The 72089-nt window shown below is 39.9% G+C and overlaps 1 protein-coding gene and 4 long non-coding RNA genes across 5 annotated transcripts in view; 3 read left to right on the top strand and 2 right to left on the bottom strand.

Moving 5' to 3' along the window:
- LOC102078299 (uncharacterized) overlaps positions 1–2767 on the top strand; it is a 2833-nt gene extending 66 nt beyond the window's left edge. Inside the window, exons 1-4 of the long non-coding RNA XR_268420.4 lie at positions 1–25; positions 103–127; positions 253–359; positions 1819–2767. The exon at positions 1–25 is cut by the window's left edge and continues 66 nt beyond it. This is a non-coding gene — a long non-coding RNA (uncharacterized LOC102078299). The remainder of the gene's footprint in view (positions 26–102; positions 128–252; positions 360–1818) is intronic.
- Positions 2768–14774: 12007 nt separating this feature from the next.
- LOC109200269 (zinc finger BED domain-containing protein 1) lies at positions 14775–17264 on the top strand. Its single transcript, XM_019355781.2, has 4 exons — positions 14775–15792; positions 16203–16782; positions 16872–16879; positions 16984–17264. The coding sequence occupies exons 1-4, from the start codon at positions 14826–14828 to the stop codon at positions 17262–17264; spliced, it is 1836 nt and encodes a 611-aa protein (XP_019211326.2). The 5' UTR covers positions 14775–14825.
- A 3414-nt stretch (positions 17265–20678) lies between these two features.
- On the bottom strand, positions 20679–25713 carry LOC109200273 (uncharacterized). Its single transcript, XR_002060459.1, has 3 exons — positions 25635–25713; positions 24119–24223; positions 20679–20719 (listed from the first exon to the last, which is right to left on the bottom strand). It is a non-coding gene; the product is annotated as an uncharacterized LOC109200273 (long non-coding RNA).
- Positions 25714–41900: 16187 nt separating this feature from the next.
- Positions 41901–43264, top strand: LOC112845605 (uncharacterized). Its single transcript, XR_003218468.1, has 2 exons — positions 41901–42359; positions 43183–43264. It is a non-coding gene; the product is annotated as an uncharacterized LOC112845605 (long non-coding RNA).
- Positions 43265–60056: 16792 nt separating this feature from the next.
- On the bottom strand, positions 60057–71524 carry LOC109200268 (uncharacterized). The gene is made up of 3 exons (XR_002060455.2): positions 71435–71524; positions 66226–66330; positions 60057–60136 (listed from the first exon to the last, which is right to left on the bottom strand). It is a non-coding gene; the product is annotated as an uncharacterized LOC109200268 (long non-coding RNA).
- Between the last annotated feature and the right edge of the window lie 565 nt (positions 71525–72089).

Here is a 72089-nt window from a genome sequence, read left to right as displayed (position 1 = left end):
GATCACAGACCTTTCAACTGAGCAGGTATGTGAAGCACTTGGGTCACAGTTTGGTCTGAGTTCACTTTCCTACATTTCATTGGTTTCTTTCTTCTGTTGCAGTTTTAGGACAAACAAAGCAGTGAAGGTGAGAAAGTTTGAGATTTACTACTTGAATTTGGATTTAGCTGCCTTAAATTCATCTCTGGTTAGCTGTTTATTGGCGTTCACTGATTTAAAGTGGATCATAAACATGTTGTTTCAACGGTGCAGATGAAGGTGATGCCCTGCTTCATGCTGTGTGTCCTGCTGGCAGCTGGAACCAGTCTGGCTGTGGATGTGAACTGGCTGACTGAAGTTGTCAAAGCCATCAGGGACAAGTGAGTGAAATTTATTATGTCATTAACCATGGCAGGAAAACCACTGTCTCCTTATCATCCATGTTTTGGTTTAATGTGCTGGTTAGTGCATTCGTTCAGCCCAGTCTCACAGAAAAATGTAAAATGTTCCAGGTCTGCACCATGATTGTTTTGAAAGATTTATATGGAGACACACAAACCTGGAAACTGATGGATTTCCACCCAGAGCAGTTTGGTCTTTGTCAGTGAGTCTGCATAAAAGTACGGCTCCCACAAGAGAAAAGAGACAGCTTAATTCACCAGCAGGTTTACCCAGACTTTATACCGTCCGTGGCAGAAACTTGTTTTTCAAAACTCTGCTGATTCAGTCCTGGTCATTTATAATCTTAATGTGTTCTTGCTGATATATTCTGGAGCAACAGCCAACATTCTTCTGCTATTTGTTCTCTCATACATGTGCTTGAATTCTCTATTTTTTGAATGCCAAACTATTGCCATGATTCTACTTTCTGTGCTTGTGTGCTTTAGTTAGTCTTTAGCTCCTATCTGTTTAAGAAATAATCCATAAACCTGCAAGGACTACAGATGAAAATTGGTCTATATCACATCTGGCCCTTTGTAGTTTTCATGTTTGAGAACACATATGCTGTCATACATGCTGAATGCTGTGTTTGAGTCAAAACATACTTCATAAATTAAAAAACCATTAGGCCACTTTTAGAAAAAAGTAACTGGGTTAAAACACAAAGTCTCAGATGTCAGAACAAAAATAAATATGGTCTTTAAATTAAGTAAATACAACCTGAGATGGACAACAGCATAATACATGTTGGTGTGTCATGTTAGTCATTATTTATTTAACAAAATGCCAAAATGCAGAACCAGAGTGTGAAAAACCGAGTCCAGCCCTTGGTTGTTTCTGTCATTTAGTTTTTCAGACTGTCTCTGCATGTTGGCTCAGCTACTGTTCAATGACGGTGAATTTGTAAAATGTCATGTATTGATTATCTGAGGCTATATTTGAATAAGACCTGCTGAGGACCAGATGACTTCATTACAAAAATCACAATTCATGCCCATTAACGCAAACACATTGACTGTTTGTTTTGCTCTAAGACCGGGCTGTTATACATCTGTCAGTAGTTTCTGTTTTTATCAGCAGCGCTAAGTGGCAGAAGCTCAGGCTGGTACAGATGCTTTATATTGAATTTGGTTCAGTTTAAGTTTAATCAAACTTTTGGATAGCTAACCCTAACTAACCTAGACAAACACAGCTAGTATCTGCTGGCTGTCTGTTATGAGGGGACCTCGACAGCAGACCTAATCACTAAAGTTGTGGACACATATATGTGACAGACACAGATGTATCAGAGTACCTGTAACGTGTCTGAAATGATCTGAGATGTTTGTTTCTCATTTGGCAAATACAGAATTTCTGTGTCACATTAAAACTTCTGTGTTCTTCTCTCTTTGTTGTCAGGTACAAGATAGATGGACAGTTTTGTCTAGCTGCAAACATCCCACTGCAGTGCGACCCCAACACACTTAATGAAATACTCAGAGACGACAGCTATGAAGAAGTGAGGACAGTCATTGGGGAAAGAAACTCTGGAGAGCGTAACGTTTATGAAGGCAACCGAGTGGTTATAGCCAGGTTTCGAAAACCTGAACACGCAGAATATCGAGTTCTACAAAAACTAAAACAATTGAGCCAAAACAGCGATGGAAACTTCCTGCTCCTCTACTCTTATCTCTCCCCATGTAGCAGGTGTACAGAATTAAGTGATAACAATAACATCCTTAAACAGATTAACGAGTACATTCACAGATGGACAGACAGAGCCTTTGTGTTTACAAAAGTTTATGACAAATCAAATTCTGAAACTCAGTCTGCAGTCGGTGTTAGCACACACAGAACCATAGACAGAGAGGAGTTGATAAATTCACTTCACGCGCTCGCGTCTTCAATGGGCCTCAGAAACATATTTCGTTGTGATGGACCGCGTAATTCTGAGTTAGAGTGTCACAGCTGCTATCCAAATGGCATATATTTGGAGTTTTGTATTAATAACAAAGCTAGCCCTCAACAGGCAGAAAACCATAGATGGGAAAGGAGACAGAGTGAGAGCAGCAGAGTAGAAAGAAGATGGGGAAACAGGAGCAGCAGTGGGAGCAGGCCCAACAGGAAAAACATGGGTGGAGGCAGCAGCAGCAAGCGGAAGATGTACAGGAGTCAGAGTGAGAGCAGCAGCAGCAGCAGAAACAGTAAAAAGCCAGAAGACACAAAGGTGGAGGCAGGAGCAGCAGGAAGTGAAGCAACCATAGTAGCAAGAGAAGGAGCAGAGAAGGAAGTACATGGGGAAGCAGGGGGAGGAGCAGCAGTAAAAACAGGTGGAGGCTCCAGGAGGAGCAGTAGCAGTAAAGGTTAGAGGAGTTAAAAACAAACCATCATCCCTGAAGTCAAACTTCCTTCACACTTTTAAATGATTTTTTTCCCAAACATCATTTAAATTCTACTTAAAACAAAATATAAAAAATGTTCTGCCGTGTTTTTTCTGAATAAAGTCTTCAGCTTCAAACCTGCTCTGTGTCTGTCTCTGTTACACCGAACATCTGCAGATTAGACTCGATTTACTGATGTCAGTCCCACATCGAGATATTTATTGAGGTACTTACCGTCATTCTGTTTATAATCCAACAGTGCACAGTTGAATGAAAATACATTTCCAGGCAGGTGTGTTGAAGTCCATTTTTTGACATGGAAAAATAGCCATATAAATGTTATGGTCCTGGGTCGATGACCCAGTGTTTTGGGGTTTTGTACTTTTACTTTGATTTCATCATGGTTTGTGACTGTTTGTGTTTTGGGTTTCTGTCCTAGTGTTTCTAGCTCCCTAGTTTCGTGGTACTTCCTGAGTTCTGATTTTTAGGTTTTGTTATTTGACCTCCCAGTGTTAATTCGGTGCTCCCTTTGTTCTGTGTCATCCCTACCTGTGTATCCCCTCTAGTGTAGTCAGGCCTCTGTGTAAAGCCCACGTCTCTGAGTCTGTGTCTTCGCGCGTGTTTTGAGTTTCCTTTTTTATTGTGAAAGTCTGTCTTATGCCAGTGTGTTCAGGATGCGTTTCCCCTGTCTCGTCTTGTCGATCACAATCAGCTGTGCCTCCCTCCTGTGTGTAGTTTCCTCATTCCCTTCTGTGTATTTATAGTTTATAGTGTTCGTTGCTAGTCCGTCTGTGTTTCTTCCCTGCGTGTTTCTCCCGGAGTTGTCCGTTCAGGTTTGTTTTGTTAGTCACTCCCAGACTAGGTCACCTTTATCAGAATCAGAATCAGAATACTTTATTGATCCCTGGGGGAAATTATTTTTTGTTACAGTGCTCCATTATAAACCAACATTAACAAAACAGACAACACGCTAACTAAGAATAGTACAATATACATATATATATATATACATAAGTCACACATTAATAAATAGCTGGAAAGAAACATGTAGTTGAAGCAGTAACCAGTGTGTTAAGTGGATGAGTTGTACAGGGAGATGGCCACAGGCAGGAATGATTTCCTGTGTCGTTCAGTGGTGCTTTTCGGTAATCTCAGTCTCTCACTGAACGTGCTCCTGTGACTGACCAGCATGTCATGGAGTGGGTGGGAGGTGTTATCCAACATTGTCTTTATTTTGGACAACATCCGCCTCTCTGACACCACCTTGAGGGAGTCCAGCTCCATCCCCACAACGCTACTGGCCTTACGGATCAGTTTATCGAGTCTGTTGGCATCTGCGACCCTCAGCCTGCTCCCCCAGCATGCCACAGCATAGAGGATCGCACTGGCCACAACAGACTCGTAGAAAATCCTCAGCATTTTCTGGCAGATGTTGAAGGACCTCAGTCGCCTCAAAAAATAGAGACGACTCTGGCCCTTTCTGTAAAGTGCTGTGGTGTTTTTAGCCCAGTCCAGTTTATTGTCAATATGTACTCCAAGGTATTTGTAGTCATCCACAATGTCAACACTGACCCCTTGGATTGAAACAGGGGTCAAGTGTTTCCTGGTCTTCCTGAAGTCCACGATCAATTCCTTGGTCTTTGCCACGTTGAGCTGCAGATGATTCTGCTCACACCACGTGACAAAGGAGTCGACCACAGCCCGGTACTCTGTCTCATCATCCCTGCTGATGCATCCAACCACCGCTGAGTCATCAGAAAACTTCTGAAGATGGCAGGTCTCTGTGCAGTGGCTGAAGTCTGTGGTGTAGAGGGTGAAGAGGAAGGGGGAGAGGACAGTCCCCTGTGGTGCCCCTGTGTTGCTGATCACCTTGTCCGACACACACTGTGGGAGACGTACATATTGTGGTCTTCCTGTCAGGTAATCAACAATCCAGGACACCAGAGAAGCATCCACCTGCATCGCTGCTAACTTATCACCCAGGAGGGTCGGCCTGAAAGCACTGGAAAAGTCAAAGAACATGACCCTCACAGTGCTCGCTGGCTGGTCCAGATGGGTGTAGACACGATCGAGCAGGTAGATGATGGCGTCCTCAGTTCCGAGACGAGGCTGATAAGCGAATTGAAGGGGATCCAGATGTGGTCTTACTATGGGTCGCAGCTGGTCCAGGATGAGTCTTTCCAGGGTCTTCATGACGTGGGAGGTCAGTGCCACGGGCCTGTAATCCTGGGGGCCACTGGGACGTGGCGTCTTTGGAATAGGGACGAGGCATGATGTCTTCCACAGCACTGGTACCCTCTGCAGACTCAGACTCAGCATAAACAGTTTATGAAAGACTCCACACAGCTGGGGGGCACAGGTCTTGAGGACGAGGGGACTCACTCCGTCTGGTCCAGCAGACTTGCCTGAGTGAAGTCTCCTCATTTGCATCTCCACCTGGTATTGAGTGAAGGTGATGGGTTTAGGTTTTGTTTCTGTTCGCGCCCAGTGTGTTAATAAAAGCTCGCTTACTTCCAAGCCAGTGCCTGTGTCTGGATCCTGTCTCACATTCATCACACATCTGCCTCCGCAGCCGTGACAATAAATATATATAAGAGAGCATCAGAGAGACTTTATTATTCCCAGAGGAAAAATTAGTTGTCATAGCAGCAAATACACAACAAACATCAAGCACACACCAATTTGTGAAACTACAGGAATGTCTTAAAGACATAAGACCTGATGACCTCTAATTTTCTGCCTCTAAATTCAGATAAAACTGAAGTTATTGTACTCGGCCCTGAAAATCTTAGAAATATGGTATCTAACCAGATTCTTACTCTGGATGGCATTACCTTGGCCTCCAGTAACTCTGTGAGGAACCTTGGAGGGATTTTTGACTTCCATGCACATATTAAACAAATATTTTGGACTGCTCTAAAATTAGAAATTTACTGTCTCAGAGTGACGCTGAAAAACTAGTTCGTGCATTTATTACTTCCAGGCTGGACTACTGCAATTCATTATTATCAGAATGTCCTAAAAACTCCCTGAAAAGCCTTCAGTTAATCCAAAATGCTGCAGCAAGAGTACTGACAGGGACTAGAAAGAGAGAGCATATTTCTCCTGTTTTGGCTTCCCTTCATTGGCTTCCTGTTAAATCCAGAACTGAATTCAAAATCCTGCTCCTCACATACAAGGTCTTAAATAATCAGGCCCCATCTTATTATAATGACCTTATAGTACCATATCACCCTATTAGAGCACTTTGCTCTCGCACTGCAGGCTTATTTGTTGTTCCTAGGGAATGTTTCTTGCTTCATGTGTGAGCGGTCTCTGGTTTGAATCCCAGATGAGTCTGTGTGGTGCTATATAAACTCTAGGAAGACATTAATTCTCCTTTACAGATTGTACTGTAACTTTCAATTTTGTAACAAATGTTTAGAAGAAAATGATTTTTCTTTCATTTGTTTTGATACTAACTGAAACCACAAAGCTCCAGTTTCACACCCCAAACTAACCAACTGTAATGCTTCTTTTCATCAGTACGATAGTTTTCAGATTTCAATTTCACATTGATCTATATTCCCCACATTCTGTCATGTCCTTAAAGATTGTGACCCTGATACTGCAGCCGATCTCTCTGATCCATTTCCTGTTATCACTTCAAATAGAAATGAGGCTGTAGAGGTTTGGTGCGTGCAGAAAAACAGCTGCAGGGCTGCTGAAAAGACTTTTAGTTTCCACTTTTAACCCCTGTCAAAGTCAGGGGTTAAAAGTGGGACAGTGTTTTTGTTTTGCTAACTCTCCATGACACTCTAAACTTCAGGCTGCTCATCTACAGTCAGCCTCCTCCATTGTCTCTTGATGCCCACTCACACTAGTCAGCTTCTGCGACAGGTGGGTGGGGTAACTGCAGAGTTACTCTAGTTTTGCATTTTCATTTTCTTCGTTTGTTTTTAGTTTAGTTTAGTTTCACTTACGTTCTATTGTGAGTTTATGTATTTCAGTTTCGTTTAGAGAGCAAGAGAGTAATAATAACTAACTGAGGAAATAAAAGTAAAACCCTTCAAAGTGCTGCAGAAAAAGAAAATATTTCACTCTTGTCAGTCACCTTAAATGATAAAAACTGGACTTCACCACAGGCTCTAACTTGGCTTTCCAATTTAAAATCACTGTCCAACTTAAAACCAAGGTCAGTAATACCAGGTTTAACATAAACATCTAGGGGTCCTAAATCAACAGAGGAGGACTCACAAGGACCACTAGTTCCAAACGCCAACACCTCTGTTTTCTTATCATTAGAATTTAAGAAGTTTAAAGCCAACCAAGCTTTAATGTCATTTAGACATGTCAAGAGAGGTTTTATGGAGATGCCATCCTTCTGCTTTAGCGGCAAATAAATTTAGCAGTCATCAGTGGAACAATGAAAAGAGATCCCATGCCTTTTAAGGATGAAACCCTAAGGCAATATATACAGTAAAAAGAGCCCTAAACTTGACCCCTCTGGGACGCCACATGACAGAGAAGCAGACGATGATTTGGAACCGAGAAGCTGACAGAGAAAGTTCTGTTTGCCAAATAAGACTAAACCAATTAAGTGCAGTGCCACCAATACCCACAAGATCATTTAATCATTTAATCAAGATACTAGAATTTTGAATCTACTGTGTCAAAGGCAGCAGTCAGGTCAAGCAAGATCAGAACAACGTGGTTACCAGAATAAAGACCTTTAAGAATGCAGATTCTGTGCTATAAAGGGTTTTAAATCCTGATTGAAAAACCTCAAGGATGCCATTACATCTATAAAATATTTCAGTTGACACAAAACAATTTTCTCTAACACTTGGAAAGAAAATGCAGCTTGGAAATCAGTCTATAATTAGCTAAAACTGTGTGATCAAGGCCAGGTTTCTTAAGCAGTGGCTGCACTACTGCATGTTTGAAAATTGCAGGAACCACACCAGAGGACAGACTGCTGTTAATAATGTCAAGGACAGACTGACATTACTACGAAAACTTTCTTTTAAAAATTGTGGAGGGAAAGGATCCTGGGGGGAACCTGCAGGGTTAATATGGCGCCCCACATCCTCTGAAATGGAGAGAATCACAAGCTCAAACTGAGTAAAATCAGCAGTGCAAGGCACAGAGACAGAGGGCTCAGAGTCAGGAGCTGTGATAAGAGCCCTGGTGGTGCCGAACTTTTCAATAAAAGGTCGTCATCATGTCTGGCGATTATACCTCAGCAGAGACTTTGTTTGGTGAATGACGCAGGTCAGAAATAATAGAAACAGAAACAAACTTGGGAGTGACAGATGAGCAACCACACACACCGGCGCCATCTTGTTACCAGTCAGGTGTGAAGAACAGTTAGACCAAAGGTTCATTCAAGACTTTTTATGTGAAGGGAAGGATTTTAAACTGGATTCTGGATTTATCAGAAAATCAGTTCCACTCGATCTGTTTCAGGATGGCTGAGTGGTCTAAGGTGCTGTGTTCAAGTTGCAGTCTCTCCTAGAAGTGTAGGTTTAAACCCCATTTTGAGTAGTTTCTGCTTAGTTTTAAGATTTACTGTCTTTAAACAAGTTCCTTTAGCTTACTGAAATGTTGCCCTTTAGCTGATTGTGTCTCGTTTTAAGTGTAATGAGATAGTTTTGACTAGAAATAAGAGAAATATACTTGGTAAGATTTAGAGTTTTTGCAGTGTGTGCTCCCAAAGCTGCCTCTTTTGCAATCTTATCTGCAAAAGCATTCCCTAATGTGACTGGATCTTTCCGTCGGGTATGTGCTGCACATTTTAAAACGGCAATTCTACTGGGCAATTATACTACTTCCAGCAGATTTTGCAGGAGTTTGGCATGATCTACAGGTTTCCATGTAGAGGTTGTCATACCTCATCTTACCTACTGCGCTGCAAGGAAATGTAATGTAGCAAATGCATATTGGCTATCAGTGTATATTGTCACATTTTGTTTCTCTGTAGCTTTACACGCTTCTGTTAAAGCTACTTTTTCTGCTGCTTGAGCAGACATGGAACATGCTAATTGAACTGCACGGATAACTTTCTCACTATCTACCACAGCAAAACCTGTTTTAGCCTGTCCCTCTGCTGTTTTAAAACTCAAACCATCAACAAGCCAAACCTTTTCCTGACCAAGTGGCACAGTGGCTTACGCTCCTTCTCCACGTACTCTCTACACTCATGAGGATTTCCCTCTTCCTCCGTCGGCAAAAGGGTTGACGGATTTAGAGTTGTGCACCGCTTTATGGTTATGTGTGGTTGTGAGAGCAGCAGTGACATTAAAGACAAGTGTCTTGCAGGTGACAGAAGTGTCATCTTAGTCTGCAGCAGTAAAACTTTGGGAAAAGTGCTGTTAGTCCCAGTCACTTGGCATTTGGGCTGTTCACAGAACCAAAATTCCATCGCTGAACTTCCTCCTTCGCATGGCACCTCACGGCACCTGCAAGTTAGTAACTGACACTCCTCTTTTGCCACACGGCTCTCGCCATGTGTCAACTGCACACAATGAGACATGCACAAGAATGTTGCACATTCTTCGCCAGGGTTTCCCTCTTGGAGCAGCTCCACTCCAAACCTGTAACCCTGTGTATAAACATTAGTGAGCTGTTAAATGTTAAGCATGTTTAACTCCCAGCTCCACCCGGAGCCTGTATCCTAGAAGACAAAGTCTTTAAGTTAAAACAAACTTCACATTTCCAAACAACAGTAGGTCATAAGAGTAATAAAGTATTCAGCATCACAAAGACAAATATCATTGCAGGTTTATTCTCAACTCATTAAACCCCTACTTTCTTTTTTTTTTTGCCATAATTTGCTCCAAATCATTGAACATCCCAACTTCATTCCACATTGTAATCAGTGACTTTCCTCAAGTTTGTCACTCACTATGAGCCCAATAGTGGTCAGATAATGAGCCCCATATTAACTACTCTGTAACCACTGCACATCTGTTCAATTGTCACCTGTCTGTCTGTGCTGAATCCTTTACAAGCACTCTTAAAGGAAAACAAACGTTAGCAAAACACACGGATCATCCTGGTGGTCAGGCGTAGGTCAACAGGTTCCACAGGTGCTATAAAGGGTCATGAAGTTAAGACTGCTGTAACACTGTTCTCAACACAGTATGTGTCTCACACAATATTCACATTTTCCCCTGTAACATTCACAGCAATTTAAGTAACACAATGACAACATTTAACAATTTGACTCCAACAACCCCACTGGTTGTGAGTGTGTAAATACCTCCACTAGTTAGCTTTGGCTGCAGTTAACTTGGGAGGAAGGGGTGGGTCTCCCATGACAAGATGAAAACCAATTATCTGGGATACATACATTTAATGATGCATGTAAATATCTCTATCAATTAAATCTGGCTTGAGGTCTGCCATTTTATAAATTCAGTTATTTCTCTCAGAAATGTTGGATCTAAATTACAAAAGTGTTACAGTTATACTGTCACTGGTTAGTGTAAATGTCTCATTGGGACATAGAAACCTTTAAATTCAGTCCCATCACCTCATATTGAGTGTCAAAGAATATCTGTATGTAAATAGCTGTACAAGCTGTTTACAGTCAGAATTTATAAAAACTGTAATCGTAAACAAATTCAAACATGTGAGCTTTCTCTTTGTGTGGAATATCAACACTGTGACTTCTCAGAGTGTAAATTTTACTTCAGCACAACCAAAAACTGAGTTGTAGAAGCATCACTCCAAATGTTTTGTGATAACAAGAAAAAATACCTTTTCAGTACACGGCCTAAATTTCTTCCCCGACTTCTTCTTCCATCGGCTTTGTCTGCTGGTTTGAAGACAATAAAAAGACAATTTAGTGACTTTATCTGCATCATGCAGCTTGAACGTGTCGTGTAACGGTGTTATAGCCATAGTTATCCCTCTCATCTGTCAATATGACTTTACTGTACAGCATATGGCCGATATGTGAGGAATACTTATATAATATGATGACAGACATTTGGTCTTACATAAAATATGAACAGACATATACATATATATATATAAATAGACCCACAAGACAAAATACGACCTTAAATGTCCTTTAAGTGGCAGAACAAATGAACAAACACTTCCTCACTTACTTGAGATGAAATCAGCTCAGCTACTTTGAAAATAGCTTCTAACTGGTTCCTCCTTTAACAGGAAGGCTTCTCGGGGGTAAGGCCATCATGCAGTCCAGCAAACTTTATGGTTCTTCTTTGATTCAACAGGAACTGTTAGAAAAGCCTTTCAGTGCCTCCAGCTACTGTTTTTTGCATCTTGGGGGTGTTACGGCCCTGGCCGTCTAGAATTTGTTTCTGTCTGTGTCTTTAAGAATCTACAGGTCCTTCCTGATTGGACAGCTAGTGGCGGCTGATTGGTCCCCTTATCAGGTGGCTGTTTTAAAAGATCCCTCACCAGTAGTTGTCAGCGGCAGCAACTGACAGCAGCAGACCCATCCTTGGCCTCCAAACTCTGTGACGTTTGTCTGTGTGATTCTTGAGACCTACTGAGCTTTGTACATAGTGTGTAGATACATTTTCACTTGTAAATACTACATTGTAAATAGGCACTGATGCAGAAGGGTTGAGCTGCCTTATTATTTTCTTGTACTGTTTTCTCCTGTTTATTTCAGTTAGAGAGTTAGGTATAGCATTTGTCTTTTGTTTGGTTTTTGTTTCACAGAGGCTTTTGTTTGTAATTTTGGCTTTTGTTCACCCCAGAGCTCAGCTTCAGTTTAGACAATAAATCACCTTTCACTTAAGAAATTGGCTTCTGGGTGTGGTTTTGGAGACCAGGGTGGGGTCACTTCCTTTCTAACCCTTATGTTATGTTCCTGTACCCCTAGACTGGGGTGTAACAGGGGTCGTGGAATAAACTTTTTGAATTTGCGCCCATTAACGTGGGCTACACAGACAACTTCTACCCAGGCTCCAGCTCCAACAAGGATGGCTCTGATGAATGTGTGGTTTTATAGATGATTTTCTTTCTTCCAGTGGATTGGATCTCCTGTTTGTGACTGTCAAGAGATGTATTCTAATACACTTCTTCAGCTAAGAATCAGAGAGGAGAAACACACAGGTTTACTTGCATGCAAGGGCAGTACAGAGCACTCGCACTGAGAGTGAGAGCTCTGAGACACGCGCTCTGCCACTGCCCTGGTCTTTATTTATACATCAGTGGGTGCGTTTGATCATTACATTGGAATATGGATGTTTAGGTGTGTGTGTGTGAGAGAGAGAGAGGTTAAGCTGTGACCCCGTGGAGACTTCCTTAAACCTGCTGGTCTGGAAATCCAGCAGTTCATTTAAATAAAAAGGCACTTAGACTAAAACTGACATAGCTACGTTTATCCTACCGTAAAATTGGAAAAGAAGTTACGACGACCTCTCACATTTTCCCAGGATGTGGGTGTGAATGCCAGTGCACTCTTGAATGCACACAAAGTTGTTACAGACCTCCTAGGATGAGACATTCTTTCAATATGCCACCAACTATATACTTCTAAACACAAATGATTACATGCAGTATTCTACCATAAATAAACATATTATTAAAAGATTATACTGACTACTAAGTACAATTTCACATTGACAGTGACTGAGACACAGATGAGAGTTGGTGAGTCTAGCAATATTTCTGAACTGTTACCCTCCGACTGCTCATTTCTTAATGCTCCAAGGAGATCAGGTAGAGGAGGAGGAATATTGACTTTTAAGAAAAAAAAAACTTTCACTACAAACAACTCCATGTACTGGTTTCCCCTCCAGCTTTGAACTTCTCATATTTGAACTGGGACGCTCTCAACTGGTTGTGTGTGCAGTAATCTATCGGCGCCCAAGTTTAACAAAGATTTTTTAAATGACTTTTCATAGTTTTTGGCTGAAATTGTGCCGAAACAGGATCAGATTATAATAGTTGGTGATTTTAATATTCATGTCTGTTGCCCTGATGGACTGCTTGTTCAGGAGTTTTTAATCTTATTCAATGTTTTGACCTTGTACAGTCTGTAGAAGGCCCTACACACCAGCAGGAGCACACTCTTGACCTGGTGTTATCATATGGTTTATCTGTTTTTAATTTGGAAATTGGGGATTCAGTGTTCTCTCATCACAAACCTGTTTCTCTTGTGCATGAGTTTAAAGCTCGAGCTCCACCCCGCCGCTGCTCTCTTCTCCTCCACTTTTATAAAGAAAATCTTTACCGACCCTGAGATTACTTATTGGGCCCACCCCAGATGAGCTGCTTTTGCAGTTCCAGGAAACCTGTACTCAGACCCTAAACACTGTGAACACATTAAAAATCAGGCGCCCAAAACGTATTCCTCAGCCCTGGTTAAATGAATCCACCCGAGCAGTCAGGCGTCAGTGTAGGAGAGCAGAGTGAAAGTGGAAGAAAGACAATTTGCAGGTTTCTTTTGAAATGTTAAAAGAATGTTGGAAATTTGATCAGAATACAGTGAAAATGAGAGAAACAGATATTTTTCTCAGATCATTGTGTTAAATTGTCATAATCCCCGTGTTCTCTTTAAGACTATCAGCTCTACTCTAAACAACCCTGAAAGCCTCTGTTGACACATGTAATCAGTTCCTTTCTTTCTTTGTAAACAAGGTCGAGTCTATCAGGTCAGCAATAGTACTTCCTACATGTGACCCATCGGTGTTTATTCCATGACTGTAAACATGTTTCCATTTGTCACTTCAGTCTTTACTCTGAAATACAGGAAATGACATCATGGCTCAAAACCTTTGTCGTTCAAACAATTCTTTATTTAACTTTTTTTTTAAATTTATTTAAGAACTTAAACAAAAAGAACTTTAATAAAATACATTCAATAAAAACTTGAGAACAGGAAAATGATTATTCATCCAGCCACTGAAAAAAAAAAGGTAACCACTGAACACAAACACTATAGAACAACAGTTTATAAAGATTAAAATGGAACTACAGGAACATTTTGATTCATAGCCTCATTAGAACTTTAAGGAGAGCCGATCTGAACTCTGTGGAGCCTGATCTCCAGGGTTTTAAGTTGGACTCTGAAACCAGAAGAGGATGTTTCTCTCTCTTCAGATTCGCTGTCATCCTGTGATGGGAACGATTTCAGCCCTGCATGATCACGCTGATGTTTGCACAGAGCAGATAATGAAGTGAATGTTTTGGCACATTGGTAACAGTGAAACAGTTTATTAGTAACGTGGGATCGTTTGTGTGCGGAGTATGAACTGAGATTACTGAAGCTCTTGTCACACTGCTCACAGCTGTAGTTTCCTTCCATGTGTGTACGTTCATGCTTGTTACGATGACCTGAACGTGAGAAGCTTTTGCCACAGTGTCTGCACTTGTATGGTTTCTCTCCTGTGTGGACTCGTTTGTGTCTTTTAAGGTCACTTGCAGTGGTGAACGATGACCCACACTGATCACAGAGGTGCTTTTTGACCCCACTGTGAGAGAGTTCATGTCGTTTTAAGTCACCTGATGTGGGGAAGCTTCTCCCACATTCTTTGCAGTATTTCAGTTTGTCTCCAGTGTGTTTACGTTGATGTATTTTTAGGCCGGTTTGCTGACTGAAAGTTTTTCCACAGATGTCACAACGAAAGTCTTTCCCACCACCACAGCGATGACAGGGTTGAGAAGTGGATCCATCTGTGTCGCTCTGCTTCTAAACAAAGACACAAAGACAGTGTAAGTCAGTCCTTCAACACTTTTATCCTGAACATCGCCTGAAATAAAAAGCATCTCTGCAGACGTCCAATTACATTTTACTGTTTTGATTAACACACTCAGTTTACTGGGCTACAATAACTACAATACTACCACCATAATACTACAGTAATACTTATTTAATATTACAGTAACATCTGACTTACACTTAAGTACTACCACACTACTGTTTTTAGGGTACCCATGCTAAACTACTGTAACACTTAGGGCTGAACGAAATATCGCATTTGCGATAATATCGTGATATGATCAAGTGCAATTTTCTAACCGCAAAGGCTGCAATTATACTCTGTTTACGTGACATGCGCGAGTAAAACATGTGATATGATCAAACGAGATTGTCTAACCACAGAGGCTGCACTCTGGTCACGTGACACGGGGAGCAAAGTTTTGAAACAGTCTACCAAGAGTGAACTATCAAGCAAAGCTGTAGCCTACACAATGGCCTCAGGTTCAACAGAACCAGAGCCTGCGGGGATGCTAGTACCAAAGAGGAACTGCACATCAGCCGTGTGGGAATATTTTGGATTTAAAAGAGATGATGTCGCACAGAGTCAGGTACTGTGTAAAACCTGTCTTGGTAGAGTTTCTACATCTCGGGGAAACACTACGAATTTGTACCAGCACCTTAAGACTCAGCACAAAACAGAGTATGATAGATGTATGGCTAAAAAATCTAGTAGTGTGCAGAATAAACCTAGTAACGTTACTCGGCAAGGATCACTGACCGAACTGTTTGAAGGTGTTACGCCATATGAACGCACTTCAAAACGGCACGTGGAAATCACCAAAGCAGTAACCCACTGCATCGCGAAAGACATGATGCCCGTCAATATGGTGACCAAGCCTGGGTTCAATAATTTGGTAACTACACTGGATAAGAGGTACAGAATGCCCTCCCGCACGTATTTCAGTCAGACTGCAATACCCGAGCTACATATGCAATGTAGGCGGAGGGTTGCAGCGGAGTTAAAGGCTGTTGAGTTTTTTGCGGCGACAACAGACATGTGGTCAAGCCGTACAGCAGAGCCCTATCAAAGTCTGACGGTGCATTACATTACCGAAGACCTCCACCTCGAAGCTCGCAGCCTACAAACGGCCTACTTCCCCGAAGACCACACAGGGGAAAACATTGCTGCTGGCCTGAGAGAGGGGCTTGCGTGTTGGGATCTCCCTGAAGACAACCTTGTCTGCATAACGACGGACAACGCGTCAAATATGGTGAAAGCAGCACAGCTGAACGAATGGACCAGGCTCCAGTGTTTCGGACACAGATTGCATCTTGCTATTGGTAAGTTACTGCCGTGAGAGAGAGAGAGAGAGGGAGAGAGAGAGAGAGTGTGTGCGTGCGTGTGCATGCATGTATGCGCGAGCCTGTGTATCACTCTCTCACACAAACACACCACACTATTATTTATCTTGTTCTTTACTGCTGTTAATTCTAGATATGTTATGTCAACCCCACACTGATGTACCCACCTCTTCTTATGTATTTTCTTTTTTGTTTTTGTCTTATGGTCTTATGTTCTTGTATGTCATGATGTATGTAACAATAGCTTTGGCAACACTGTTCCCATAGTCATGCTAATAAAGCAACTTTGAATTTGAGAGAGAGAGAGAAATGGTGAAACCTTGCATCATAACTGCAATTCTATGTCTAACACTAATTTTACTTTTTACTTTATTTTTCTTTCCCTCCAGAAAATGCAATCAAAGATGGTAGAGTATCAAGAGCAATTGGGCTGTGCAAGAAGTTGGTGGGGCACTTCTCGCACAGTTGGAAGAAAAAGGCAGCACTCACTGAGGCACAGAAGGAGCTTAAGCTTCCTGAGCACTCTCTCATTACTGAGTGCCCTACAAGATGGGGGTCCAAAGAGAAAATGATTGCCAGAGTGCTGGAACAGATGAAAGCCATATCGCAGGTATTGACAGGTGACCGACATGCACGCTCCCTCATCCCAACCTGGCAGGATGCTGAAGTGTTGGAGTCCATTCATAAGGCACTGCATCCTCTCTCCGAATTTACTGATGCTCTTTCTGGAGAAGAGTATGTGAGCATCTCCTACCTCAAGCCAGTTCTCCATCTTCTGGCAACATCAGTCTTGGCTGAAGATGCTGAGGACACTGATCTGACTAGATCAATTAAAACCAAGGTCCTGGCATACCTCAACGACAAGTATAGTGACCTCAACACCCAGGAGCTTTTGGATGTTGCGTCGTTCATGGACCCTAGGTTCAAAACGCAATACATCAGCGCAGACAACCTTCCTGCCATTAAAAGGTAAATCCTTGAAAATTATATTTCCACAAACACATAATATTTATATATAAGCTAACTGCAAAACTAATGTCTCTCTTCCCATCTGGCAGGAGAAGAGGTCTCGCACTGAAACTGCTCAAAATTCTCCAAGTGCACAGGCCTCTGGGGGAAAGGCAAAGAAGACTCTTGGTAGTCTTTTTAAAACCAGTGTGGCCTCTTCAGCTTTGCCTCTGCCACTTGAAGATGTCGTGGAGGCAGAGTTGAATAGTTACCTGTTGACCCCTGTCATTGACGGAGAGGATGATCCCTTAGCCTGGTGGAAGGTGCACAACATTCACTTTCCACGACTGTGCAAGATGGCCCGCAAATATCTGTGTGTGCCAGCCACAAGTGCCCCCTCAGAGCGTCTGTTCAGCACTGGAGGGAATATAGTGACCTGCACTCGCTCATCCTTAAAGCCAGCAAAAGTAGATATGCTGGTCTTCCTAGCAAAAAACCTGTGAGCTAGGATGATTATGGCTAGCTGAGCCATACTCATTGTGCACTTTAGTTTGTGCTGTGTTGCTGTTACTTACTGCAGATAATCAAGATGTTCAGCCAGTTTTAATTTAAAGGCGTGTTTGTGTGTGTGTTTATACAATTGCTATTATGTTTGCACTTTATGTGTAATGTTACTGATTGCAGAGATCAGTAAGATGTGTGTATTTTTTATTTATTAGTTTTATTTATTTAATATTATTTTTTAATTTAATGACTGTCTAGTAGTTCACAGATGTCGAAAAACTGAGTGTGGTAAAGCCACTGATTTTTTTATGTATATTTCTGCAATCTGCACATTGTACTGACTTTCATTTTAATGTTTACACCAGGGTTCCTTGTCAGCACTTTATGCTCAGATGTTTGTAAGCTAAAAATAAACTATTGTGTATGTTCAAATATACTGTTGTGATTGAAGAAGTTAAATAAAAATGTCAGTCATCAATTCATGCATCACCTCATGTCATCATAACAGAGGTCTGTCTTCCAGGAAAGAACAGTTTAAAATTAATGTAATATAGTATTGGCCATACTATATGATGTATTGCTTGTCTTTGTTTAATAATACAGAAGACAAAGACCTTAAAAAATAATCGCATATCGCAATATTGGGGCAAAAAATCGCAATTAGATTATTTTCCATAATCGTTCAGCCCTAGTAACACTGCAATAATACTAATTTAATACTGCATTAGAAACTCTGTAATTGTGCAGTTATAACACTCAGCTAACTGGGACACAAGAAAAACACTACTACCCCCAATGACACTGCAATTATAACATTAAACAGGGTTCTAGACTAACTTTTTGCCATGGGCGCACCGGGACAAATGTTGTTTTCAATATTCATTTCTAAATTATCAACTAACAATCTTGTGCTTAAAGTGCTTTGTGAATATTGTAGAAAATGTTAAACTTAATCATCATCTTGGCCTCGTCTGACGACCTGTTTGCTGTTACATGCTGCTGAAAGGCAGTGGGGAGAGGGGACACTTGGGCAGTGCATTTATTGCAGCATAAAATGTGTTTTCTGGATACACTGCTGCTTTTTCAGCATTCAAAGATTGATGTCACCGTGTCAGAGCTGGCTATGAATTTCAGACGGATCAGGCCTTAACTTAACAAAAAAGTTATCAATTGTTCTTTTCATCTTTTCTTATTACCCACAGCTACATCCACTTCTGTTGGGCCTAGGCTGCTCACTAGGGCTGGGTATCATCACTGATTTCTATAATCCATTCGATTCCGGTTCTCAAAGTCCTGATTCAATTCAATTTTCCTCAGACAGTCAGAAATATTATAATACTGATCATTTATCAGTACTGATACATGCGAGACTTCATCAGAATTGTGAACATCACAGCAGATGCCTTTGTGTGAAAGTAACTGAGAATAAAACACAGAAAAACATGAAGGAGATTTTTGTGGTCTGGCTTTTTATAGCAGATAACCTTAAAAATATTCTGCAATTTTGCATAATTTTAAAAAGTTCAAATTTCTTCAGTATTGAACAGCAGAAATTAGGCTTTCTTGTCCGAGGTCAAGTGAAAAAAGAAAAAGAAAAGAAAAAGACAGCGCTGTAAACAACGGTAGACTGGAGGGTAATAAGCGAATGAATAATGCAGAAAACAGGGATTTGACACGGGAAACTGTTCTTGAAGTACACACAGAGAGCTGTGTATGAAGTGTAATTTTTATCGTGGTGGAAGCAAAACAGCAAAAGTCAGAGGGAATTCATGACGAAAATGATCAAATGTGAAGCTGCTTCTTTTGCTGCAGCTCAGAATCAGCGCAAAAAGACGTAAACACAGCGCGGACTTGACGCATCAGAATCGGTGAGCTCCGACGGCGTGTCCGTCTACGGGCTGTCGGGTGAGAAAGCCGAGAAAGACAAAGTTCATTCTGATGCGTCGGGTCCGCTCTGTGTTTACGTCTTTGTGTGGAATCCGTGTACCTGCTCTCATTTGCTGTTTGGCGATTGTTGAAATAGTTTTGTGAGCTTTAATCTGAGAACCTGGCGTTTCTGGCAAAACACAGTTATATTTAAAAGTCGATTCAGGATTTAATGAATCGATATCGCTTAATTTAAGCTACTCACTTCTCTCTTCCAACTGCACTTTCAACTGGACCACGGCCAATCAGAGAGGTCCCGCCCCTGACTATCTGATTGGTTTAGTCCCCAATACGGGCATAATGTGTGTCTGTTGTTGACCACACAGAGAGTTGCAGAGATATATATATATATTTGTTACCCGAACAGTTGGTTGCACCGGTGCGACCAAATATTTTTTTAGTTGCACCATTGAAAAATTTGGTCGCATTTGTGACCAAATTGGTCGCACTCTAGAGCCCTGTTAAATGGGTATTTTAACACTACTGTTTAAAAGTATTAAAGATATATGTAAACAATCATACTACAGCTACAATACTGCAATATCATTACGTAACGATACAACTTTGTTAACCATAAGAGAAGATTACTGAATGATTTGGTTTTGTACTTATTTTATGTTTTATTTTATTCCATTAACACCTGACAGAGGAATGAGCCGCTGTAAACCAAAGGCCATTTATGCAGAAATAACAACACCATGATATAACACGAAGCTGCCTGAAGATTAAATAACAGCATCATATCAATTTTAAGCATTTTTAGTTTTTCATGATCGTGTAAACAAAAATCATAACTGAAATGAAAATCTGAGTAATCGCTCAGAGCTACTCTTCGGTGCAGTAGAAGTGCTAACATGCTAACAAAATTTAATGAGCAGACTTGTTCCAAACAGTCAGATTGAACTTACAAGAATAAAATAAAAATACATACCTCACAGTAACTGCACTTGTAGAGTCTCTTTCTGGTGTGGATCTGTTGGTGTTTTCTCAGGTGACTCAGAGCTTTAAAAGTCTTCTCACACAGGTCACATTGATAAGGTCTCTCCTCAGTGTGGGTAAACATGTGGCTTTGTAACTGTGCGTCTGTTGTAAAGTATTTGCCACACTGATCACACCAGTACACATTTTCTCCGGAGTGAATGCGTAGGTGTCTATTTCGGCTCCATAGCCGGCTGAAGGTTTTTCCACAGATGTCACAGCTGTATGCCTTAATTCCAGAGTGGGTAACTAGATGACTCTGTAAGTTGCTACTTCGAGTAAAAGCTCTGCCACACTGATCACAGCTGTAAGCTTTGACTCCACTGTGGACGATTTGGTGTGTTTTTAGGGCTTTCTTCCAGGAAAACGACTTTCCACACAAGTCACAGCTGAACGGTCTCTCTCCAGTGTGGATGAGCTGATGTTGTTTTAGTTTAGACTTCAAAGTAAAATCCTTCCCACACTCGTCACAGGTGTTTTTTTTCTCTCTCTTTCTTCTGTGAGGTTTGTCGGCCTCCTGAGAGCGCTGACTTCTCGGTCCATGTTTGTCCTGCAGTGACAGAGATACAAACAGAGGCAGTGAGTGAAATGCAGTCATTGAACTAACAGAAGCTTCAAACTCCCTCCATTAAAACTAGTTTTAAACCTGAAGGTGGAGTGTGGCACCAAACACCTTAAAGGTCTCTTATCCCCACCTACTGGTAGAAGTAACACATTACATCCAACCTGGTGTTAAAAATAATTAATCATTGTTCAAACACTCTAAAATCATGCCCATCCCTCCTGCTTGTACACAAATATTAATGCTAACACACTCAGAATAGTAATAAATGTTTACCAGGTCTGCACTTTTTTATATTTCCTGTTGCTGTTTCCTATTATATATTTCTATAGCTGTCTAATTTATTCAATGATAATAAAACAACTGACTGTAACCTGAGGGTTTTTTTTACTTTTACTTGCTACATTTAAAAAAAAAAAAAAAAAAAAAAAAAAAAAATCTGTATTTTCTACTCCTTACATTTTCAAAACAGGCTTGTTACTTTTGGTTTAAGGCATTTGAGGGGAGTTATTTCATCACTGCGGGCATCAAAGATCAAATTGATTTGAGCCTAAACAGTAACACATGAAATCCAGTCCTGCATCATACACCAGGCTGTGTGGTAAAGTCCTAAACATGGAGCATGTAACGATCACTGTAACGGAAACCGTAAATTTTATCTGAGTTTAAAGGTTTAAATCACTGTCAATTTCATCCTTCTATGAAATAGATTTATAATTGTACATTTTTGATGGATCTGCTTAAGTTCTGCGATGTATTTTGGTACATTGTACAATAAAGAAAAAAAAAAAAAATGAAATAGATTTATGAGTTTGGCGACATTCCTTATCATACAGAGGTCCGTTGGCTGAGTTGGGGAAACGTTCTCAATACAGTTTTTAAGCTCAGCAAGGAAATCTGTCAGTTTATGGTGTGAGATTATTATATTATTTTATGCCACATTATACCCCAAATTAAAGATAGTGAAATTATTATGTAGTTTTAGTTTGCATTATTCTCCTGACTTAGAAGAAGGTGTTAACTATTACAGTTATTAAACTGATTTGTATTACATTAGACTGCTGATTTATTGCGAATGAATGATCTTGTTTTGTGATGCATTATACTGCTTATAATGCAGTATATATAGGAAATACTGTTTTCAGAGAGTCATGGCCTTATTTGTCTGATTAGAAGAGAACAGAGCATACCGGAGAGGTTTTCTGCCCCATCTCATCAGGAGGAGATAAAACAGGGAGCCAAAGTCATAACTTAGGCGCCGTAAGAGAGAAAGAATGTGAATGTTTAGGTTTTTATGACTAGGTGGAGGGGGGCTGAAGCTATAAGAATGTGAGAAACGCTCAGACACTTCGAGATCAGGCGGACACCCTCCCACGCTCATCTCCCCTCCGGATGGTTTATGCTCAAAAGTGTTGAATTGAATGGAATAAAATGATTGTTGATTGAGCATTTATACACTGAGTATTGTCCTTCCTTCAGCCCAAAGATCAAAAGAATTGGGAGATTTAACAATGGACATGGCATGTATGATGCAGTGAAGGCATTTCAAGTGAAGCTGACACAAATGCACCAGTGCAACCTGCCTCACTTTCCCTGTTGCCAAGTAATGTTGAACCAAGTCGGTGCACTTTGCTGATAAACTGAGCACACTGAGTTCGCACGGTGCTTTGGTGACTGTGAAGCACAAAAAGAGAATTTCGAGCTGCTTCTCAACCCATTTACGTGGAAACTGCACCTGTGCAGATTCAGATGGAGCTGCAGTGTAATGGTACACTCAAGGCAAAGTACGACACTGAATGGCCCGCACAGTTTATTAGTTCCATTCCTGCAGCAATGTCCCAGCTCCGTCTATATGCAGCTCGAACCTTGTGTATGTTTTCATTTATTTTTTCTGGAGTTTTTGGCAGCATGTTCATATTTCTAACTTGCAGAATTTTTACAGGATATATTTTTATGAAGATCAAAAAATTTAAAGTTAAAGTTGATTTTTTTAAGTTTAATTATTCTGGAATAATATTCCTGTCTGTTTGTATTCATATTTATGTTTAAAAACATTGCTGTAGTATGTACAATAAATGTTTTTCTTGTTTGGCCCACGAGCTAAAGTGTGCCTTGAGTTTTGGCCCCCTGTGCAATTGAGTTTGACACCCCTGGTGTAGAGGATGGAAATCAGCCAGGACAACTCATGAAACATCTGCAGACATCTGGTTGAATTCAGTTGTGTACATCCGCAGAGAGCAGCGGGTCAGCTGATCACAGCCTGTACATTAAGAAAATTGACTGGAGCTCTCAAGAGAAATGATTTTGAACAGTGACTGTTTTCCCCACACTGAGTCACTACAGCTAATTTTAGGGTTCCCCACCTGCTGAATCCCACTTTAACCTCTTCCCTGCCCATTTTCCTCTTTAGAGGCAAAGTCACCCTCTACAATGTAGGCATTGTATTATAACATGATTATTACATTACATTAATATAGCACAAGGTTCAGTTACTTTTGCATAAAATATATATCAGTACTTCAGCTTTTAACCCTTTAAGACCTACCATAGAACCAAGTTTGCCAGAGCTTATCTTTATATTTTTACCTGCCCTTAATGCCATTTTTGGGAGCATTTCAAGTTGCTATACATCAATATGACCATTATATCCCAAATTTGAATATTATGTATGCATTAAGTCCATAGTAAATACATAAAGTGCAAATAAACTGCAATAAAATACAAAAAATTGTTTACATTTGTTTTGTTTTGTTCTGTTTCTACACATATTTCTAGTTAGAGAAATTTCAGAGGTTTATCCCTCAAAATTGTAAATGCAAAAAAGTTGCATATTATTTCCAACCACAAGAAATTTGTTTTGGGTATTTTTGAGATTTTTATATCCTGCAGGAAAAACAAAGATAAATATTATAATGCAAATTTGCAAAACAAACAGCATGTGCATCAAAATAAACTATTGCCAACAGTGCAATTTGAGTTCTAAGCATCCCAGAAACAATACAGAAAAGAATAAAGTCAAACATGACTTTTAAAAACACCAGTATAGGTATCCCTGAAGGCAGGTTTTGGCAGGGAAAGTCGGACATGCGATAGTTCGCGCTGACATCTATTCCAACGTAGGAAGTGCTATGAACAGCTGATCGGATCGGCAAAGCGTGTTTCTGGTAAAGTCATGCAGTTTTTGTAAATACATATGTGGAAGAAAACCGTGACCTAGGGCAAGCTGATGGCATAAGATGTAAGTGCAACTCTTCCTAAATAAAATAATTGCGCTAGCTTAATTGCAGTTCTACCGGGATTTTAAAATTGTTACGCAAAACGGAGCGTTCCTGCTCCAATAGGCCTTAAAGGGTTAATGGAGTATTTCTTATCACTAGTATCTGTCACCTTCTGTGTCGAACTCATTGTTTTCTCTGCAGTGGCTGAGCTGAGTCCAAGTAGCTTAAATGTTCCTCTGCTGCTCCGTCAGACTCTTCTCCTCCTGCTGATCAGCTGGGACACAAAACAGAACTTTGTTAGGCTCCACACTGCACTGAAGAATCAAAGTGTCTCATATGTTCATCTGACAACACAAACAACACATTTTAGCTTCCTTGGGTGGGCAACTTGTTTTAAACAGACACAAAAGGTTTGAGCACCGATATCAAATTCAGCACTATGGCACACCAGTACCAGGAGAGCAATTCCTCTTTAAAAATGGCCCTGGCCAAGAACGAAAACAGAACAATCAATGAAGCTGCATAAACGAGTACAGTGTTTCCCGACCACTGTGTTGCGGCACATACGTGTGCCGTGAGAAATGATCAGATGTGCGTTGGAAGATTATCCTATCTGAGTGGGTGTAGAAATCTGAGCCATGATCTGAGTAACCCTCATCACTCAGTCACACTCCGATTCTATACTTGCATCAAGTCCATTGCACTACTTTCAAGCATTCTGTCCACCTGTCCTCTAATGTGTGCCTTCCTCCTCTTTGTATATACTCCTCTTATATGTTATTTATTCTTTCTGTCTTACTATTTATATTGTTTTCCATGCACAGTTGGTGTGGAGCACCCACAATTTAGCTGAATATGTGCAAAGACAATAAAAGACTATTCTATTCTATTCTATATATCTTTGTTCCTACATTTCAGTTTTGTTTGGAGCTTTAAAAAATCTGCAGTACATTTAAATGTGATAAAATTAGAACACAGATCCCCTCTTAGGGTTCGAGGCTGTATTTGTTTTAAAAATGCATCTCTGGTATCTCTGGCCTATACTTATTATTTTGCTAACAGTTAATCAGGCTCATTTACTGAATACTGATCAGAATATATCAAATAATCTTTGAAATGATTCTAATGATGGGCCTCTCAGAGTGAGGCCAGTTTTTACAATCACATGCCCTGTGGGCCGACACAACTTTGCACTGATAAAGGCAGCTGTGTTTTATCCTGGAATACATTTATTTTTACCTTTCTCATAAATGGATTTCATTATAGCACTTTTACCGCCAACATGTTGGGATGTTTTTGTAGCCAGAAGTGACCTTATATGGATGAAGGGTGGCGCTAGCTAGCTAGCTTGGATAACATGCTGCATTCATAAACTGTGCAGGTGCCACACAGTGACACAGAGATGCTAACTAGCGCTTAGTAACAGACTAATAAAATAAGAGAAATTCTGATTACACTTAGCTAATTTAAAAGCTTTCTTCTAATAATAACACTGCTTTCTTCTCTGTGTTTCATTAGCATTTGTTGATATCTTCTTGTAAATTAGTTCATAGCAGCTTGACTTGATGTAGAGGCTTTTTCTTTCAACAGGTTCCCAAATAACTGACAACAGAGACCGAGGAGAGCAACAGAAAACTTCACTCAGGAGCTAAACTCAAGATTGACTGAACTCAGATCAAAGTTACCTTAGTGCTTCACTTTAGATGAGGAAGAACAATAAACTTAAACACAAACGCAATGAAGCGGGAACTCTGCGGCTTCTTCTTCTTTTGGGTTCTTTGGCGGTTAGAGCTTTAAGGTGCATTACCGCCACCTGCTGGACTAGATGGTTCTTAAACTAGAGATTTAAAAGTATTTTAATAAACAATAAAAACAAAGACAAAATGTGTCAGTGTGTTATATTAACGAACCTGCTTTCTGCAGGCTGCCACAGTAATAAGTATGTGTTGTTTTGCCTGATTTAATAAAGGTTACACTGACTCACTTCTCTATCAGCAGGTCCAAGTGTGACATTAGCCATAATTTCCCAGGAGGGTACTTGGGTTTGGAGTCACAGCACAGTTTTCAGACTTAATTAATGGGCTTGAGTACAGCCTGATAATTACAGGCATTCAAACTGTTTGCTGATGAACTTTGGAAGTAAAACTATAGACAGCTTTAGAAGGTTTTTTCATAGGAAAAGTATAGATAGATACTTGGTCCCACTCAGTAAGGTTAGATCTTTTACTGGATGATTGATGAACCTCACAATAACTTGTGTTGCTTTGCAGATAAACTCGGCCTGGTTGGTGCAAAAAGTCATTCATCTACACCATGAAGCCATGAAATCTCTGAATAACAAACAAACATGAGACAAGAACATTTCTTTTGTCTTCCATGTAACAATCCCTAACTCTGTAACAATAGCTCAACCTAGTGTGGCTCCTCCTCAATATTTAGCACAAGTCACCTTCTGATCAGGTTTGTGATTTGATCCCTGGCTGTTCCAGTCTGCAAGCCAAATATCCTTCACTAAGATACTAATTCCAAGTTGCTTTCTGATGCATCCACTGGAGCCTGAATGTTTCATAGAATTTGTCAAACAGTTTTATGTGTGGTCACATTGTTTTGTTTTTCTCTGTGGATTGAAGCACACACTTGTGAGTCCTCAAGAGTTACTCATCAATCACTGAAGACTTTTTTAAAATTTTAGTTTAAGATAAGATAAGATAACATTTATTAGTCCCACACGTGGGAAATTAGTTTTGTTACAGCAGAAGTGGACAGTGCAAAGTTACATAGAAAAATTAACAAAACACTTGAATAAGACAAGAATAAGATATTGTAAGCAACTGTACACCATAGAATAGAATAAAATAAAATACTATATACAGTAGAATAAAATAGAAATAAAAATGCTATATACAATTGAGTATCATTTATAAGACTTTTGAGACAGATTTCTCTCCACATAAATGGCCGGTGTTCCCTGAATGCCTCACATACAGCTCCTTTTTTTCCCCGTTTGGTTCCATCAGAATTATTTTCTAAAGGCCAAGAAAGATCCCCAACGGATTTACTTTACCAAGTGGATCATTATGGCCTTGACATATTGGTCCATTTCATTGACCTTTATTATTATCATGTATTTATTTTATTTTATTTTATTTTCAGTTGTTACAGATGGGACAGACATGACTGGGGGACATTAAAGGGAGAAAGAAACATAGAAAGAAAGAGAGGGAGAGAAAGAAAACCAGAGAGGAAGAGGGACAGTGAGAAAGGGCACTTAAAAACAATCACCTGGATCACCTGTTGAGAAAAGAAAAAACAGAAGAGACAACGGAATTACGGAGAGCAATTAACTGGAAGAACTGCAGATTTTGACCAGTTTATTGAATAATCTGAAACTCTTGAAAAAGAGTTTATCAATGCAATCACCCCAGAGAGACTAGTTTGTGAGTTTTGGAGAAAAAGGAACAAGTCGTCTGCATAAAGACTGATCTTATGTTCTACATTCTTGTATTTTATGCCCCTAATTAGTGTAATAGCTGCTGCTAGTGGTTTGATAAAAATTGCAAACAGTGAAGGGGAGAGTAGGCATCCCTGCCTGGTGCCCCTCAAGAGACAAAAGCTGGAGGATGTTTGGTCATTTATTCTGACACAAGCTGTTGGGGAATTATATAATATTTTAACCAGTTCATGAAAAAGTTTCTAAAACCAAATTTTGTTGCAAATTAAAATTTTCAGTTCACTCTGTCAAAGTTCACTCTGTAGAATTCTGCTGGAAATCCGTCTGGACCTGGAGCCTTATTATTGGGCATTCTTATCAGGGTTTCCTGGAGTTCACCTGGTGTCAGTGGCAAATCCAGTGCCATTGCTTGACTGTCTAGTAATTTTTGAAACGTTACGTTGTCCAAAAACTGATCAATTTCATTTTTAAATGGGTTTATTTGTGGTGAGTATAAAGTTTCATAGAAATCCCAAAAGATGTTGTTTATTCTTTCAGGGTCATATATTATGTTCCCAGATAAATCTTCAACAGCACATATAGTTGTTTTTTATTTATTTATTTTTTCTGGTTCGCTAAGAAACGACCAGATTTGTTACCGTGTTCAACATTTTGCAAGCAAAGTCTTAGTATTTTTAAATGGCTGGATGAAAGAAAAAAAAATACCAGATGCACTGGCTGCATTTTTAGATGAATAGTTGTTTATAACTTTATTATTTACAAATTTTTTGCATAATTTAAAAAAAATTACAATTTATATTTGCATTTCAAGTTATGAAAATAATTTACTATTTTCATAACTTGTGAGGCCGTCTGTCCGACAGCTAAAGCTGCTCCTAAATTAGGCTATGCAACAGGATAATGACCCCAAGCACAGCAGCAAATCTACAGCATGGAAGTCCAGACCTCAACCTGACAGAAATGCTGTGTATAAAAGAAGGCTTGCAAATGTCGATGAACTGAAGTTATTGCTGCTAACTGCTGGTTCTGTAAACGACTCAATCATAGAATGATTACGATATTGAAAAAAACAAATGTCTGAATCCTAAATTGTGGATATCCTATTGTGGTGATCTAAAATGTAACACTAAATGTGATTAAAACACTAAAAATCCGGACTCCCGGGCTCAACGACTGCAAGGATCACCAGCCCGAGGAAAACACACAAAACACATGACCCCGTGACAAAGACAATTCATTCTTGAATGAAGACACTGATCTGACTTTTTAAAATTTTGCCAGTTGTGTTTATTATTAAATTATTGAGGAAATAGAAAGGGGGGGGGGGGTTGTAAAGAAGAAGGTAAAGGAAAGGGATAGAAAGGAGGAAAGAGGTAGAGGAGAGAAAACCCCAACAATCCCCTCTGAGCAAGCACTAGGTGTGACAGTGGACAGGAAAAACTCCCTTTAAAGGAAGAAACCTATGACAGAACCAGGCTCTAGAGGGGGCAGTCAACTGTTGGGACTGGTTGGGGGGTGAGGGTGAAAAGAGAGAGAAGGGGGAGGGAGATGGGACGAGTTAAAGGGAGACAGGGGAGGGAGAGGTGTCAGGAGAGAAAGGGAGAGAAAGGGAGAGGAGAGGTGAAAATTAAGATGGAACAGAGGTGGAGGAAGACGAGGTGACATCAGCAGTAGAAAAAGTAGAAAAAGTAGAAAAAGCAGGAGTGTCCCTCCTCCAGAAGAAGCGGAAGCGTTTTTTCTTCTTTTTTAGGAGCTTTTCCACGAGCACTTTTTTCTCCAGGATGAGGGTTCTCAACTGATCGGTTGTTTCTGTATTCTCCTTCTCAAGTCTCTTGCATGTTTTCTCTACTTCTTCTAATTTGGCTTGTTTGTCTTCGAGCCTTTCTTTCATTTCTGTGTTTTTTCTCAGCATGTCATTGAGCTTACTCTGCATCTCTGAGCACTGGTTTTGCAGTGTTTCCTTTTCCCCTTCCAGTTCAGTTGTTTTGTAGTTCAGTTTGTTATAAAGTTCTTGCAGGTTTTGGTTTTTCGTCTCAAAGTCCTGGAAAATTCGTTTGTCTTCTTTCTGCTTTATTTCCTGTTGTTCTTGGTCTTGAAGCAGCTCTTGATATTTGTGCAGTGTTTCATCAAACTTTGCCTGCAGCGCTCTGTATTTCTCCTCCATGTCTTGGAGTTGGCACTGCATGTCTCTCTGGTTAATGTCCAGTTTTTCTTTCTCTTCAAGGATTTCTTTATTCTTTTGCAGCTTCATCAAGCATTACTTGCAAGCCTTCGTTGTGTTTCTCGATGTTTTGAAGCTTGCAATCCAGATCTTTCTGTTTCAGATCTTTATTTCTTTGCAGGGTTTTATCAAGCTTTATTTTCAGCGCTGTGTATTTTTCCTGCACGTCTTCAAGCTTGCAGTCCATTTGTTTCTGTTTAATTTCTTGTTGCTTTTGTTCTTGAAGCAACTCTTTATTTTTGTTCAGTGTTTTGTCAAGCCTTACCTGAAGCGCTTTGCATTTGTCCTCCATGCCTTGGAGTTTGCGCTGCTTCATGTGCTGTTGTTCTTTTTCATGGAGGAGTTCTTTAATTTTTTGCAGAGCTTCATTAAGCTTTATTTGCAAGCCTTTGTTGTGTTTCTCCATGTCCTGAAGCTTGAAATCCATTTCTTTCTGTTTTATCTCCTGCAGCCTTTTTTCTTGAAGAAACTCTCTGTTGTTTATTATTCTTTTTAAACCATAATCAGGTTACCACAAACTGTTTTTTAATTTAGTAGAACTCAAAATGTTTGTCAGTGGGTAAACAATTCATAATGCACAGTCAGGAACATCAAGTTATTCTTAGTACTGCATACTTGCAATGAATAAGTTGTCCTAACAGTAAACTTTACTCAATTTTTTGGAGGTAACGAGTTTGCATAGTTTTTTTGAGTTCTGGGAACTAATTAGATTTTACAGTGCAGTAGTTTGAACATTTATAATAACATTTCTGCAAACTGGAACAAACCGGTCTCCTTTTCTAGAACTGTTGCTAACACTTATGAGATGAAAATGAATCTTCCATCGTGAAGATAGAGAGTGATAAATGTTACTTTTCTTGTTTTGCTAATATCTAAAGTTTAAAAACAAAAATAGAAACTGTTGAAATGACCTGGACTGCCTCAGCCCGGGTGATGTAACATTAGCAGACAGAGGGTTTGATGTTACAGAATCTTTGGAGCTGTACCATGCTGAACTGAAGAGCCCAGCTTACACCAAAAGGAAGAACTAACTGGCCCCTAGATTGCCCAATCAAATCTCTTAATGCCACCTGCCCTCTCCTACATTCACTGTGGGCTCACCTTGTAGAAAAGAGTTGAGTGTGGAAGAAATGGCAAAAATGTGGAGCTGAAAAGCTAAGAAAGAAAAAGAAATGATAAATAAATCAGTGTGTCAAAATAACTGACATGTTAGCTGCATTTTATATATATATATCATCTCTTTTTTTATAATAAATAATCAAAAACTTTATTTATCCTCCCTGTATGAACATTCTTGTCTCGTCATGTTGAAGTTACTCATGTGATGTGATGTTAATATAATGGTCCAGCTGGTGTGCAGCCATCATATTAGAGTTCTCTTCCTTCTTCTGATTTAATAAACTTTTTCTGTGATGGTGTCACATTTACAGTGGTTGCAACAATTGCACCTAAAAGGACCCTGAAACAATGGTGCACAGCCTACAGAGTCTAATATGTGTCACTACTGTAACTACTGCACAAATGCAATAAACTTACTTTCTAACAGGAATCTGCAATCAGCCATTCCTTAAACTAAATCCTAACTTTGTCACCGGGAAGATTAAAAGAACAAAAACATATTTGTAATGTCAAAAATACCAGTAATAATAATAATAATAAATATAACCATAACAACATAAACAACAACATTACTAATAATAATAATAAAGATAAACAAATATATTAATAGCAATTATTAATGATAATAATAATAATAACAAAACTGTTATTTATTTATTTCTGCAGTGTCAAACTCACCTTACAAAAAAGCCATCTGTGCCACCAGGAAGCTTTCTTTGCTTTGTTCCTCTGAGTCTCAGCTGGAGGTGAGGCTGGTGCAGCAGAGGTGGCTGGAGTCCCAGGGACCACATGTTGATCCATGAGACCCTTTTGTGCACTCACACGATAACAGAGAAGATCAGTCTGCTGTAATGCACTCAAACTGCACTCAGTGCCTCAAGAAAGTCATCTGAACCAACTGCATGAAGCTGTGGACTCCACAGAGGGAAGAAATCTACAACTTACACAGTAAAAACTGATTCAGCTCAAATATTCAGACAAATATTTACTTTCAAACGAGAAAACTGTGCCTGCATGTTTATGTGTGTATTTATAATTGTACACATCAACATAATTTTAATCATAGTAAAAATGTGACACAGAGCAAAGATCTTACTTTTTCAGTGGGGCCTTCTCCTCTCCAACACCCACAGTATCCTCCTTTATTATCTGATTCAAATAAATCAAAGAACATTTGATTAAATAAGAACTGTGCTGCACAAAAACAGCAACTTTTTTAAATAATATTAAAAAACATGACATCTCAGGCTGTCCCTTTCTCCTTCTTAGAGTCCAGCAAAACATGTTTGCACTGGTTGCTGTTTGGGAAAATAATCTGTATAACTTGTAAAGTTTTTACAAAACACTTCTTCTCTCTGCAATCTCCAACTCCGGTTTGCAAAAGTCTGAAAGTGTGCGAACTTACAGTCCTCTTAATGTGACACCTACAGAATGTGTTTGAGTTAGCAGGTAAGGCTAAAACAGCTAAATCAAACATAAACATGGCTACCATAGTAATAAACTAGGGCTGAACGAAATATCGCATTTGCGATAATATCGCGATATGATCAAGTGCAATTTTCTAACCGCAAAGGCTGCAATTATACTCTGTTTACGTGACATGCGCGAGTAAAACATGTGATATGATCAAACGAGATTGTCTAACCACAGAGGCTGCACTCTGGTCACGTGACACGGGGAGCAAAGTTTTGAAACAGTCTACCAAGAGTGAACTAGCAAGCAAAGCTGTAGCCTACACAATGGCCTCAGGTTCAACAGAACCAGAGCCTGCGGGGATGCTAGTACCAAAGAGGAACTGCACATCAGCCGTGTGGGAATATTTTGGATTTAAAAGAGATGATGTCGCACAGAGTCAGGTACTGTGTAAAACCTGTCTTGGTAGAGTTTCTACATCTCGGGGAAACACTACGAATTTGTATCAGCACCTTAAGACTCAGCACAAAACAGAGTATGATAGATGTATGGCTAAAAAATCTAGTAGTGTGCAGAATAAACCTAGTAACGTTACTCGGCAAGGATCACTGACCGAACTGTTTGAAGGTGTTACGCCATATGAACGCACTTCAAAACGGCACGTGGAAATCACCAAAGCAGTAACCCACTGCATCGCGAAAGACATGATGCCCGTCAATACGGTGACCAAGCCTGGGTTCAATAATTTGGTAACTACACTGGATAAGAGGTACAGAATGCCCTCCCGCACGTATTTCAGTCAGACTGGAATACCCGAGCTACATATGCAATGTAGGCGGAGGGTTGCAGCGGAGTTAAAGGCTGTTGAGTTTTTTGCGGCGACAACAGACATGTGGTCAAGCCGTACAGCAGAGCCCTATCAAAGTCTGACGGTGCATTACATTACCGAAGACCTCCACCTCGAAGCTCGCAGCCTACAAACGGCCTACTTCCCCGAAGACCACACAGGGGAAAACATTGCTGCTGGCCTGAGAGAGGGGCTTGCGTGTTGGGATCTCCCTGAAGACAACCTTGTCTGCATAACGACGGACAACGCGTCAAATATGGTGAAAGCAGCACAGCTGAACGAATGGACCAGGCTCCAGTGTTTCGGACACAGATTGCATCTTGCTATTGGTAAGTTACTGCCGTGAGAGAGAGAGAGAGAGGGAGAGAGAGAGAGAGTGTGTGCATGCGTGTGCATGCATGTATGCGCGAGCCTGTGTATCACTCTCTCACACAAACACACCACACTATTATTTATCTTGTTCTTTACTGCTGTTAATTCTAGATATGTTATGTCAACCCCACACTGATGTACCCACCTCTTCTTATGTATTTTCTTTTTTGTTTTTGTCTTATGGTCTTATGTTCTTGTATGTCATGATGTATGTAACAATAGCTTTGGCAACACTGTTCCCATAGTCATGCTAATAAAGCAACTTTGAATTTGAGAGAGAGAGAGAAATGGTGAAACCTTGCATCATAACTGCAATTCTATGTCTAACACTAATTTTACTTTTTACTTTATTTTTTTTTCCCTCCAGAAAATGCAGTCAAAGATGGTAGAGTATCAAGAGCAATTGGGCTGTGCAAGAAGTTGGTGGGGCACTTCTCGCACAGTTGGAAGAAAAAGGCAGCACTCACTGAGGCACAGAAGGAGCTTAAGCTTCCTGAGCACTCTCTCATTACTGAGTGCCCTACAAGATGGGGGTCCAAAGAGAAAATGATTGCCAGAGTGCTGGAACAGATGAAAGCCATATCGCAGGTATTGACAGGTGACCACATGCACGCTCCCTCATCCCAACCTGGCAGGATGCTGAAGTGTTGGAGTCCATTCATAAGGCACTGCATCCTCTCTCCGAATTTACTGATGCTCTTTCTGGAGAAGAGTATGTGAGCATCTCCTACCTCAAGCCAGTTCTCCATCTTCTGGCAACATCAGTCTTGGCTGAAGATGCTGAGGACACTGATCTGACTAGATCAATTAAAACCAAGGTCCTGGCATACCTCAACGACAAGTATAGTGACCTCAACACCCAGGAGCTTTTGGATGTTGCGTCGTTCATGGACCCTAGGTTCAAAACACAATACATCAGCGCAGACAACCTTCCTGCCATTAAAAGGTAAATCCTTGAAAATTATATTTCCACAAACACATAATATTTATATATAAGCTAACTGCAAAACTAATGTCTCTCTTCCCATCTGGCAGGAGAAGAGGTCTCGCACTGAAACTGCTCAAAATTCTCCAAGTGCACAGGCCTCTGGGGGAAAGGCAAAGAAGACTCTTGGTAGTCTTTTTAAAACCAGTGTGGCCTCTTCAGCTTTGCCTCTGCCACTTGAAGATGTCGTGGAGGCAGAGTTGAATAGTTACCTGTTGACCCCTGTCATTGACGGAGAGGATGATCCCTTAGCCTGGTGGAAGGTGCACAACATTCACTTTCCACAACTGTGCAAGATGGCCCGCAAATATCTGTGTGTGCCAGCCACAAGTGCCCCCTCAGAGCGTCTGTTCAGCACTGGAGGGAATATAGTGACCTGCACTCGCTCATCCTTAAAGCCAGCAAAAGTAGATATGCTGGTCTTCCTAGCAAAAAACCTGTGAGCTAGGATGATTATGGCTAGCTGAGCCATACTCATTGTGCACTTTAGTTTGTGCTGTGTTGCTGTTACTTACTGCAGATAATCAAGATGTTCAGCCAGTTTTAATTTAAAGGCGTATTTGTGTGTGTGTTTATACAATTGCTATTATGTTTGCACTTTATGTGTAATGTTACTGACTGCAGAGATCAGTAAGATGTGTGTATTTTATATTTATTAGTTTTATTTATTTAATATTATTTTTTAATTTAATGACTGTCTAGTAGTTCACAGATGTCGAAAAACTGAGTGTGGTAAAGCCACTGATTTTTTTATGTATATTTCTGCAATCTGCACATTGTACTGACTTTCATTTTAATGTTTACACCAGGGTTCCTTGTCAGCACTTTATGCTCAGATGTTTGTAAGCTAAAAATAAACTATTGTGTATGTTCAAATATACTGTTGTGATTGAAGAAGTTAAATAAAAATGTCAGTCATCAATTCATGCATCACCTCATGTCATCATAACAGAGGTCTGTCTTCCAGGAAAGAACAGTTTAAAATTAATGTAATATAGTATTGGCCATACTATATGATGTATTGCTTGTCTTTGTTTAATAATACAGAAGACAAAGACCTTAAAAAATAATCGCATATCGCATCGCAATCGCAATATTGGGGCAAAAAATCGCAATTAGATTATTTTCCATAATCGTTCAGCCCTATAATAAACCCTATAATGTGTTGCTAACATTTTGGTTGTTGTGATGATTCAAATTTGTTCAGTAAACCTCATCAAAATGAACATGTGTCGACAGAAGCATATATTTGGATCTCATATCTTCTTATTAAATGAAGCTATTGTCAAATAAACTGAAATCTGGGACTTACCCAACACTAATATTTCATATATTTCTTCAACTCACTAATTTAATTAAGGGGTTTATTTCAAATTATTACATTTAATAAAAAACCACAATGCAGATGTGCAAATAACAGTAGCCAGCAGCTGCCACAAAATGGCAGCAAACTAAAGGTTCACAGAGAGATCTCTTTGGTTTGGGACATTTAATCAATGTGTATTATTACACTTGATTAAATGTCAGAGCAAATAGATGAAGCACGAGAGAAGAACGTATGAAAGATTGTGTTGAAATGTCCTGGAGCTGTATGTGAGGCATTCAGGGAACATCGGTCATTTATGTGGAGAGAAATCTGTCTCAAAAGTGTTACAAATGCATACAGTATGATCCACAAATATAAACTAAGATTTAAAAAATATGTGCAGTGATTGATGTGCTCTCAGGCATGTGCTTCAATCCACACACAAATACAAAACAATCTGACCAGACGTACAACTTTTCACAAACTCTATAAAGCATTCACACTCCAATGGATGCATCAGAAAGCAACTTGGGATTACGATCTTGTCCAAGGATATTTGGCTTGCAGACTGGAGCAGCCAGGGATCAAACCAGAAAACTTTCTGATCAAAAGCTGACTTGTGCTAAATCCTGAACGGCAGTCACCCCATTTTAGCCATCCAAGATTAAATGGCACATTCTTTAATTACAGAGTTAGGGATTGTTACATGGAACTCAAAAGAAATGTTGAACCCATCTCGTGTCCTGTGTCTTCTAAAGCTGTCTGTACTTTTACCTCCAAAGTTCATCAGTAAACAGTTTGCAGGCCTGTAATTATCAGGCTGTACTCAAGCGCTTAATTTCAACTTAAAAGCTGTGCTGTCATACAGAACCAAGTACACTCCGCGGAAACTATAGCTAATGTCACAATTGGATCTGATGAGACAGCTATGATTTCTGGACTCAAAGTAAATAATCCTGAATCAATTTATACAACATCAGTTTGTTTGTTTTGCTTTCATAACAAATAGTTTGAGCCATATAATTAATACAGAAGTGATATGGAAACATATTTACAATCCAAAGACAGAGTAACGGTTTTCAGTAGCACAGTCTTTTATTTACAGTCTGCTTCTCCTGGTGGTAAACCTCTATCACATGTTTGGATTAAAAATTAGGCCTACATAGCTGCTGGTTCCAGCTTAAGCAATATTTTAAAAATACTAAATTCTTCATTGATTTGAGCTGTGGGGTTTGCTATACACTGGCAGAAAACTGTAGTGTAAATGGTGAAAACAAAGAAACCAAATCACAGATCCTTGAATTCCATCTTTTTTATTAACAGAAACTCCAACAAATTTGTGGCCAATTGATAACGTTTAGGATATGAACAGTCCAGTCCAGCAGGTGGCGGTAATGCGCCTTAAAGCTTTAACCGCCAAAAAAATCCAAAAGCAGAAGAAGAAGAAGCTGAGTTCCCGCTTTATGGCGTTTTTCTCTCAGTTTATTGTCAAGACTGATTTAAAGGTAAGCACCGAGCTAACGTTAATCTGAGTTTAGTTAATCTTGAGTTTAGCTCCTGAATGAGGCTTTCTGTTGCTCTCCTCGGTGTCTGTTCTCAAGTTTTTTTGAACCAGTTGAAAAAAAATCTGACTAAATTGACTCAAGCTGCTTTAAACTAATTCACAGAAAGATATCAGCAAAAGATTATGAAACACAGAGAAGAAAATAATTTTATTACAAGAAAGCTTTTAAATGAGCTCATTGTAATCAGAGTTTCTGTTATTTTATTAGTCTGTTATTAAGTGCTACTTAGCATCTCTGTGGCACCTGCACAGTTTATGAATGCAGCCTGCTAACCAAGCTAGCTAGCGCCACCCTTCATCCATATAAGGTCACTTCCGGCTCCAAAAGACCCAACATGTTGGCGTTAACACTAGGTTTACTAAACCTGCGCAAATTTGCGTAACTTCCCTAAACCCAACACCCCCTAGAATTACTGGGTTTTTTATTTTCTGGTGCAAGTCCCGAGGTGTTAAGCACCCCTGCTGAGATTTTCACAGGTCGTCAGCTCGTTTCTCCTCCAGCTTTTCTTGTGCAAACCACCCATTATCCTTGAGGCCTGGCACATTTGCATTTGCTCACTCAGAGTTGCTCAGATCCAAGTCAGGCCAAACCTCTGTGTTACAACTTTCAGAAATGCCTGCCGTACCTATACAAAATATCCCATTGACTGACCTGCAAATATGAAAGACACACATTCACACCTTCCTTGACTCTCAGCACAGATCTTCCATTGTTCCATTGTGACTGTGTATGTGAGGAAGTGGCATTGCTTGACTACAGCACAGTGCTGTGCATAAAAGCAGACCGACCCAGGCGGGAGAATCATTTCTTGTTCGCATTTCTGAGAACGCACATCAGGATGGCCTCCGTATCACTGCCACACAGGAAGAACCTCTCCGCGCAACAGGCTTTGGCCTTGCTTGAGGAAATGGACGAAGCAGATTCTGATGGAGGAGAGGTTTCATTTGTCCAGCAGGCCACTGATACCTCATCAGAAGAATCTGAAAAGGAGACGGAACAAGAACCCAACATGCCTCCACGGAAGAGGCCCCGTGGTACTGGGAAGCCCAGCCAGAGCCACACGGCAAAAGACGACACTGTGTGGGTTGAGGAGGACATTGGAATGCCCAGTGCAGTAGCAAATTGTTCGTGCTTCACTGCGCAAGCTGGACCCACAGAGTCTGCTAAGGTTTGTCACTGCCATAGCAGATATGATATTTATATAAACCCATTTAGAGTGAGGTTCATGTAAATTTACCATTCTCTATTTGTTTATCTTCCGACAGCATAAGATTACAAGTGTGCTCCAAAGCTTCCTTTGCCTGTTAGACGTGGGAATGCTGCAGACCATCAGAGAGTGCACGGTACATCAAGCCCGCAGAACCGAGCCGCACTGGAATTTGTCAGTTCATGAACTGATGGCATTCATTTCAATCCTGTTTGTAAGAGCAATCATGTGTCCTGTTGGTGCCATTGTGGATTGCTTGTCAGAAAGATTTCTGGTACCAGTAATCAAAGAGACAATGCCCCAAGATAGATTCATTTCAATTATGCAACACCTTCGATTTGATGACAGGGACACGCGGGCAGAACGGGTGAAAACAGACAAATTTGCGGCGATCTCCGACATCTGGACACGCTTCAACGAGAACTGTGCTAAGAGTTTCACTCCAGGAGAACACATGACCATAGATGAACAGCTGTTCCCTACCAAGGTTCGTTGTCCATTCACACAGTATATTGCAACCAAGCAGCACAAGGAAATATTAGCACAGAGGCAGGCTGCTGAAGCTGCTGCAGCTGCTGTGCCAGGGACTGTAAAGACAACGCAGTGCCAGGTGCAAGAGAGCTGCAACAGGAATCGCAGCAGGTTTACCTGTGCAACATGTCAGAAATTCACCTGCGCCAAATGCAGGGATGATGGACACTGGGTCTGCAAACGCTGTAAAGTTTGAAACACTTTGAAATAAAACAGACTTGTGTACCCATATATCGTGAATGTTTCTCTTTTGTATGTAGGTTGTAACACAGAGGTTTGGCCTGCCTTGGATCTGAGTAAACAAATGCCAATGTTGCACAAACACACACACACACACAGCAAATCTGCATTTATTTGTCCCACAAGTGGAAAATCTGCATTGTCATTGCAAAAAAGTGGACAGTGCAAGACAAAAGCAGCTAAATAAAAACTGTACAAAGAGCACGGTATAGAAAGTGCACTATACAAACAATCTGGAAACATAAATATGGACACGTGTATTCAAAAATATTGGTGTGTATACACACACACACACACATATATATATCTATCTATCTATCTATCTATCTATCTATCTATCTATCTGTGTGTGTGTGTGCATGTATGTATGTATGTATATATATATATATATGTATGTGTGTATGTATATGTGTATGTATATATACACACACACACTATATATATACATATATATATATATATATATATATACATGTGTGTGTGTGTGTGTGTGTGTGTATAACTAGACTTTATGCATATTATATACGGTGTGGCTATATAAATATATGTACAACTCTGTGTATATATATTTATGGACAGGCATGCAATGTAGTGACAAGGATTGACAAGAACTAATATTGCATATGAGAAGAGAAATATTGCACATAGAAACTACCATGGTGTATTGTACGCTGCAGGTAAGGAAGGAAAGTAGCCTTGCAGGGAAGGAAAGACCTGAATCTCTCATGTTTGGGGGTTGGGGGAGGGTGTGTTTGCACAACAAAAGCAGGAGAACAATGGCGCTGAAGACCTGTGAAAATCTCAGCGGGGTGTCAAGAGGTGTTAGGGTCGGGGGAATTTACGCAAATTTGCGCAGGGCTAGTAAATCTAGTAGTAGGGACTTGCACCAGGGGAAAAAAGGCTCAGTAATTCTAGCGTCACCCTTCATCCATATAAGGTCACTTCCGGCTCCAAAAATCCCAACATGTTGGCGTTAAAAGTGCTATAATGAAATACATTTATGAGAAAGGTAAAAATAAATGTATTCCAGGCTGAAACACAGCTGGCTCTATCAGCTCAGTTGTTCTATTGCAAGTTGTTTCGGCCCACAGGGCATGTGATTGTAAAAACTGGCCTCACTCTGAGAGGCCTGTTATTAGAATCATTTCAAAGATGATTTGATATATTCTGATCTGTGTTCTAATTTTATCACGTTTAAAAGTACTGCTAATTTTTAAAAGAATAGTCTTTTATTGTCATTGCACATATTCAACTAAATTGTGGGTGCTCAATTGTGTTTTCCACACAATTTCTATTGTGTGGAAAACAATAGAAATAGTGAGTAAGCAAGAATAAATAACATATAAGAGGAGTATATTCGGTGCAGTGTGGAGCCTAACAAAGTTCTGTTTTGTGTCCCAGCTGATCAGCAGGAGAAGAAGAGTCTGACGGAGCAGCAGAGGAAATTTCAGCTACTTGGACTCAGCTCAGCCACTGTGGAGAAAACAATGAGCTCAACACAGAAGGTGACAGATACTAGTGTTAAGAAATACTCCATTAAAAGCTGAAGTACTGATATATGTTTTATGCTAAACTACACGGAACCTTGTGCTATATTAATGTAATGTAAAAGTAAGGTATACAGTGCCTACATGACTTTGCCTCTAAACATCAAAATGAGCAGGGAAGATGTTAAAGTGGGATTCAACCCTAAAATCAGCTGTAGTGGCTCAGTGTGGGGAAGAGAATCACAGCTCACAATAATTTCTATTGAGAGCTCCAGTAGATTTTTTTAATGTACAGGCTGTGATCAGCTGACCTGCTGCTCTCTGTGAATTCAACCAGATGTCAGCAGATGTTTCATGAGTTGTCCTGGCTGATTTCCATTCTCTACACTGACAGTACACTGTCTTTATATTAGACACTAAACTGTTGGTATGAAGGTGGAGCTCAGTGAATGAATGTCAGCATCATGAGCTTAAGTTTAAGTTAATTTCTGCTACACTTGATGTAACCTAACTCTGACATGAGCACCACGGTCTCTGTGCACCAGTCACATACTGTTCTTTACTTTAAATCCATCACAGTACAGTAAACTTACCTGCTTGTCCTGCACTAACCTGCAGAGGATTTTACTGCAGGCTTTAAATCAAAAATTTTTTTATTTTTTTATGTACTGAACCAAGCTAGTAACTGTTACATTTGATTTATTATCGTTGAATAAATTAGACAATTATAGAAATATAAAATAGGAAACAGCAACAGGAAATATAAAAAAGTGCAGACCTGGTAAACATTTATTACTATTCTGAGTTTGTTAGCTTTAATATTTGTGTACAAGCAGGAGGGATGGGCATGATTTTAGAGTGTTTGAACAATGATTAATTATCTTTAACACCAGGTTGGATGTAATGTGTGACTTCTACCAGTAGGTGGGGATAAGAGACCTTTAAGGTGTTTGGTGCCACACTCCACCTTCAGGTTTAAAACTAGTGTTAATGGAGGGAGTTTGAAGCTTCAGTTTGTTCAATGAATGCATTTCACTCACTGCCTCTGTTTGTATCTCTGTCACTGCAGGACAAACATGGACCGAGAAGTCAGCGCTCTCAGGAGGCCGACAAACCTCACAGAAGAAAGAGAGAGAAAAAAAACACCTGTGACGAGTGTGGGAAGGATTTTACTTTGAAGTCTAAACTAAAACAACATCAGCTCATCCACACTGGAGAGAGACCGTTCAGCTGTGACTTGTGTGGAAAGTCGTTTTCCAGGAAGAAAGCCCTAAAAAGACACCAAATCCTCCACAGTGGAGTTAAAGCTTACAGCTGTGATCAGTGTGGTAAAGCTTTTACTCGAAGTAGCCACTTACAGAGACATCTAGTTACCCACTCTGGAATTAAGGCATACAGCTGTGACATCTGTGGAAAATCTTTCAGCCGGCTATGGAGCCGAAATAGACACCTACGCATTCACTCCGGAGACAATGTGTACTGGTGTGATCAGTGTGGCAAATACTTTACAACAGACGCACATTTACAAAGCCACATGTTTACCCACACTGAGGAGAGACCTTATCAATGCGACCTGTGTGAGAAGACTTTTAAAGCTCCGAGTCACCTGAGACGACACCAACAGATCCACACCAGAAAGAGACTCTACAAGTGCAGTTACTGTGAGGTATGTATTTTCATTTTTATCTTGTAAGTTCAGTCTGACTGTTTGGAACAAGTCTGCTCATTAAATTGTGTTAGCATGTTAGCACTTCTACTGCACCGAAGAGTAGCTCTGAGCCATTATTCAGATTTTCATTTCAGTTATGATTTTTGTTTACACGATCATGAAAAACTAAAAATGCCGAAAATTGATATGTTACTGTTATTTAATCTTCAGGCAGCTTCGTGGTATATCATGGTGTTGTTATTTCTGCATAAATGGCCTTTGGTTTACAGCGGCTCATTCCTCTGTCAGGTGTAAATGGAATAAAATAAAACATAAATTAAGTACAGAACCAAACCATTCAGTAATCTTCTCTTATGGTTAACAAAGTTGGTTAATGGTATTGTAGTATTGTAGCTGTAGAATCAGTGCTTCTTAATAGTTTTAGTACTTTTAAACATTAGTGTTAAAATACCCAGTTATAATTACAGTGTCATTGGGGGTAATAGTGTTTTTCAGCTGAGTGTTATAACTGCACAATTACAGTGTTATTAATGCAGTGTTAAATTAGTATTATTGCAGTGTTATAGTAGTTTAGCACGGGTACCCTAAAAACAGTAGCGTGGTCGTACTTAAGTGTAAGTCAGATGTTACTGTAATATTAAATAAGTATTACTGTAGTATTATGGTGGTAGTATTGTACTTATTGTAGCCCAGTAAACTGAGTGTTAATCGAAACAGTAAAATGTAATTGGACGTCTGCAGAGATGCTCTTTATTTCAGGCGATGTTCAGGATAAAAGTGTTGAAGGACTGACTTACACTGTCTTTGTGTCTTTGTTTAGAAGCAGAGCGACACAGATGGATCCACTTCTCAACCCTGTCATCGCTGTGGTGGTGGGAAAGACTTCCGTTGTGACATCTGTGAAAAAACTTTCAGTCAGCAAGCCGGCCTAAAAATACATCAACGTAAACACACTGGAGACAAACTGAAATACTGCAAAGAATGTGGGAGAAGCTTCCCCACATCACGTGACTTAAAACGACATGAACTCTTTCACAGTGGGGTCAAAAAGCACCACTGTGATCAGTGTGGGTCATCCTTCACCACTGCAAGTGACCTTAAAACACACAAACGAGTCCACACAGGAGAGAAACCATACAAGTGCAGACACTGTGACAAAAGCTTCTCATGTTCAAGTAGTCGTAACAATCATGAACGTACACACATGGAAGGAAACTACAGCTGTGAGCAGTGTGACAAGAGCTTCAGTAATCTCAGTTCATACTCCGCACACAAACGATCCCACGTTACTAATAAACTGTTTCACTGTTACCAATGTGTTAAAACATTCACTTCATTATCTGCTCTGTGCAAACATCAGCATGATCACGCAGGGCTGAAATCGTTCCCATCACAGGATGACAGCGAATCTGAAGAGAGAGAAACATCCTCTTCTGGTTTCAGAGTCCAACTTAAAACCCTGGAGATCAGGCTCCACAGAGTTCAGATCGGGTCTCCTTAAAGTTCAAATGAGGCTATGAATCAAACTGTTCCTGTAGTTCCATTTTAATCTTTATAAATTGTTCTTCTGTAGTGTTTGTGTTCAGTGGTTACCTTGTTTTTTTTCTTTTCAGTGGTTGGATGAAAAATCAGTTTCCTGTTGTTCAAGTTTTTATTGAATGTATTTTATTAAAGTTCTTGAAGTTCTTTTGAGTTCTTTTTGTTTAAGTTCTTAAATAAAGTTAAAAAAATGTTAAATAAAGAATTGGTTTAACGACAAAGATTTTGAGCCATGATGTCATTTCCTGTATTTCAGAGTAAAGACTGAAGTGACAAATGGAAACATGTCTACAGTCATGGAATAAACACCGATGGGTCACATGTAGGAAGTACTATTGCTGACCTGATTTCTTTGTTTACAAAGAAAGAAAGGAACTGATTACATGTGTCAGCAGAGGCTTTCAGGGTTGTTTAGAGTAGAGCTGATAGTCTTAAAGAGAACACGGGGATTATGACAATTTAACACAATGATCTGAGAAAAATATCTGTTTCTCTCATTTTCACTGTATTCTGATCAAATTTCCAACATTCTTTTAATTCTTTTAAAGAAACCTGCAATTTGTCTTTCTTCCACTTTCACTCTGCTCTCCTACACTGACGCCTGACTGCTCAGGTGGATTCATTTAACCAGGGCTGTGGAATACGTTTTGGGCGCCTGGTTTTTAATGTGTTCACAGTGTTTAGGGTCTGAGTACAGGTTTCCTGGAACTGAAAAACCAGCTCATCTGGAGTGGGCCCAATAAGTAATGTCAGGGTCGGTAAAGATTTTCTTTATAAAAGTGGAGGAGAAGAGAGCAGCGGCGGGGTGGAGCGCGAGCTTTAAACTCATGCACAAGAGAAACAGGTTTGTGAGGAGAGAACACTGAATCCCCAATTTCCAAATTAAAAACAGATAAACCATATGATAACACCAGGACAAGAGTGTGCTCCTGCTGGTGTGTAGGGCCTTCTACAGACTGTACAAGGTCAAAACACTGAATAAGATTTAAAAACTCCTGAGCAAGCAGTCCATCAGGGCAACAGACATGAATATTAAAATCACCAACTATTATAATCTGATCCTGTTTAGGCACAATTTCAGCCAAAAAACATGAAAAGTCATTTAAAACATCTTTGTTAAACTTAGGCGCCGATAGATTACTGCACACACAACCGGTTGAGAGCGTCCCAGTTCAAATATGAGAAGCTCAAAGCTGGAGGGGAAACCAGTACATGGAGTTGTTTGTAGTGAAAGTTTTTTCTTAAAAACAGTCAGTATTCCTCCTCCTCTACCTGATCTCCTTGGAGGATTAAGAAATGAGCAGTCAGAGGGTAACAGTTCAGAAATAATGCTAGGCTCACCAACTCTCATCTGTGTCTCAGTCACAAACAGGAGATCCAATCCACTGGAAGAAAGAAAATCATTTATAAAACCACACATTTATCAGAGCCATCCTTGTTAGAGCTGGAGCCTGGGTAGAAGTTGTCTGTGTAGCTCACGTTAATGCGTACAAATTCAAAAAGTTTATTCCACGATCCCCAAGATGCAAAAAACAGTGGCGAGCCGGGTTATGGACACTTCAGCCCACAACAGGAACCAGACAGGAGAAAACAGGATCCAGGAGACGCCTTGGGATGTGACGGAACGGACCATAACCATCTGGAGCGGCCATTGAAGAAAAGTTAAGGCAGCTTTAAGCTTCATGTTTGTGTTTATGCCTGTGTCTTTCAGAGGAGGCTGGAGGCACTGAAAGGCTTTTCTAACAGTTCCTGTTGAATCAAAGAAGAACCATAAAGGTTGCTGGAGTGCTTGACGGCCTTACCCCCGAGAAGCCTTCCTGTTAAAGGAGGAACCAGTTAGAAGCTATTTTCAAATTAGCTGAGCTGATTTACAACATGCTGTAGGCATCACAGGTATTGCGCTGCAGTGGTTTGTATCATATCTATCTAATAGACTCCAATTTGTTCATGTAAATGGAGAGTCATCTTCACACACTAAGGTCAACTATGGTGTTCCACAGGCTTCAGTGCTAGGACCAATTCTGTTTACATTATACATGCTTCCCTTAGGCCAGGGGTGTCCAAACTTTTTGCAAAGAGGGCCAAATTTTATAAAGTGAAGATGCCCGGGGGCCAATGGTTCCTTTTGACATTTTTTTCCATAACAAAGTTACATGAAAATATAATGAAGAACAATTTTAATAGTCACAATTACCTTTATTTTTAAAATGGAAATGTACCTAAATAAAAGACACTCAGGCAAGCATTTACAACTCTAAAGACACAATTCTGCCTTTCATTTATATCTGAAGAGTCAGACAACATTGAACAAACTGTATAGAATACCCTAAATTTCCATGAGTTTGCAATATCTTTGCCTAATGAACATTTTAAACAGGAGTTATAAGTAATGAAAAGTGTTCTGTTTTCAATAAAGTTTTTTTTAATTTTTTTTTACAAAAAGTGAATTTTGCCCTTGACATTTACAAGATCTTTCAGGAAGCCAAAGTTTTTCACATCTACAGGAAGATTGCACAACTGGAAGTTCACTTGCCACAAGAAATAAACACATTTGTAAATATACACAATATGTACACAACACACTCAACTATGAATTAAGAGCATAACATTAACAGTTAAAACCAAATCATAAGAGTTTAACAAAATACGCATCCTTTTGTGGATTGCATTAGTGTGCTTTATGCTTTTTACTGTTCAGGAACACATGACTAATGGAGGGATGTCACTCCTGGAGGGCTGCTCTTCATTTGATTCAACTGTGCTAAACCAGAAAGAACTAAAACATGCATAGCAGCTCTCCAGTACAGAATTTGGACATCCCTGGACTAATGAGATGGGTGATACTGAGATCTAGATTTTAGTAAACCAATCAGGTCTGGTTTGAGGCCAGTGGTTGAGATGCGTAAAATATCACGCAAGTGGGAGTCACTCATCCTTGATCTCAATCGGTTCTTGTTTAAGTTCATGACAGAGAACGTTTGCTCACACAAATATGTGGAACCAAATAAGCTCAGCATTTTCTTAGCAAGTGACCGCACTTCAGGAAACCTGTCTTTGTCTAGCTGCTGATAAAAGTCAACAACAGAACACTGCCGGTGTTTTCCGCGGCACTCATCGTCACACTGCAGCTCAATGAGCTCCAGCTGAAGCTGCGGAGGAGCATCATCAGGGTCCGCGGAGAAGGGAGATGAGAAAAGCAACATGTCTTTTTCAATAGCTGCAAAGTCCTGAAAGCGTTTGTTAAATTCCCCAGAAAGAGACGCGATAGCTGTTGCGTAACTCTTCATTTGGACATTAATGTCCACTGGGAAACTGTCAATAACCTCTTTCAAAGCTGGGAAGTGTGCGGTACAGGGCTCTGTTAGAGACAAGTGTCTTTGGAAAAGTTGCAGTTTGGCTCCAAAGGCCTTGATGTGAGCGTATAGTTGGCTCACCACTGTGTCTTTTCCTTGAAGATTAACATTCAGCGCATTCAGATGCTTCGTAATGTCAACCAAAAAAGCCAGATTTGCCAGCCATACAGGATCAGACGGTTCTTCCATTGGTTGTCCCTTCTCATCTAAAAACTGTCTGATTTCCTCTCTCAGAGAGAAAAATCGCTGTAGTGCAGACCCCCGACTTAGCCACCTCACATCATTGTAATAAATTACGTCCCCATATTCAGCCTGGATGTCATGCAGAAACTGCTGAAACTGTCGGTGGTACAGAGCTTTAGAGCGAATACAGTTGATTGTCTTTGCTACTGGTTTCATAACATCATCAAATTTGAGATGTTTGGCACAGAGAGCCTGCTGATGAATGATACAGTGAAGTTTAACAGCGTTACCTGCTTCTTCGCTGACTTTATTTCAGATCAGTGTGGACAATCCGCTTCGCTCACCAGCCATGGCAGGTGCACCATCAGTAATGATCCCAGAAACTTTACTCCATGGTAGCTTCATATCATCAACAGCTTCACAAACAGAAATGAATAAATCCATTCCTCTGGTTTGACCCTTAAGGCTTTTGAGCTCCAGCAGCTCTTCTGTCACGTTCATCTTGTTGTCGACTCCTCGTAAAAAAAATCAGCAGTTGCGCGGTGTCAGATGCATCGGTGCTTTCATCACAGGCTAATGAGAAATAATCAAAATCCACTCCTCTGTCCCCCAGCTGTCTGTGAATGTCTGACGATATATCCTCAACTCTTCATGCCACAGTGTTGCGTGCCAATTTTCCACAACAGCGCTCACTCCCTGTTAGCTTGTTATATGTTGCAGCATGTTTAGTCTCCTAGTGTCTCCTAATGTTAAAATCCTTAAACAGGGCAACAGTCTCTTTACAAATCAGGCACACAATTGCAAAAACACAATTGCCTTGAATTTCAGTAAAAAAAAAATACTGCAATTCCCACTGCTCCTAAAAGCGGTGGCCCTCACTGTCAACCTTTCTCTTTTTTTGTACAGTCGCCATGGCAGAAATGAGTAGAGAAAGGCGGGCTCGCAGCACAGGTGCAGGTAGCAGAGAAAAATGTGCTGCCACCATGTGGTGAAAAAAGGGATTACACTTTTTTTCAAGATTTATTTATTCAGACTTGGAAAGTGAGCCATAAATAATACATAATTAGAATGAAGCTGCGGGCCACGTGAAATCTGACGGCCCGCGGGCCGGACTTTGGACATGCCTGCCTTAGGCAGTATCATTAGAAGACATAGCATACATTTTCATTGCTATGCAGATGACACTCAGCTCTATCTATCCATGAAGCCAGGTAACACACACCAATTAGTTAAACTGCAGGAATGTCTTAAAGACATAAAGACCTGGATGGCCGCTAACTTTCTGCCTCTTAATTCAGATAAAACTGAGGTTATTGTACTCGGCCCTGAAAATCTTAGAAATATGCATCTAACCAGATTCTTACTCTGGATGGCATTACCTTGGCCTCCAGTAACACTGCGAGGAACCTTGGAGTCATTTTTGACCAAGACATGTCCTTCAATGCACATATTAAACAAATATGTAAGACTGCTTTCTTCCATTTGCACAACATCTCTAAAATTAGAAATATCCTGTCTCGGAGTGATGCTGAAAAACTAGTTCATGCATTTTTTACTTCCAGGCTGGACTACTGTAATTCATTATTATCAGAATGTCCTAAAAACTCCATGAAAAGCCTTCAGTTAATCCAAAATGCTGCAGCAAGAGTCCTGACAGGGACTAGAAAGAGAGAGCATATTTCTCCTGTTTTGGCTTCCCTTCATTGGCTTCCTGTTAAATCCAGAATTGAATTCAAAATCCTGCTCCTCATATACAAGGTCTTAAATAATCAGGCCCCATCTTTTCTTAATGACCTTGTAGTACCATATCACCCTATTAGAGCACTTCGCTCTCGCTCTGCAGGCCTACTTGCTGTCCCTAGAGTATTTAAAAGTAGAATGGGAGGCAGAGCCTTCAGTTTTCAGGCCCCTCTTCTGTGGAACCAGCTTCCAGTTTGGATTCGGGAGACAGACACTATCTCTACTTTTAAGATTAGGCTTAAAACTTTCCTTTTTGCTAAAGCATATAGTTAGGGCTGGACCAGGTGACCCTGAATTGAATTTAAATTTAATGTGTCATTATAGCTGAACTTTGACAAATGTCCCTGCATTGTACAGTAACAAAGGCTGTCGCAGAGCGTGGTATCTTTAACATGTTTAATGGTTTTATTCTGTGACACTTTGTGAAAAGATTTTGTTTATTATTCACCCTGATATGCTTTGCTTGTGATTGTGTAAACTCTGAATGACGATTCACTCTGATAAACATGAAGCCTTGCCTATGCTTATCAAATGCCTGTGAAGACAAGTTCCTGTGTAAAGAGGAACGGAAAGTGCCACTTAAGCAGACGTTTAGTATAGTACAGACAGAATGTTTAGTAAGATATGCATTTGTCAGTTAAGCAATCTATATTCTGAGAACAGGCGGAGACTGCCTCCGTCTGCTGTGTAACCTACATGCCTATATAACCTGCAATAAAGAAGTGTACTGTGTGACTCTCTCTCGAGACGATTCACCCATGTACATGTGATTGATTATATTGTCTCACTGTGTCTCTGTTTTACTTGGCAGCCTTCTGTTTGGGATTTTCCCTTAACACACTTCCTTTCAACAGAGCTCCTGTTTGCTGGTCAGGTGACCGTACATCAAACTGAGCCCTACAGCAGCGTCACCATAAGCTCTGCTAAGCTCATGATGGCTGCTGAACACACCTGCAGCATCCAGCTAAAACCCAGTAGAGATTGAGCTCATCCGAACACAAATCCAGTTTTTAATCAATAACATATGAAGAAAATTATGTGAATGACTTTTAATTAACATGAGCCTTATTTTATAAAACAAAACAAAACAATGTTTCATGTTTTAATGCTTGGAAATTCTGTATTTTTAAGGATATTTTTAAAACTGTTATCGGGCTCATGTGGTTCAGATTTATTGCTTATATGATGATATTTTCAGGTGTTTAGACAGAGAGTGTTGAGGTTTGGACTGAGTGGTGTTATTAGACCTTTTTTTTTTAATCTTCTCTGTGAATTTTTATCCTTTTTAATATTTTTAACTCCACTTTTATACAATTTGTATCTGCTGTGTTAAATTTTAGCTCTTTAAACACTTATATAAAATGTTACTTATTCTTTGCATCTCAAAGGATTGGACTTCTCTTCCTTGTCATTCGATGACTGAGCCACTGAGAAAATAAGTAGTCCACAGATCAGTCTCTCTCTTTCCGATTCTGCATATCCTGTAGAAACATGCTGCATATAGAAATGACTGAAATGTGAAATGTTACAGAGGCTTTATCTCTTGCCTGTGACGGAACCAGATGGTGCCTCGCTGGCAGAAAAACTCCTCTGTGACCTCATGGCTCAATAACGATATAAGTGCTTGCTTGTCAAATACCTCGATGTGGCCAAGATGATAAGTGTACAGGACAGCGCACACAGTGTGCCTGGTGTGATGCTACACGTCCTGTGTTTGTGTCCTACAGCAGCAGGATTGAAACTTGCAGTTGGGATGCATTTTCTTCTTTACAGCTGAAAACGCTGTGATGTGAAAGACTGCTGCTCACCTCAGCTGTCAGAGGGCACACGGGGAAGACTGACGATGATAAGTGGAGGACTAGATATGGTGGATGGATTATCTCATTAGGTAGTCATGAATGTGTTGTTTACATTGAACCTGAAGTGACCTTGTAGCGTTTTCACTTCCTTTCTTGTCACTGAGTTCACTAATTTAGCCTGAAATCACCAATCAGTTAAAAAGATTAAATATATAACGTGCTGCACATAGATGAGGTCACAGTCTACCTGATTTAAAAGCAGAAGCTGGCCTGCTCACACCTGGCCCTAACAACACCACCATCCGTGCATCACCCTTGTGACAGTCTAATGAACCTAACATGTGAGTGACACATAACACACATTCACACTGGCTGCATATATCAGCCTGGAGGGCAGAGCAGAACTCTGTATGAATCAGACGCGCTCACATATTCAGGCTTTCCAGAGGCGTTTACCATCAGAAGAAGCAGAACACCGAATCATCAGCACCCCGCAGAAGAGCACAGCCAGCAACAAATCTAACAATAAAGACGTGCTGGAGCCAAAAGGTGCAGATAGCGAGTTTTAAAAGATAACGCACAAGACCAAAGGGGGAGAGGGTAAAAACCCACTGCCTCCTGAGATAAAGATCAGCAAGTCAAACTGGTAGCAGACGACACGAAACGCTCTCTGGAGGAGGCGGCGACTGTGGAGCAGGCCGACGGAGAGGCGGATCGGCAGACAGGAAGCTCCCGGGGTCCCACAACAAGATGTTGCGCGTCAGACTGGAGCAGGATATCCCCATGTTGGTGACACTGCCCATCGAGGTACAGCCCAACTTGGCAAACCAACCCTTCCCTTTCTTGGACACCACACTGGCTGATCTGGGCTTCCAAGACTGAGTCTCACTCTGTGTGGGGACATTTTTTGGTTTTTGTTTGTTTTTTTAAGAACCAATCGTGTGTATATATTCAGGTCAGAGGTGAAGGAGAGGGTGGTTTGGGTTGACACCAAGAAGACCCAGGTGAAGAACAAAGCAGAGAAGCTGGAGGAGAAAGAGATCACCATCCTAGAGGTATGGCGGAGAGATCCAACTGCAGGGATGTGGTCAGATGGCAGTCTGTGGAAATCAGGTGACAGTGAGAGCAACTTGATTTTCCGATTTTGTCCTTCAGATACGAGTGAAAGCCCAGAAGCCAGGAGACAAACAGCTCCAGGAGGTCCTGTACAGCACCGAGGTCCACACTGACCGCTCCTTCTGCTGTACTGGAATGGATATCCTGCCCCGGAAACAGACGTGTGCAGGTCTGGAAGCAGTTTAAACCCCATACTTTTTTGATCTGTGAGGCTCTTAATGTCACGTCTGCTGCCATTAAAGTCAGCTCAGGGTTTCTTGATTCTGATTTTTCTTTGCTGTGTCACTGTTAGCTCTGCATTGCCATGCTCTCCATAAAACCCACTCTCCCTGCAGTGTGCAGCGACCTCTCAGATAACGGGTGACTTGTCAGACTCATGTGGATCACAGTGGTGTGCCACAGCCTGAGGCAATGAAAAAAAATCGTACCAAACATTACGTCAGCATTGAAAACAAACCCTCACTCCTCAGCGCTGTCAAGAATCAGGTCCACTTTTCAAAATGACAATTATTCATTTACTCTTGGACTGACACCCGTGCAGATGATTATGGACACTGAAAACAAGCTGCCGGGCTTTAGTCAGGCTCAGGGACAACAGGAGATCTGAGGAGCAACACAATGAGTACAACTAAAAATGAACACCACAGCAAAGCTTATAATGACAAGACTGCTTTGATTTAGTGATGTCAAAGTGTTATCACTTCATACTTCTGAACTGACATTAGCTGCATTGCATACCTTGTTAGAATTACACTGTTGAAACATTTGTAAAAAGCTTCTATCCTTGTTAATTTATGTTTTGGGATAAGTTCTTGGGCTGTGTAAGGTCACAGGTTGCATTTCTGAGCAGAGTACTAAAGGTAAAGTAAGTGTTTTCAAAACTAACCATTCAGCATGTGTACAAACAGTGAGAAATCTCTGAATAAGTCAGTTAGAAGGAGCAAAAACACACGTTTCTCCACAGGTTAAAGCCCGCTGACTCCCAAAGGGCAATGGGAATGAAAAACTCTCCTTAGCAGATTAAATCCATTACTTCACACTCTTGAGAACAAAGCAAGAAGTGTGTCCAAACTGTGTAAACAACAGCAGCAGCGATTTACAGTGAAGCAGGAAATCAAAATACAAAACAGAGGATGGTGAACCAGAACTCCTAACATAAGAAAAAGTAAACACAGCATGCACGTTAACAAGGCTCTCTGCTCTGCAGGAAGTGAGGTCACAGCTCCTTGGACCTCAGCACTGTGGTTCTGCTCAAACTTTCTCATGAGTGCTGCTGAAATGTTCTGGCTTTCTGTGGAGGAGAAACAAACTGAGAGTTAGAGGTCAACACTGGAGACAGATCACTACAAAAGAACCAAATACTGATGAGAGTGCTGTGCCGGGACAGAGGAGGCTCTGAGTCATGAGGGTTCATTCAAGGGAATTTTAACATGCAATCTGATAAGTTATTCTGCATGTGGCCATAGAAATCTTCACCTTTATCAACATCCTTGTTGCCCACGACATGACTGGAAGCAGCAACTATGGGTTTCATTAAATTCACGACTTGATAGAGATAAAAAAAATAAATAAAAACATTTAAGAAAAAAAAGTGTAATTAAAAATATTTTTTAAAATTTAGGGACAAAATGCACAATGTGAGGAAGTTCAAGATTTACATCAGAGCATGTCAAAGTTTCTGCATGTGTTGGATTGTAAGAATAAATGATTTAACATATAATAAAAGAAATGATTAGTCGGAAGTTTTTCCTTTCAAAGCATCTTTCTAAACATGTGAACAGCTGCTCTTTAATAATCAATGTGAATCAAAGGCTTCTTTCAACACAAAATAAATGTAAGGAAACACACTTTACTGTTTCTACAGTTGACAACGAGCTTGGACCACAGTGATCTAAACTCATCCTCTACATTGGAAATGTAAACAGATGTAAATGTGGTTTTGACTGTACCAGAGCAGGGCTGTGTGTGTAGAGCATAGCCAGGCAGCTGAACACTGTATTGTTCTCTTCTTGGTCCTCTTTGAGTGGGAGACGAGCCACCAAAGCTGGCAACACCTGTCAGTGAACACTTTGCTAAAATGAAATACTTTCTCCATTTTTCACTTTTCTTGAGTCTCAAATATATTTGATATTAAAAAATGAAATGAAATCTTGTGTTTGGTTTCTCATCACAGGTGGTGTGTGCTTTCTCCTACACACATCAGCCAAGGTGGAGAGCCTTACCAACAACTAATGTTCAATATCACAGATATTGTAAATAGCAGCTAGTATCAATGACTGAGCTGACAGGATATCAGGATTCTGATCTGTTTTCTGTACTTTTAGTAAATGATGGGCATGGGATGAATATTAGACCCTTTATCATAAAACCTGTTGATAAGAGAAATATTAGAATTCAATAGAATCTGTGGCTTCTTTAAATACCTTGATGCGTGCTCAATCATCCAGGTAAGGAAATCCCAAAAAGTTGATTCTACAGGTCAGTGGCCACTCTTTCAGTGATGAGGACGTACACATTAATGGTCATTGAGCTCTTGTGTCAGGGAACTCCAGTGTGGGTACTGGTGGCTTTTATGATTTGATCCTTGTAGTCATTTAACTTCCTGTCCCCTCTTAGTTTCTCCATGACCAGAGCTTCTAGCTCTTCTAGCACATCAGTGGCCGTGCAGGCTGCCAGTTTATTGGCTGCTGTTTTTACCCCACTGGTTGTGAGTGTGTAAATACCCCCACTAGTTAGCTTTGGCTGCAGTTAACTTGGGAGGAAGGGGTGGGTCTCCCATGACAAGATGAAAACCAATTATCTGGGATACATACATTTAATGATGCATGCATATATCTCTATCAATTAAATCTGGCTTGAGGTCTGCCATTTTTTAAATTCAGTTATTTCTCTCAGAAATGTTGGATGTAAATTGGATGTAAAACTGTAATACACTAACCAGTATTACAGTTATACTGTCACTGGTTAGTGTAAATGTCTCATTGGGACATAGAAACCTTTAAATTCAGTCCCATCACCTCATATCTGGTGTCAAAGAATATCAAAGCTGTACAAGCTGTTTACAGTCAGAATATATAAAAACAGCATATGGCTGATATGTGAGGAATACTTATATAATATGCTGACAGACATTTGGTCTTACATCATTAAAATATAAACAGCAGGTGAGTTTTATATTTTTATATATTTTATATATTATATTTTATAGCTGACAGATACTGAAATTACTAAATAGTTGGATAAACAAGAAAAACATGTCTATCATTGCAAATGTTCATGAGAGTCACTAGATTAAATTCAACTAGACAGACTAGACAAAATACATCCTTAAATGTCCTTTAAGTGGCAGAACAAATGAACAAACAGTTCATCACTTACTTGAGATGAAATCAGCTCAGCTACTTTGAAAATAACTTCTAACTGGTTCCTCCTTTAACAGGAAGGCTTCTCGGGGGTAAGGCCATCATGCAGTCCAGCAACCTTTATGGTTCTTCTTTGATTCAACAGGAACTGTTAGAAAAGCCTTTCAGTGCCTCCAGCTACTGGTTTTTGCATCTTGGGGGTGTTACGGCCCTGGCCGTCTAGAATTTGTTTCCGTCTGTGTCTTTAAGAATCTACAGGTCCTTCCTGATTGGAGAGCTGGCGGCGGCTGATTGGTCCCCTCATCAGGTGGCTGTTTTAAAAGATCCCTCACCAGTAGTTGTCAGCGGCAGCAACTGACAGCAGCAGACCCATCCTTGGCCTCCAAACTCTGTGATGTTTGTCTGTGTGATTCTTGAGACCTACTGAGCTTTGTACATAGTGTGTAGATACATTTTCACTTGTAAATAGTACATTGTAAATAGGCACTGAAGCAGAAGGGGTGAGCTGCCTTATTATTTTCTTGTACTGTTTTCTCCTGTTTATTTCAGTTAGAGAGTTAGGTATAGCATTTGTCTTTTGTTTGGTTTTTGTTTCACATAGGCTTTTGTTTGTAATTTTGGCTTTTGTTCACCCCAGAGCTCAGCTTCAGTTTAGACAATAAATCACCTTTCATTTAAGAAATTGGCTTCTGGGTGTGGTTTTGGGGACCAGGGCGGGGTCACTTCCTTTCTAACCCTTGTGTTATGTTCCTGTACCCCTAGACTGGGGTGTAACAGGGGTCGTGGAATAAACTTTTTGAATTTGCGCCCATTAACGTGGGCTACACAGACAACTTCTACCCAGGCTCCAGCTCCAACAAGGATGGCTCTGATAAATGTGTGGTTTTATAAATGATTTTCTTTCTTCCAGTGGATTGGATCTCCTGTTTGTGACTGAGACACAGATGAGAGTTGGTGAGCCTAGCATTATTTCTGAACTGTTACCCTCCGACTGCTCATTTCTTAATGCTCCAAGGAGATCAGGTAGAGGAGGAGGAATACTGACTGTTTTTAAGAAAAAACTTTCACTACAAACAACTCCATGTACTGGTTTCCCCTCCAGCCTGGAACTTCTCATATTTGAACTGGGACGCTCTCAACCAGTTGTGTGTGTGCAGTAATCTATCGGCGCCTAAGTTTAACAAAGATTTTTTAGATGACTTTTCATGTTTTTTGGCTGAAATTGTGCCTAAACAGGATCGGATTATAATAGTTGGTGATTTTAATATTCATGTCTGTTGCCCTGATGGACTGCTTACTCAACTTTTTAAATCTTTTTCAGTGTTTTGACCTTGTACAGTCTGTAGAAGGCCCTACACACCAGCAGGAGCACACTCTTGACCTGGTGTTATCATATGGTTTATCTGTTTTTAATTTGGAAATTGGGGATTCAGTGTTCTCTCATCACAAACCTGTTTCTCTTGTGCATGAGTTTAAAGCTCGAGCTCCACCCCGCCGCTGCTCTCTTCTCCTCCACATTTATAAAGAAAATCTTTACCGACCCTGACATTACTTATTGGGTCCACCCCAGATGAGCTGCTTTTGCAGTTCCATTAAACCTGTACTCAGACCCTAAACACTGTGAACACATTAAAAACCAGGCGCCCAAAACGTATTCCTCAGCCCTGGTTAAATGAATCCACCCGAGCAGTCAGGCGTCAGTGTAGGAGAGCAGAGTGAAAGTGGAAGAAAGACAATTTGCAGGTTTCTTTTGAAATGTTAAAAGAATGTTGGAAATTTGAACAGAATACAGTGAAAATGAAAGAAACAGATATTTTTCTCATATCATTGTGTTAAATTGTCATAATCCCCGTGTTCTCTTTAAGACTATCAGCTCTACTCTAAACAACCCTGAAAGCCTCTGCTGACACATGTAATCAGTTCCTTTCTTTCTTTGTAAACAAGGTCGAGTCTATCAGGTCAGCAATAGTACTTCCTACATGTGACCCATCGGTGTTTATTCCATGACTGTAAACATGTTTCCATTTGTCACTTCAGTCTTTACTCTGAAATACAGGAAATGACATCATGGCTCAAAATCTTTGTCGTTAAACCAATTCTTTATTTAACATTTTTTTAACTTTATTTAAGAACTTAAACAAAAAGAACTCAAAAAGAACTTTAAGAACTTTAATAAAATACATTCAATAAAAACTTGAACAACAGGAAACTGATTTTTCATCCAACCACTGAAAAGAAAAAAAACAAGGTAACCACTGAACACAAACACTACAGAAGAACAATTTATAAAGATTAAAATGGAATTACAGGAACATTTTGATTCATAGCCTCATTAGATCTTTAAGGAAGGCAGATCTGAACTCTGTGGAGCCTGATCTCCAGGGTTTTAAGTTGGACTCTGAAACCAGAAGAGGATGTTTCTCTCTCTTCAGATTCGCTGTCATCCTGTGATGGGAACGATTTCAGCCCTGCGTGATCGCGCTGATGTTTGCACAGAGCAGATAATGAAGTGAATGTTTTGGCACATTGGTAACAGTGAAACAGTTTATTAGTAACGTGGGATCGTTTGTGTGCGGAGTATGAACTGAGATTACTGAAGCTCTTGTCACACTGCTCACAGCTGTAGTTTCCTTCCATGTGTGTATGTTCATGCTAGTTACGACTACTTGAACGTGAGAAGCTTTTGTCACAGTGTCTGCACTTGTATGGTTTCTCTCCTGTGTGGACTCGTTTGTGTCTTTTAAGGTCACTTGCAGTGGTGAAGGATGACCCACACTGATCACAGAGGTGCTTTTTGACCCCACTGTGAAAGATTTCATGTCGTTTTAAGTCACGTGATGTGGGGAAGCTTCTCCCACATTCTTTGCAGTATTTCAGTTTGTCTCCAGTGTGTTTACGTTGATGTATTTTTAGGCCGGCTTGCTGACTGAAAGTTTTTCCACAGATGTCACAACGAAAGTCTTTCCCACCACCACAGCGATGACAGGGTTGAGAAGTGGATCCATCTGTGTCGCTCTGCTTCTAAACAAAGACACAAAGACAGTGTAAGTCAGTCCTTCAACACTTTTATCCTGAACATCGCCTGAAATAAAGAGCATCTCTGCAGACGTCCAATTACATTTTACTGTTTTGATTAACACACTCAGTTTACTGGGCTACAATAACTACAATACTACCACCATAATACTACAGTAATACTTATTTAATATTACAGTAACATCTGACTTACACTTAAGTACTACCACGCTACTGTTTTTAGGGTACATATGCTAAACTACTGTAACACTGCAATAATACTAATTTAACAGTGCATTAATAACACTGTAACTGTGCAGTTATAACACTCAGCTGAAAAACACTATTACCCCCAATGACACTGTAATTATAACATTAAATGGGTATTTTAACACTAATGTTTAAAAGTACTAAAGCTATATGGAAGCAATGATACAACAGCTACAATACTACAATACCATTACATAACGATACAACTTTGTTAACCATATGAGAAGATTACTGAATGGTTTGGTTTTGTACTTAATTTATGTTTTATTTTATTAAGATAAGATAAGATAAGATAAGATGGCCTTTATTAGTCCCACAGGTGGGAAATTTGTTTTGTTACAGCAAAAGTGCAAAGTTATGTAGCAGAAATTAGAAAACACTGGAATGCAATAAAATACAATAAAATAAAATAAAATACTATATACAATAGAATAAAATAGAATAGAATAATATATACAACTGAGTAGGAAAATACAAAAACACAACTTCGTCAGAAGAAGATTCCATTTACACCTGACAGAGGAATGAGCCGCTGTAAACCAAAGGCCATTTATGCAGAAATAACAACATGATATAACACGAAGCTGCCTGGAGATTAAATAACAGCATCATATCAATTTTCAGCATTTTTAGTTTTTCATGATTGTGTAAACAAAAATCATAACTGAAATGAAAATCTGAATAATGGCTCAGAGCTACTCTTCGGTACAGTAGAAGTGCTAACATGCTAACACAATTTAATGAGCAGACTTGTTCCAAACAGTCAGACTGAACTTACAAGATAAAAATAAAAATACATACCTCACAGTAACTGCACTTGTAGAGTCTCTTTCTGGTGTGGATCTGTTGGTGTCGTCTCAGGTGACTCGGAGTTTTAAAAGTCTTGTCACACAGGTCACATTGATAAGGTCTCTCCTCAGTGTGGGTAAACAAGTGGCTTTGTAACTGTGCGTCTGTTGTAAAGTATTTGCCACACTGATCACACCAGTACACATTTTCTCCGGAGTGAATGCGTAGGTGTATATTTCGGCTCCCTAGCTGGCTGAAAGTTTTTCCACAGATGTCACAGCTGTATGCCTTAATTCCAGAGTGGGTAACTAGATGTCTCTGTAAGTTGCTACTTTGAGTAAAAGCTTTACCACACTGATCACAGCTGTAAGCTTTAACTCCACTGTGGATGATTTGGTGTTTTTTTAGGGCATTCTTCCAGGAAAACGACTTTCCACACAAGTCACAGCTGAACGTCTCTCTCCAGTGTGGATGAGCTGATGTTGTTTTAGTTTAGACTTCCTAGTAAAATCCTTCCCACACTCGTCACAGGTGTATTTTTTCTCTCTCTTTCTTCTGTGAGGTTTGTCGGCCTCCTGAGAGCGCTGACTTCTCGGTCCATGTTGGTCCTGCAGTGACAGAGATACAAACAGAGGCAGTGAGTGAAATGCATTCATTGAACAAACTGAAGCTTCAAACTCCCTCCATTAACACTAGTTTTAAACCTGAAGGTGGAGTGTGGCACCAAACACCTTAAAGGTCTCTTATCCCCACCTACTGGTAGTAGTAACACATTACATCCAACCTGGTGTTAAAAATAATTAATGACCATTCAAAACACTGTAAAATCATGCCCATCCCTCCTGCTTGTACACAAATATTAATGCTAACACACTCAGAATAGTAATAAATGTTTACCAGGTCTGCACTTTTTTTTATATTTCCTGTTGCTGTTTCCTATTATATATTTCTATAACTTTCTAATATATTCAATAATAATAAATCAAATGTAACAGTTACTAGCTTGGTTCAGTGAAGGATGATGTCAGAGTCTGACTGTAACCTGAGGGTTGTTTTTACTTTTACTCATTACATTAAAAAAATATATCTGTATTTTCTACTCCTTACATTTTCAAAACAGGCTTGTTACTTCTGGTTTAAGGCATTTGAGGGGAGTTATTTCATCACCTTAGTCAGGGGTTAAAGTGGGCCTTTGTCTTGTTTTTTTGGGGGGGGTTTTGGGGGGGGGGCAGCATCTGAACGACTGCAGGTGCTGATAAGTTACGGTCGCAGTATTTCAACATCTAGCTAGCAATACAGAACACGAGCGACAATAAATGGAGTAATATTTTTTATGTGGCAGTTAATTTCACATGCAGCATTTCTATCAGCCCAACAAACATCAGCAAACACACAAACTGTTTGTGTGCAGTTTGTCTCACAAATGTGATTTAAAGTAATGTTGAACCAAGTCGGCGCACTTTGCTGATAAACTGAGCGCACTGAGTTCGCACGGCACTTTGGTGACTGGGAAGCACAAAAAGAGAATTTCCAGCTGCTTCTCAACCCATTTACGTGGAAACTGCACCTGTGCAGATTCAGATGGAGCTGCAGTGTAATGGTACACTCAAGGCAAAGTACGACACTGAATGGCCCGCACAGTTTATTTATTTTTATTTATTTTTTTTTTAGAAAGAGGGGCAATACATATTAATGAACATTTTAATAAATGTAAATATGCCAGATTATAGCCTTGGGCTAATTTCCATCTGCAGACCCTCTGGCAGGTTGGTGTTAAACACAAGTTAGTAAAAACATACAGAGACACTATTTACAGGTCATGTAACAGAGACAAAAACAGTCATCACATTATACTAGAACAAACAAATGACAAGAAGAGTGGACACAGAGGACAGCATAGATAACAATAACGGAAACACATCAATTATATTGCACAAACCCCAGTATTGCATATGCCCTGACTGTTGTGATATTGCGTTCACCCATTGCACTAACAGTTGTTTCCCTTTTAGTAATACACTAACTCTTTTTCCCGTCCAATATAAAGCATGATTATTAAACATGATCACATGTTTGTGTGTCCCTCAGCCGCCCTTTTAAGTGACTCTTAAAGATGGGTAGACTTGTACTTTCCCTCACTGACAGTGGAAGACTATTCCAGAAGCTCACTCCCTGGTATGACAGAGCATTCTGTGAAAAGGTGGTCCGCCTGAATGTCAATTCACAATCACCTCTAACAGTGGCTCGAGTCAGTCGAGACCCGGCAACACTGCTAGACTTTTGTTTAATAAAATCACTCATTGGTGGAGGCGCCAGACCATGTGTAACTTTGTATATTAGACAGGCAGATTTAAATAATTTGAAATTAGTAAAATTTAAAAACTTGTATTTATCTAAAATTTGACAATGGTGATATGAAAAAGGTTTTTTATCTAATATTTTCAATGCTCTTTTGTAGCATACTTCAATTGGCCCAATAGCAGCAGAGCTCGTATAGGATCAACTTGTAATTTTTATTAGTTCCATTCCTGCAGCAATGCCCCAGCTCCGTCTACATGCAGCTCCAACCTTGTGTATGTTTTCATTTATTTTTTTCTGGGGTTTTTGGCAGCATGTTCATATTTCTAACTTGCATAATTTTGACAGGATATATTTTTATGAAGAGCAAAACATATAAAGTTGATTTTTTTTAAAAGTTTATTTATTCTGGAATAATATTCCTGTCTGTTTTTATTCATATTTATGTTTAAAAAAACATTGATTTAGTGTGTTCAATAAATGTTTTTCTTGTTTGGCCCGCGACCTAAAGTGTGCCTTAAGTTTTGGCCCCCTGTGCAATTGAGTTTGACACCCCTGGTGTAGAGGATGGAAATCAGCCAGGACAACTCATCAAACATCTGCAGACATCTGGTTGAATTCATTTGTGTACATCCACAGAGAGCAGCGGGTCAGCTGATCACAGCCTGTACATTAAGAAAATCGACTGGAGCTCTCAATAGAAATGATTGTGAGCTGTGACTCTTTTCCCCACACTGAGCCACTACAGCTGATTTTAGGGTTCCCCACCTGCTGAATCCCACTTTAACCTCTTCCCTGCCCATTTTCCTCTTTAGAGGCAAAGTCACCCTCTACAATGTAGCCATTGTATTATTACATGATTATTACATTACATTAATATAGCACAAGGTTCAGTTAGTTTTGCATAAAATTAGAGCTGGGCGATAAAACGATAACGATATGTATTGCGAAATAACTTTTTCTCGATAGAAAAATTAAACTATTGCGATAGGCCCAAGGGCGTAGATTTGGTTTTGGCATTGGTGGGGACGCGTGTTTCAACCACCGAACCCCGCCCTGTTTCTTTTTTTTTTTTTTTCTTTTCGTCTTTGCTTCTTGATAAAAAAGAAGAAATATACTTGCCTACGTGGTATTAAACCATTTAAAATTACAATTCATAGTTTTATATGTGAATTATATAATGTTAAATTACTATTAAACAAATGACTAACTAAGTATTTTAGACTTTAGTTTACTTTGATTTTATTCCACATAAATCAGGTATCATACAAAAATAAAAATAGCTTCAAATACAGTCAAGACAATAAAAGAATATAACTTTAAGGACTTAAATGTGGGATGGAGTGATTTCGCAGGTCTTTCCTCCCCACTGCTGTCAGACTCCACAACAAAGACTTTTGCAGCTGATCAAACACACACATGTGCAATAAGACGTTGTAAGTTGTATTTTTACTCAGTTGTATATAACATTTGTATTCTATTTTTATCCTAATGTATATTTTATTCTATTTTATTCTAGTCTGTACAGTTGTGTACAGTATATTATTCTTATTGTATTCTAATTTTTGCTATATAACTTTGCACTGTCCACTTTCTGCTGTGACAAAACGAAAGGTAATCTTATCTTATCTTAACACGATTACTTCAGTTATAGTACACCAACTTCTCTTATACATTAGCACTAAGAGAACACTAAATGAACTGGTGGTTTTTGTCGATAAAACTCATCTAAGATGACCACAAAATTATTGTTCTGTGCTTGATGTGCCTCACCTTCGGCCCTGGCTTTTCCCCTCTGACTGCACTAGGACATATTGCCTCTTGATAAAATAACACATTGATTCGTGCCATATAAAAAGTGAGACATGTCAATTCAGATTCTTTGTCAAATCTACACTAATCAATCAATTTACATCAGCAGCCTAACAATTGTAGTGCAAACTGCACTACAAGGTGGAATATTTGCAAAATCATGACTACCTCATGATATTTTGTCTCAAAAATAACCCTATGAATATGTCAGTGCCACTAGGATGAAATTATTGTGTCACCAACATTTTAAAGTTAGACGTATAATTTTAACTGCCTCTGTAAACTAATATCCTGGCTTGCTCGAGGCTGCCGTTTTTTCTGACAGTTTCAATCAAAATTAGAAATGTTGCTCTGAGACTGGGAGAACTAATAGAGCTGCCTGTTGTGCAGTTAGTTTTCAAAACACGTAATTCATGGTTGCATACAATTTTAGACTGATGTGGGCCAAAGCCTAGCATAGCTTGTAACGTTATTATGATGGACACATTTTATGAGTGAGCTTGGCTTTAATTGACTTACAGGTTTCTTTAAAAAAATACTTTCTTATATCCAGGTTCTTCCTCTTTGCTACCATCCTCCTCTCAGCGCAGGTTTGCCGCTGCTGAAACTAAACAGAGCTCCCTGAAAGGCTCAGCCAATCACATTGGCCATATTTGTCACATGAGGTCAGACTCCAGTAGAGAACGTAATTTAACTCTTTCTGCACCGCCGGGTGACTGAGACGCTGACAGATCTTTTTTTTCTTTCTATCAGGTTTTTTTTTTTTTTTTTTTACAAGAAGCGATCAAATTATTGGTGGGGACATGTCCCCTCCGTCCATGCCAAATCGACGCCCTTGGATAGGCCTCATCTCTCTTGTCCGCTTAAAGAAATAAAAAAAAGAATAACCAATCCAAATTAAGTAGCGCAGAGCCGAACCAATCACAGCCGCAGCGTCACGTCACGTGACTTGTTACGTACAGCACAAGCGCCAAGGCGCACATGTGTATTTGTTTTTGCAGCCGTGCAGCCCGGGTAATGAAGGAAATGAGTTTGCCGACTAGAGAAAAATCAACCGAGAGCGTGAGCGAAGGTTACCGAAGAAAAAACAGATGATGGTTCCAATGCCGGAGAGCTTGTCGAACGGAAGAGCCACAGAAGTTCCGTAGTGTGAAGGTATTTCTGTCGCGGTTCTGGGTCCGTCGGACCCAGTATTTTGAGTTTATGTTTTGGTTTACTTTTGCATCATGGATTGTTCTTTATGTTTCTCTGGCACTTTGTGTTTCAGTTATCTTGGTGTTTTGGATTGTTTTCTCATTTTGTGATGATGGTGATGATGATTATTGTTATTAGAGTTCCATGTTTCTGTTTATTGGTATTTAGGATTTGTCTTCTCATGTTTTGTGTGGGTTTAGTTCCATGTGTCATTTTCTGTCTGTCTCTCAGTGTCAGGTCTGCGTCTTGGTGTAGTGTTCTTGTTTCCTGTTTTATTGTGAAGGTCTGCGTCTCATGTGAGTGTGTTCAGTTTTACCCCTGTCTCGTCTTGTTGATTATTCCCAGCTGTGTTCCCCACCTGTGTGTAATCTCCCTGTGTTTCTCTGTGTGTATTTAAGTCGCGTCCTCTGTCTTTGTAGTTGCTGGTCCGTCTGCGTATCCACCCTGCTTCATCTGTGTGTCTTCCTGCTGTCCGTCGTCTGCTACCTCCGCTCATCCTCCTTCATGTTCAGGTCCTGGTTTGCGTCAGTAGTTTAGTTGTTCTCAGTTTAGATAGTTGTCGGTCCCGTTTGCTGTTCTGTCCTTTTCTTTTTGTGTTTAATAAACCACCCTCTCACCTGTACAAGTGCCTGCATTTGGATCCTCCTTTATTTTCCACACGGCTCATCTCACTCGCCGTGACAATTTCGGCTATTTCAAGTCTGACAAAAAACAGAGTAGTGCGCACTGTAAATTGTGCCGAAAGCAAGTCTGGAAATACAATAAAGCGGTGCATGCTCAATCTCTGACTGAAAGCGCTAATTCGTCATTCGGCTTTTGTCAGACTAAAGTCACTGTTAAAACTGTTTGAAAAGCTAAGCTATACAACAAGGAGAGATTGAGAATTTCCTTTTAGTTCTCAGTTTATTTGATATTGACAAAAGTTAGTCAATTTTGTCTGTTCTTCTGTAAAACAACCTAAGATTTATTTTTAGAATTAATATTTTGTTTCTAAGTGGAATTGACAATTTAGTAGTCTGTTTTGTTTGTTCTATTTTGAAACTTAAACGCTTTAGCGGCTGCCTTTTGTGTAGTTTGCAATATTTGCCTTGATTTATCTGAAACTGAAGTCTAATGTTCCTTAAGCACATCTACCCTGTTGAACTTATTATGGGAAATAAATATTTTAATTAAAACAAGCTGCTAATTATTTCACATTTTACTTGTGAGCAACGGCACATTTAAATCTTACAAATATAGTTATTTGGCTTATATCGTGATATATATCGTTATCGCCTGAAATGAAAAAAACATATCGTGATATGAAAAAATCTTATGTCGCCCAGATCTACATAAAATATATATCAGTACTTCAGCTTTTAATGGAGTATTTCTTATCACTAGTATCTGTCACCTTCTGTGTCGAACTCATTGATTTCTCTGCAGTGGCTGAGCTGAGTCCAAGTAGCTTAAATGTTCCTCTGCTGCTCCGTCAGACTCTTCTCCTCCTGCTGATCAGCTGGGACACAAAACAGAACTTTGTTAGGCTCCACACTGCACCGAAGAATAAAAGTGTCTCATATGTTCATCTGAGAGCACAAAAACAAATTTTAGCTTCCTTGGGTGGGCAACTTGTTTAAAACAAACACAAAAGGTTTGAGCACTGATACCAAATTCAGCAGTATGGCACACCAGTACCAGGAGAGCAATTCCTTTTTAAAAAACGGCCCTGGCCAAGAACGAAAACAGAACAATCAATGAGCTGCATAAACAAGTACAGTTTTTCCCAACCACTGTGTGCTGTGAGAAATGATCAGGTGTGCCGTGGAAGATTATCCCATCTGAGTGGGTGTAGAAATCTGAGCCATGATCTGAGTAACCCTCATCACTCAGTCACACTCCGATTCTATACTTGTATCAAGTCCATTGCACTACTTTCAAGCATTCTGTCCACCTGTCCTCTAATGTGTGCCTTCCTCCTCTTTGTATATACTCCTCTTATATGTTATTTATTCTAGCTGTCTTACTATTTATATTGTTTTCCACAGGGCCGGCCCGTGGCACAGGCCGTATAGGCAAATGCTAAGGGCGCCGTCCATCAGGGGGCGTGGCGCCAGTGCCATAAATGTTGAAAAAAAAAAAAGTTGGTACTATTATTTCTAAATACAAAAAATAATCCCACGTTAATTAAAATGCAAAGTAAAGCTTATTTAATAGAAATATTATTTGTTACAACATTACGCCGCGCCCCCTCCCTTCCCGTATCATGGTTCCTTTTGGACGTCACCACATCAAAAAATCAACACAAGATGTCAAAACGGCCAAAACTGTCAGGTGCCCAGGGAAGAAAAAAGAGAAAAGAAGGGGAGGAGAAACGAGAAAAAGACAGAGGTAGGTAACGGTAGCCTACATGAAATTATTTGTCTGAATGTGATAGTAACCTAAATTTTTAGCATTAAGCTAATGTTACATGATTCGCTAATTGCTAATCAATAAATAGCTAGTTAACTGTTTTAACGTCAGTTAATATTGTGGAGGGGGCTAAATTGTTATGGAAAATAATAATGTAACGTTAGGTAATTACAGTACTCCCACCTTTCCCACCATTCCTCATTTGTATTCATCTTTTAAGCAGGTGTTTTTTGTTTACATTGTTATTGCCTTCTGGTTAGCTAACGTTTACCCTGCAGGTAGTAGTCACTTTTCCACCCCTGTATATATTATAGTTGTAAGCCTAGTTGTTAAAGTGCACATCATTAATCTTAATTAAGCAATATCACATGAGAGGGAATGCTGTTTTTTAATATGAGCACTGCTGTGATTCGGTCAAAGATAATCATAACATAACATTCTCATATGATATTATACTGTTACTTTGCATTCTGCTATTCAGCATTTCACTGTAATGATGACAATAAATTGAATCTAATCTCATTTGCATATCAGTTAACATCATACATATATCTCTTTGGTTTTTCATTTATATTATATCATTTCATTTTATTCCTGGAATCATATGTTTTTATTATTAGACTTTAATACTCAGTGGTGTCACATACTCCTCTCTTCAGATGCACTGTTGAAGTTTCTAAATCCCACCCCTGGGCCATCTACCACATCTACCGCTGCTGCCTCCACTTCAGCAGCACAACCCACCAGTGATGCAGCATCAGCAGCACAACCCAGCCATGATGCAGCAGCATCAAGCGGTCTTCCTGTTGCCTCCACCTCAGCAGCACAACCCACCAGTTTTGCAGCAGCATCAAGCGGTGTTCCTGTTGCCTCCACCTCAGCAGCACAACCCAGCAGTGATGCAGCAGCATCAAGCGGTCCTCCTGCTGCACCAATAGACCCTGCTGACTGGCCTTCTGCTTTAACTGAAAAGGTACGAACAGAGTTAGTTCACAGAGGTCCATTTGTAATTGATAGTGACTTCACATTCCCGAAACAGAAAGACGGACGAAGATGTCAGCATGATTATTTTAACAGACTCTTAATCAATGGGGAAAAGATGAGAAGAACCTGGCTTATGTATTCGAAAAAAGAGGATAGCTTGCACTGCTTCTGCTGCAAAATGTTTTCCAAGAGAGATTACAAACTGAGTAGGGAAGGTCTGAAGGACTGGAAAAATGCAAGCCACTTGCTCAAGGTCCATGAGGATAGCCAGGAGCATAATGCTCACATGGCAACATGGAAGGACTTGGAGGTCCGTTTTGCGAAAGGACTCACAATAGATAAACAAGAGATGGCACTTGCTGAGGCTGAGAGAAAAAGGTGGCGTGAAGTTCTACATCGTTTGGTGGCAATAATTCAGTCCTTAGCTGAAAGAAACATGGCTTTCAGGGGGTCCACAGACACATTAAATAAACCAGACAATGGCAATTTTCTGAAAGAAGTGGAGCTTATGGCCAAATTTGATCCAGTGATGAAGCAGCATGTCAGTAGAGTAGAAAGTGGAGCTGGCAGTCACATACATTATCTGGGAAAAACAATCAAAAATGAACTGATTGACACCATCAGTTCAAGAATAATAAAACGCATTGTGGAAGATATCAAAGCATCAAAGTATTTCTCCATCATTTTAGATTGCACACCTGATCTGAGTCATAAGGAACAGCTCTCTGTCATAGTCAGGATAGTGTCACAAGAAGACATACCACAAGTTAAAGAGCATTTCCTGGGCTTTCTTGTTGCAGAGGAATCAACAGGAGATCATTTGTCAACTCTCATCCTAAAACGGATAGAGGAGCTTAACATTCCTTTTGAAGACTGCAGAGGACAGTCCTATGACAATGGGGCCAACATGAAGGGAAAAAATAAAGGTGTTCAGGCAAGGTTGCTTCAGCTAAACTCAAGAGCTTTTTTGGTCCCATGTGGTGCCCACACTTTAAATCTGGTAGTAGCTGATGCTGCAAAAAGCTCACCAGATGCCCTTGGCTACTTTGGGCATTTAGCAAAATTATTCAAGCTCTTCTCAGCCTCCACCCATAGGTGGGGTGTTCTCCTGAAACATGTGAAAACCACCTTGAAATCATGGGCTGAGACCAGATGGGAAAGCAGGATAAAAAGCATTGAGGCAGTCAGATATCAGGCTCGGCAAGTCAGAGAGGCTCTTCTGGAGGTGAGGGAAACACTGGATTTTCTGATGCACAGACAACGGCAAAGGAGATGTGTGAAGAAATGAATGTGGAGGCTGAACTCAAACAAAAGCGATTGAGAACCACCAAAAGGCACTTCGGTTATGAGTCTCCAGATGAGCCCATACAAGATGCACTTAAAAAAATGGAAACCACATTTTTTAATGTGGTAGTGGATACAGCCATCTCTTCACTTGATGAGAGATTTCAGAACCTTGGAGAGGTGAATGACAAGTTTGGAGTACTCCTCAATTTCCACAACTTACAAAAAGAAGAGCTGCTACAGCAGTGCCAAACACTGAGTACTACTCTGACCCATGACAGCCAGCCGGACATTAATGGCACAGAACTTGCAATGGAAATGCAGAATTTCCCACCATTGCCATCAAAGAACATGACAAACATGGAACTCTTGACCTTCCTGCATGAGAAGAAGCTGGCAGAAATTTACCCCAACATGTAGGTTGCTCTGAGAATCTTTGCCACTCTTCCTGTTACAGTGGCTGCTGCTGAAAGAAGCTTCTCTAAGCTCAAACTCATTAAAACCTACCTGAGATCTACTATGATGCAAGAACGTCTCAGTGGACTTTCCATCATAAGCATAAATCATGTGGTCTCAAATCAGTTGTCGTATGATGATGTTGTAGATGACTTTGCTGCAAGAAAGACTAGGAGAGTAAGGCTGTAGCAGGTGATGTGAGGTTGATGAGGGGGTGGTGTACAGTAATTTGTAAGTCATTCTAGTTAATGCAGTATTAAAAAGCACAACTAGAGAACTCTGTAGGATCCCCTTTTTTGTAATATAGTTGTTAAAGTCATACTGGTTTATTTAATATCTTGTTTTGTGATATTATCTTATTTATATTGTATTTTTAATTTATTTTATCCAACTTGTTGACACGTTTTATTGTGTTTATGTATGTAAAATTTCTTGTATTTCATATATTCATTTTTTATTTTTTGTATTCATTTATTTATTCATATATTTTTTTATCTTGTTAATTATTCTGATTGTGAATTTGCTTTCTTTAAGTAAAAAAAAAAGGTCAAAGACAAAGCTATTCGGTTTCTTGTGAGTACATACACTACACTGCCGATGTAGGGGGGCGCCACCTAAAATCTTGCCTAGGGCATGGCGCACCCACAATTTAGTTGAATATGTACAAAGACAATAAAAGACTATTCTATTCTATTTTATATGTCTTTGTTCCTCCATTTCAGTTTTGTTTGGAGCTTTAAAAAATCTGCAGTACATTTAAATCTGATAAAATTAGAAAACAGATCCCCTCTTAGGGTTCGAGGCTATATTTGTTTTAAAAATGCATCTCTGGTATCTCTGGCCTATCATTATTATTTTGCTAACAGTTAATCAGGCTCATTTACTGAATACTGAACAGAATATATCAAATCATCTTTGAAATGATTCTAATGATGGGCCTCTCAGAGTGAGGCCAGTTTTTACAATCAAATGCCCTGTGGGCTGACACAACTTTGCACTGATGAAGGCAGCTGTGTTTTAACCTGGAATACATTTATTTTTACCTTTCTCATAAATGGATTTCATTATAGCAGTTTTACCGCCAACATGTTGGGATTTTTTTGGAGCCGGAAGTGACCTTATAAGGATGAAGGGTGGCGCTAGCTAGCTAGCTTGGATAGCACACTGCATTCAAAAACTGTGCAGGTGCCACACAGTGACACAGAGATGCTAACTAGCGCTTAGTAACAGACTAATAAAATAATAGAAACTCTGATTACACTTAGCTAATTTAAAAGCTTTCTTCTAATAATAACAGTTTTCTTCTCTGTGTTTCATTAGCATTTGTTGATATCTTCATGTAAATTAGTTTATAGCAGCTTGACTTGATGTAGAGGCTTTTTCTTTCAACAGGTTAACAAATAACTGACAACAGAGACCGAGGAGAGCAACAGAAAACTTCACTCAGGAGCTAAACTCAAGATTGACTGAACTCAGATCAAAGTTACCTTAGTGCTTCACTTTAGATGAGGAAGAAAAATAAACTAAAATACAAACGCAATGAAGCGGGAACTCTGCGGCTTCTTCTTCTTCTTCTTTTGGGTTTTTCTTTGGCGGTTAGAGCTTTAAGGTGCATTACCGCCACCTGCTGGACTAGATGGTTCTTAAACTAAAACTAGAGATTTAAAAGTAATTTAACTAACTAAAAACAAAGACAAAATGTGTCAGTGTGTTATATTCATGAACATAAACATCAGATGGCTTCAGCTTACCCTAACCCCCATTTATTTAAGAGGTTTTGCTTTCTGCAGGCCGCCACAGTCAATAAGTTTGTGTTGTTTTGCCTGATTTAATAAAGGTTACACTGACTCACTTCTCTATCAGCAGATCCAAGTGTGACATTAGCCATAATTTCCCAGGAGGGTACTTGGGTTTGGAGTCACAGCACAGTTTTCAGATTAATTAATGGGCTTCAGTACAGCCTGATAATTACAGGCATTCAAACTGCCTGTAATTCTATGGCATTCTGTCTCTATGAAGACATTAGATCTTACATATTTCTTGGTTAAAACCACATTCAACTCCTGAACAATAAGCCTGCAGCTGCAATGTTGAGGCAACTAAGAGTTTTGATAAGCATTTTCCAAAACTCTCATCCAATTA

This window comes from Oreochromis niloticus, unplaced genomic scaffold (genome assembly GCF_001858045.2).
Source record: "Oreochromis niloticus isolate F11D_XX unplaced genomic scaffold, O_niloticus_UMD_NMBU tig00008064_pilon, whole genome shotgun sequence".
NCBI classification, from domain to species: Eukaryota; Metazoa; Chordata; class Actinopteri; order Cichliformes; family Cichlidae; genus Oreochromis; species Oreochromis niloticus.
The sequence above is the reverse complement of the archived record's forward strand: the minus strand, read 5'-3'. Positions and strand labels throughout refer to the sequence as shown.

Bases quoted from the DNA above. Each gene is read 5' to 3' on its own strand.
- LOC109200269 (XM_019355781.2), top strand. From the start codon at position 14,826: ATGATCAAACGAGATTGTCTAACCACAGAGGCTGCACTCTGGTCACGT. The intron at 15,793-16,202 runs GTAAGTTACTGC...CTTTCCCTCCAG, and splicing joins CAGATTGCATCTTGCTATTG to AAAATGCAATCAAAGATGGT.